The 53,304-nt window shown below is 38.6% G+C and overlaps 1 protein-coding gene across 13 annotated transcripts; it reads left to right on the top strand.

Annotated features, from left to right (window-relative positions):
* The first annotated feature begins 6,428 nt into the window (after positions 1–6,428).
* Positions 6,429–43,843, top strand: GK (glycerol kinase). 13 transcript variants are annotated; one of them, XR_012589519.1, is made up of 21 exons: positions 6,429–6,624; positions 14,531–14,604; positions 15,277–15,383; positions 15,947–16,024; positions 17,037–17,116; positions 18,126–18,263; positions 18,753–18,862; positions 19,485–19,569; positions 21,702–21,737; positions 22,342–22,409; positions 23,982–24,024; positions 24,704–24,784; positions 26,685–26,763; positions 28,599–28,695; positions 30,359–30,443; positions 33,801–33,921; positions 35,488–35,631; positions 36,603–36,683; positions 38,193–38,279; positions 41,405–41,717; positions 43,219–43,843. XR_012589519.1 is itself a non-coding variant. In XM_074604264.1 (21 exons), exons 1-21 carry the CDS (start codon positions 6,547–6,549, stop codon positions 41,416–41,418), a joined length of 1,686 nt encoding a protein of 561 aa, XP_074460365.1. In that variant the 5' UTR covers positions 6,451–6,546; the 3' UTR covers positions 41,419–43,843. The 13 variants fall into 13 exon arrangements, 6 of the variants coding, with proteins under 6 accessions (XP_074460371.1, XP_074460406.1, XP_074460365.1 ...); XR_012589517.1 differs by having other exon boundaries at positions 43,130–43,843; XM_074604264.1 differs by adding an exon at positions 20,661–20,678 and having other exon boundaries at positions 6,451–6,624; positions 19,485–19,551; positions 41,405–43,843.
* Positions 43,844–53,304: the final 9,461 nt, after the last annotated feature.

Genomic DNA, 53,304 nt, shown 5'->3' with positions numbered 1-53,304 from the left:
ATGCTCTCCTCTGTCTCTGTTTCATATTCCCACTTGTCTCTGTTTAGATTACAAACGGAGAGGAACTGAAAGCATGTCTACCTACAGGCTTGCCATGGAGTCAAAGGGAGTACAGCTGGAGCATGGCTACAGGTACTCGGTACTGAGTGCTTTTTGCACTTGCCCTCAAAAAAAGTCACAGAACCACAAAATCGTGCCTGCTGGAAGGAACCTCCGGAGGTCAACTGGTCCTATCTCCTGTTCAAAGCAGGCCCAGTTAGAGAGGTTGGTCAGGCCTTGCCCAGTTGCATTTTGAGTATCCTGAAGAATGGAGATTGAACAGCCTCTCTGGGCATCTGCTCCAGTGTTTGACAACTCTGACTGGGGGGAGGGGGAAGTTTAAAAAAAAAAAGTGCTTGTTTCTAGCCATTCCTTACATCTAAACAGAATTACACATGTTCCTACTGGTGTCTCTTCCCTCCTGCCCTGTCACCATGCACTTCCAAGAAGAGACTGGATCCATCTCCTCTGTATCCTCCCACTAGGTAGCTATAGGCAGCAGTAAGATGTCCCCTACGCCTTCTCTTCTTATGGCTGACCAAACAAGGCTCTCTCAGACACTCTTTGTACATTATCTACCAGTCCCCAAGAACTCCAGCTGCTGGTAACTAAGACAATTTTGCCTTAGGATATAACCAGAGCATAAAGGATCTCCAGAAGACCTCTGTATAGCTGAGCTCTCCCATCAGTTTCATGAGATACACTAGTTTTGTGACGTAAAATTGAAAACAGTAATGTATTAAAGTTATTCTCAAAACCAGACAGTATAGTTCAGTCTTCATGACAATAGTGTAGCCGTTAATATCTCCAGAATTTCCCAACAGATAGCTAACATTTGATTTGACGATATGGAGGTTGAAGGTCCGTGAGCAGCTGAGGCAATCTAAGAGGTTGCAGTTGCTGAATATTTCATGCTGTCCCAAGTCTCCTCCACATCATCTCCTACTTATTCTTAACCTTTCCCATGCTCCTAGCTGTGGAAAGCTCTGCTTTTGCACCAGCTCTGGCACTCATTACAGCAAGTGAGTCAATTCAGCTTCTTGGCAGAAAACAATCTGCTTTTATTTTGTCTGGGTATGTTTTCTGCCATATTAATGAGCTCAGACAACTCAAGAAAGGATCCAACAAAAACCAGACCCGTTGCACAATAAGCAGAAACTGTGCACAGCCAGGATCAGGATGGCAGGGGTAAAAAGATCATCTTTTAGGACCTGTGTGCAGCTAGCTCCGTTCACCCTACGGAATCCTGCCTCTGCTGGTGATTATTAGATTATTCAGTCCTGTTCTCTTTGAGGTCAGCAGGAATGCAGTTACTGGTTCCCAAGAAACGCAGTGGATCAGGAATGCAGCGCCTTTGGACCTGATGGAAAGCTCTCCTTTTACTCTGCTCTGCTGAGGACTTGCTACGTGATGACTGCCCAGTAATTTAGCTGCTCTGAGCCTTTCTCCAAGCGTTACACTTCTGCAAGAGGTTTTGTGGAGATAATACATCAAAAGCTTTTGAAGATCATAGACAAAGAAATGTTCAGATCCTGGGGCCATTTAATTACCTAGAGTAAATGACTAGACCACTACATAATAATCAGTACTAAATTCTCAATGCCTCTTCTGCGGATGTTGCACAGCAATTCAGCATACAATAACCAAACTGAAACAGAAAACATAAAGCACGGGATATATTGTCTTCAGTACACTAAATATGTATTTCCCTTGATATAGTTAAATATATTTCTAATTACTAATTTCTAATAATTAACATATATTTGATGGTATGTTTTAATAAACACTATTTTTCTGTACTCTCTGTGAACATATGGCACCTCTCTCTTGACACTTTATTTTTTTCTGCTTTGCTTTAGTTCTTCTGCATGATGTAAGAGCTCAGGTTAGTGCAGGATTAACAGAATTTGTTTAAATCCAGTGTGGTGTCAGTCTCAGGGTTCTCATATGATTCCACTGCTGCTTCTCGGTTTTAATATGTTCACCACATATGGAATCCAGAGCCTGGAGTGTGTATCACTAAATTTTCAATCCTGAGCTAGGATTTAGCAGCAAAAGGGTCAAGTAACATTATTTAGAGCAATTCACCTTTCTTCTAGTCCTACTATCATACATAGAAATTTCACTTTAATCTTATTTTTTGAAACATCCAGTGCAAAAAAAAAAAAGATACATGTGAAAATATGGCCTGTATGAGCAGCAGTTGCCTTGCCTCTGCTAACTTGAAAGTGAAAGTAGAGAACAGAACGACCCTGTGAGAATTGGTCCTATCATCTGTTTATAGAGCATGAACTAGATTAACTCATTTGATAAAAACAAGTGGGGGAAAAAAAAAAGCTAGCAAAATACAGCTGCTATGAAATCAGTAGAAAAGTAACTCATTTTTAATGCTTCCCTTCGATGTAGTGTACATTTTCCTTCAGGAGTAAATTTTACAGTAAGTTGTCATATTTTTATATGGAAGCTAGAAGAACAAGTGTCTGAGTTAAGGATTTTGAAGCACGGAGTATCTACTATGCGACTAATGAATATTTATATTTCTCTGAATTACTCATTTTAATTCCCAAGAATCCTTACTTTTATCTATATAAAATTCTTGGGATTTTTTTCTGATTTTCCCATTCTGATTTGAATAATACTATGCCTGTAAATACTTATTGGCTTAATAACTGCTTTTCAAAGTACTCAGTATTAGTTGTCTTTAAAATGTGAATTTATTTCGTCAAAGTTTTATTTTTGTCCACCAGAAAGGCAGTAACTGCAACGATGATTGCTCAGGGTTGAGTGTGCACAGTGTGAGAGTGATTCTAAATATAAAATGTCATTCAGGGAAAACTATTGTCTAATACCAGGTCAGAAGTAAAACACATCCTGCGAGACACTCATTGCATCACCACAGCCATGGCTTCACAATAAAACTGTTCTTGCCAAATGGTGACAGAGTACTACATGTGGACACCTTCCAAAATAAACTGAGGAGACAGAACGTAGAATTCTTCATTCTAATGGCCTTCCTCTGGATCTATGAAAAGGTTCCCTGCATGCGGCGGCTGCGGGCGATCTATATAAATGTAAGGGCACTGGCAGCCAAGGTCATGATCTGTTTGTGTTTGTTCTCTGAGCCAGTGAGAGAGACTGAATTTATCCACGGGTGAAGGCATATACACTTTCACACATATCACTCATCTTCCCAGTAGGCAAAAGGGTGTGACAGTGTGACTCGTTATCCTGGAACACTGTACACTTTATACCTACACCTGTTCCAGGCTAGTTTAAAATATTTGCCTTCAGCTCTTCCTGGGGGAACACCAAGATCGGACCTCAGTAAGGATTCAACTGCCAAGCCCTCTCCGCCACTAAGAGGGGACCTCTGGCATCCACTCATTCATTCACATTGTATCACATGCTTGGAGTGGCCTGACACAGTCACATTTTGTCCTTAACTTGAGGTCAGTGAAAAAGAATCAGCCAGAAAGAGCAGAATGTAATTACCAACATCCTTCCAGTCTGCTGAAATGGAAAAAAAAAAAAAAAAAAACCAAACACAAAACCAAAAGCAAACAACCTAAACCAAAAGGAAAATGGGTTTAATGGGTTTATTTGCTATTGAAAATAGTTCTTTAGGATCCAAATTATTTTGTCTCTGAAAAATATATGGTAAGTATTTATGTGCTTAATGAATGTGTTTCAAATGTGTTCACTACCTTAAAATACCCAAAAAAAGCCAGTGGGGCTATATTCAGACGTGGCAAAAAGTTGCATTCAAGTTCAGTCTGCAGAACAAGAGGCCAAAAAGCCGCATGTGGAACAGCAGCACCATTTGCAGGAACCCGCATTACACAGACAGTTGAAAACAAGCACCATCTTCATAAATGTAGTATTTTGGGGAACGAAATTCAACTCTGTTGTAATTAAGTTCTCCAAAATCAATGGGAGCCCCCGTTATTTTTGCCAGGCTCGAGATGGTTACAGTAAGTATATCTAACTTTCAAAATCTCTCCCTCCGTCATGAATAACATATACAAGGCTCCCAACTAGCACCTGCTAGATATGAGCTTGATTTTTTTTTCCCATTTTATATGTTCTTCAGTTGGGGAACAGAATAACTAACAACTTAAGCTGCATTGTGTAGACTTGCCTCAGCAAGATCTCAGTGAGAAGCAGAAGAAATTAGTCCACAGAGATATCCATGCTCCTTCCTTTAAAGGAAGCTAATTCCAAGCTAATTCCTTTAAAACTGTCTTGGCAGAGTATGGCCTCACACCATTTTACCATAAAGGTACGGCCACAGCTCCACCCTTCCTTCCCCTACAGGCAGCTTCCTTGGGACAGTGCCCAGTATCTGTACTAATAACTTTGCAAATAGTAATGCTCATGTATTGTACAATAAATATCACAGGGAAAAACATAATGTTCTCTTCGAATACTGAAGAGAAATGTAAAAGAAGGGAGAGTAGACTGTTGAATAAGCTATTCTCCCTGGCTCCGTATTTTCTAGTTTTGGACAAAAATCTTCCCACTTCTGTTTGTCTTGTTTGTGTGTCTGTTGCAGGTTAAAGAAATGGCATAGGTTATCGTTGCCACTCCTCCCATTCCCGGTTTATGCAAATACACAGGCACTGCTAAAGAGCACACAAGAAAATGGTAGATCTGCACCTCCTAGAAAATTTCTGTAACTCAGTGATCTTTATAAATTTTACATAGGTGCAGTAGTATTTAATGTTTTGTATAAATATCAGCCATGATATTGCTTCCTCCCTTTTCGGATCCTGAGAGACCCCAACCTCTGCTGAAAATAGTCATGTCTTATCTTGAGTTAAAATATGTTCAGAATACCATATGGCAGTTTTTAAAAGAAACAAAAGAAATAACACAAACCCCACACTTTTCCTAGCAATTATACTAATGAATTCAGACTTAACTAAGATCCCATGAGATTAACTCCTTGAATCTACACGGAGATGCTGTAGTCTTGCATAAGCTTTTCAAGTCAACTGCGGTTGTTGCCCGTGCTGCCTGCAACATACACCGTGACAAATGGACGAAGTAGCGGGGGAGGTCTCTTGCAAAGCCAGGAGGGATCGTTATGACCTTTTAGTATGACCTGCTGTGGATCCTTCCCTATGGGTTGCAACACGTCCCCGAGCAAATTGATCCCTGAACTACAGCTTAAGCTCTAAGAAAAAATACCAGTCGGTCACAAAATTTTAGAATAGCAGAGAATCCTTCTCGATATTTGGTAAGTGGTTGCAGTGTTTCATTACCCTCACTCTTGAAAATATGAATCTTAGTATTAATTTGCCTCATTTCAGATTTTGTAATTATGGGCCACAACTACATTCCTTGCTATTTCTTACACACTAGCAGATAGGGCTGTCCGCATCCCAAGCAAGGCTCCTAGATGCCATCTGAAGTACTAACAAACAAAAAAAGTGTATGTCAGAAGCACTGGGTAAGATGTCACACAAAACATTACCAAGCGGCAGCAATCAGATTTTGCTTATCAGGCAGCAATGCTGACAAAACGCCATGAGTCTGGACAACCACCACTAACGGGGAGTTACAACAAAGACAAATCTATTTACTGGCATCTGTGAGGGCCAACTTACTGGCAATGTGTATCACTAGGTAACTTCTCATGTGCTTTAGTCAGCATTATTAGCTTTTGCAATTCTACCACGGGTCTTGCAACACGAGCAGTTTTTCTTGAAGCACTAGTTACCAACACATAGTAAGGAAGAAGGATGAAGATCCCATTTTTTAAAGTTAATGAATATTTTTGCTTGATGTAGGGTAAAGCTTTGAAAGACGAAACAAGCCCCCTTGGGGTTGCTAACGTTTTCCAGCCATGGTTGTGGTGACTCAGTTTTGAACGCCTCCTCGGCAATATGCGTCCTGGACAGAAAATTTCCATCGGAGATCCCGGAATGCCACCTCCCGAGCGCCTATCCCACTTCAGAGCAGCAGCACCGGGGAAAACCGGCCGCTCTCCCCAACTACAAGCGAAACAGGTTTCGCCGCGGGTTAACAACGCCGCCGCAGGACAGGCACGACCCCGGGACCTCGTTCAGCAGGTGACCCCGGGACCTCGTTCAGCAGGTGACCCCGGGCGCCTCGCACAGCCGTCGCCAGCCGACATGGGACCCCCCTAGGGGAACACCTCAGCTTTCCCGCGCCTCTCCTCAGCCCAACGGCTGCCCCTCCCTCACGCCAACGGCTGCCGGGCGAATTCACGTGACCCCCCTCCCCGCCTCTGGCCCACTTCCTGCCGCTGCCCGGCCCCGCCCCCCGCCCCTCCGCCCCCGCCGCGCCCCGGGCGCTGATTGGCTGCCGGCTGACAATACGGGCGGCAGCGCCCCCCGCCCCGCCCCGCCTTCCCCCGCCCCCCTGGCTTCACCCGGCAGCCACGCGCCGCCGGCCGCGAGCTGCCTGCGGAGTGCCGGGGCAGCCGTTACCCGCTGGCTGAGGCGTCGCTGAGGGGAGCCGGCGGGTGGCGGAGCGGGGCTCATGGCCGCGTCGGACCGCATGGTGCTGGGGCCGCTGGTGGGCGCCATCGATCAGGGCACCAGCTCCACTCGCTTCCTGGTGAGAGCATCGTGGGGGGCTTGGGGCGGCCCCGGGCGCTGAGGCGTGCGGGGGGCAGGCGGTGGCCCCGCGGCCTGAGGGAGCCGCTGCTTCGGCGCCTTCCTTCTCCCGCATCCTCGCGGGGGTGCCTCCGGCTTCCGCTGTGCCCTTGGGGAAGGGCAGGGGGAGCGGGCCGTGCTGCCGCTGTCCCGACTCACGTCTCCTGCCCGGGGCCGGCATCTCTCTGCCCGCCGGCGGTCCGGGGCTGCCGCGCTGCAAGGAGAAGCGGGCGGCAGGGGAACGCGGGTGTGGCGGAGCGACGGTGTCCCCGGCGGTGTCACCCGGGGATCAGACCGCCGTCGCGTTCCCGCCGCGCTGTGAGGCGAGCAGGGCTGCCCGTCTCGCGGAGAACAGGGGGGAGTGAGCCGGGCCGCGGTGCTAACAGTGCCCGCCCGGCTCCAGAGCAAGCCCGAGGCCAGCGTTTCTGGCTGCTTCTTGTGGGGCTGCAAAATCCTGCTGCTTCGAGTTGGTTGTGCTTTACATCTGTCAGGTATCTCGCCCTGAATGAAGTCAAGTGTACACGGTGCTCAGGCACTGGAGAAATAGATCCGTGCGAGTTCAGTGACTGCAACTAACTGCTGTTCAAACTGCTTGTTCAATGACTGCTGTGTTCCCCTCTAAAACATACTCGGGCCTGTTGGAGTGACTGCTGCAGTCTCAGAGGCTACAACCCTAGTGTCAGTGCATCCCATGCACTGTAGTTATTGAGGTGACTGAACTTGTACACCTTATGAAAGATAGGCCTGTTTAAACACTGGAGGAAGATAGTTTGTTTAAGGTTGGGATGATTAATATATTAATCATTCATATAAATATATATATGCCCTTTAGTTTAAAGATCTAGTTATTTTCATATTATGCAATAGAGAGTAACTGATGTTGTTACTATATATGAAATTTACTATATAAACTTCCTGCATGCAACTCTTTACAAATGTCATGTTGCCTAGTCAGTAAGTCACGGTAATTTGACTTAGATCCCGGTGATAATTGGCACCACAGAAGTGGCTCTATATCTATCTATAGAGATAGATAATGGCTAGATACAAAATGTTGTCAAATATGCTTGCCCTTGCTTTTTTTTTTATTTTTAATGCTTCCCCCATGTGCAACTTTCTTTCATGAAGCAGGAGACTGGAGTATCTTCTTGACCTGTGTTAGTGTTATTACTTAATATCATGACCTTCATGGGATTGTCAAATGACAAAACACAGATCTAGGGGTGGAGAGAAACTTCAAACTGACAAATGACACCAGCGGGTTATCTTGAATGCCAGTCAGGAGTCCTTTTCAGAAAAGAATCTGGAAGAGTTCCTTGCAGCACCTGAAGATAAATTCTATCTCTTTTACCTGTACACCAAGTTAACTTTTTTCTTAGCCTAAAAGGATAACACTAGTAGAACTAAAAGAGACACTGAAAGCTTTTATTTATACTCAAGCTCTTTTTACAAGTATGTTTACAAGTTCTTCTAACAAGGAATTTCTTGCAGTAGATGAATGCATTTATGGTTTGTATATAGTTGGAGGTTTTTTCTGTCTACATGAGGTATGTTTTCCCTTGTTTGAGGATTCAAGTGCTCACACAAATAAATAAGAGGCCAAAACTTTTTCCTTAATTTTTTTAAAAAGTGTACTGTGTCTGTCACTCTTCAGTTCTTGTATCCATCTCAGTTTCTGTCAAGTCATTTCAAAATGCAGTGTTGTCTTAAACTTGGCAGTGTGATCAAACTATTTCGATAATAGTTATGTGAATTTGAGCAAAAAAGGTACATCATCACTGAATTAAATCAGAACATGGGGTAGGGGGTAAGAAGAGGGCAAAGCGTGCAGGGATCTGCTGCAAGCCGCATCGGTCATTCACATAGTAACACATGTATCTGGAGAATTCTGTGTTGGAAAGAGATTGCCACAGTTAGAAGAGAGACTCTACTTAGAAATATTTTATGCCAAAATGTAATGTGGTATTCTTTTGTTGGCTCTCTTGCCACCCCTCAGTCTTTTAGTGTGTTAGTTGTTTTGTGTACTTGTCTCACTCATCTATGTTATTTTTTTTCTTCTCTAGTTCTTCCAACAATTTTCATTTTCACCAAGTCACCAGTCCAAATCAAATTGTTGGTTACTTTGCACATGTCTGTTCAGTAGTACAGTGCAACTGTTACCTGGGTTTTTTTAGATGGAAGCCATATGATTTTGATCAGGCTAAACATGCCTGGGTGAAAAACTGGCTGGTCCTTTGGGGCCAAAGGGTAGTGTCAACAGTTCAGAGTCTAAATTTACAACTACAGGTGGCCAGTTTACAAGTGGTGTTCCATAGCAGTCAGTAGTGAGGGCTGAAACCCCGTAGTATTTTCATCAGCAGCCTGTGCAATAGGTTGGAATGCCCTCTCAAGTTTGCAGATGACCACAGACCAGGGGGAGGAGCTGACTGGAATTACAGTTGGAGAAAGGACCTGGCAGAAGCTTCATGAAGTTCAACAAAGTTTAGCACTTGGGACAGAAGGCTAAGAAGCAGCTTAGTGAAAAAGGACCCAGATTCGTGCTGGACAGCAAGTTGAATATAAGTAAGCAGCGTGTCCTTGTGGTGGTGAAGATTAACCACATTAAGAAAAGTGCAGACTGCAGATCAGAGGAAATAATTATTAGCCTCTGTGTGGCACTTAAGGGGCAGCATGGAGAACACTGTGTCTGGTTTTGGTCCCTGCAGAGGAAGAGAGAGTCTGAGGAACTGGATTTCATCCAACAGATGGTCACTAACATGATCAGTGTGCTGCAGCACAAGGCATGCAATGAGAAGCTGGGAGATCAGGGGTTGTTTCATCACAGTGAAGTCTCGAGGGGGTATCTTCAGCTGTCTAACCACAGTTTGTAGAAAAGACAGAACCAGCCTTTTCTCAGAAGTGCACAGAAAAACAGCAAACAATGAACACAAGTCGCAGCAAGTGAAGTTTCAAAAAGATGTCGGGAAGAAATGTTTCACTATGAGGGGCTCTGGATCAGCAGCCCAGAAAGCCTGTGGAATTTCCATCCTTGCGTATACTCAACACCTGACTAGAAAAGGCCCTGAACAGCCTGGTCTAACTTTAAATTTAAGTTCACCTGAGCAGTGGGTTGGGCTAGACGATCTCCAGAGATTCCTTCCAGAATTAATTATTCTGTGTATGGACACCAAGTTTTGAGAGATTCTCTTGCTTACGTGAATGAGGATTTATGAGCATAGACAATAAAGAAGCACCAGAACTTTGGTGCATTTCTGTTACTGTCACTCCTTATTTATCCTTGCCTCTCACAGCCAATACACGTAGAGTTTTAGCTTATGCTGTAGTTTTACCCACGGGGGACCCTAATTTGGATCTTTTTTATTGCTAAGCTACTTGCTTATGCAAAATAAACTGTAATTATTTTTGAGATCTCAAAAATAATTTCTGTTCAGTTGGATTGAATCTGGATAGCAGATTCAGAGGTACTATGGAGAGCCTAGTGCTTTGAGTACCACTACAATTGTTTAAGGCTCATTTTCTTAAAGATATCAAGGAGGAAAATAAATGGAGTGGGCTAAACAAGTGTACCCAGATGATTAAATTCTGTTCTAGATGTTTTGCCAAATATTTTCATCAAATACTTGTGTCTCTTGTGTTCCATTTTATTTTATTCAAGAATCATATCAAAAAAATCCACCGTAACTTCTTTTGCTGAAAGTCTTGGGAGCAGGAGCTAATGGCCAGCTGAACCACTGCCTGATCTTTTGAGAGGTATTTGCTGGGTAAAGTCTTTTTGGCATTTTATCCAGGAACAGCAAGAATAGAAATATTCAGTGAAGTACACATGCAGAGGAATACATATAGTACATATACATCAAGTTCTAGGTTTGTCAGTCAGCCACAGACTTTTTTTTTTCCACCTCAGTGGAATATTTCTTTCTTCCTTTATTTTCTTACTTTTTCTTTCTTACTTTATTTTCAGAAGAAACATTCAAATAAAGCTATATCCCACTGTAAGCATTCTTTTCAGTAAACAAAAACTGGTTTTAGATAAGGAAAAATTCAGTACCCATTGAGGGGTGCTCTCAATTTTTGGGTACATTTTGTTACTTCAGAGGGGAATTCATTTCACCCCTCTACTGAAGTAACATGATCTTTTGTGAAAAAGCAAAACCTGGTTGTATAGGTATCAAGAAGGGTTAAAAATGTTGCGAATACTTCCATTTTCCTTTCTTAGCTTTTATCACTTAAAATATGTGGTATTTTTGCTTTTTATTTCCATAATCATAAGCACCTCTTTGAGGGGGGAGGGAGGTCTGTTCATCAGGAGCCTTCCCAGCAAGATAATTTCTAGGGACTTGTTAAACTGTGCTTATTCATAAATTCTGACTGCCTGCTAATCCTAGTTAAATGCTAAAGGTGGAATTATTGTTCATATGTCATCCTGCCCCCCGTTGGGTTGATTTCAATGCAATTTCAGAACTCTGTCTCTGAGCTGGTTTGCCTGCAGATCCGTAACTGTTCCAGCTTAATAGAAACTCATGAAGATACAGCATAGACTAACAGAATTAGCTTTTCTGCAGGCAGAGTTACGTAGCAAAGCTTGAGAGTCACTGAAAAGTTACTTCTGAAGTCTGTTTTCACTATTGTGTTTTCAGTTGTGCAATTTCTTCAGTCATTTCCATGAGCCTCATGTTTATGTTTGTATCATATTTTCTTTTCATTCTTTGAAAATTGTTACAACTGATTGATCTTTTCCACTAAGATGATAAAGACTTAATGTAAAACCATGCAACTGTTTGCACCCCTTCATATGATGTCATGTATTATGTTAGAGACCCTATAAAGAGCTTGAATTAAGCGATCAGCCCTTGTCCTTGTCTGCTTGTTTACATACAGCATTGCTAAGTCTTTCTTCTCTGAGATTCAAGGCTCAAGCTGTAATTCTCTGTATGATAATTTATTGGGAGTAGAAGGAGAATGTTATTTATTCCTTTTCTTTAATCGCTTACCAGAGAATTCAGTACCTATCTGGTGGTTTTCACTGTCTTTCATCAAATCATCTCTGTTCAAGATAGCTCTACATGTCCAAATAGCCTAGACAATTCGTTTGTGACTACTGCTGACACAATTAGGACAAAACTGACTTTGACTTTTTTTCCCCCCTACAAGAAGTGAGAGATCAGTATCATAAACTGGAACCAGTTCTTAATGAATATGAAAGGAAGGAAAGCAGTGACAGTAATACACTTCAAACCTGTTTCAACAGGAATGTATTACCTTATCCGAATTACCCATACTTGTCACCTATTTCTTTCTCTCACCACTGTCAGAGAAAAACAAGGAATGTTTGGGGTTTTTTTGGCAACAGTTTGGTTTTTGTTGTTTTGGGGGGGGGTGTGGTGTTTTGTTTTGGTTGGGGTTTTTTTTGCAGAGGGGGGCATCCCATTTGTTCTATTTATTACTTACTTTGTTTATCATCTTCTGCGTTTAAATGTAATGACTCATTTATGTTTGGCATCCTTTCATGTATCAGAATTCTATTTATCGCTGTAGAACATGGTATTGTTCTCAGTGAAACTTTTTAATCCCTTGCCCGGACTTACAGGGAGTGTCTGCTGCTTTTGTTGAGGATGTCAGAAGCTTGTGGTTTTGTTGGTGATGGATTAGGAGAGCGTGTTTACCTAGTTCTTCTCTATGGGCATGAAAAAATCTATGCATTTGTAGTGTTATTGCTTGTGTTGAGAATTTATTACTGTTAGAACAGCTTGCTTAGAAGGTGGCAAAAAGTCTTGCTGTGCTAGGGCTTCACCGTTTATTATCTGCAGGTCACACACTCCAGGTTCAATGAATGACCTTGTCTAATTGAATCCATATTTATTCCTTGCTAACAGTAGGGATCCGTATGCACTGCCTTCTGTTTCAAGGAATACTGAATGATTAATGGGGAAAGATTACCAAGTGATATTTAACATTGTTATTAGGTAAGATACATAGAGGTTCAATAAAAAGTCTTCTATCTTTCTATCTTTATTATAAAAACTTAGTAAATGTTACTATGCTTTTGGCAGAAAGGCAATTTCAAGTAAAAAAATCTTGCTCCATACGGCAAAACTTAATCTCTCTTATTAACTATGTTTTAAGACCTGTATGCCATTTTACTAGTTCCTTCCAAACATGTAGTACTGACAGAGATTACCCTTTTATTAGGATAGCTTCATGTCAAGCCTGAGCTGGTAGATGAAACACAGATAAGTAAATATAGTAAAAAGAATAGAGTGGTGCTTTTTCTATGTAATCTTTCCAACTGATAACAGAAAACAATGAACATGTACCTTTTTAAGACTTCTTTTATGGGCAGTAAAGGTGAAAAATTAGCTTTTAGTATTTTCCAGAGAGGTTATGCTGTTTCCATTCTTGGAGGTTTTCAAGACCTGTCTAGAAGTCCTTGAGCAACCTGGTCTAATCTCATAGCTGACCCTGCTTTGAGCAGAAGGTTGTACTAAAGATCTCTCAGGGTCCTTTTCAGCTGAATTAATCTATGATTCTAATATCTAAGTAGAATGTTTCTAAACCTCAAAGTTTCACTCTAAAGATACACTTTAAGGTTTCAAAGAAACTGTAGAATCAGAACTTCATCTGCTCTTTGTCAGAACGGTTCTAATAGTTTCAGAGTAAACCGTACTATCTAAATGAAATCAAGAGTTTATGGATTAAAAGCTTTAAGAGAAATTCCTAAAATTTGTGGAATGAGAACAGAGCATTACCAAGGAAGCCTCAAAAAGATTCAGTTGTGTCCTAGAGAGTAAGTGGCTATAACTGAATTTTGTACTCTTAGCACGGGAGTGGTTTCTAAATCTGACCCTCCTCTGCTTGCCGTAAAAAGATAGGATGGTGGTGTTCTGGCATGTTCTGCAATTCACCTGTCTGCTGTAAGATTTTACTTTGTAGGTTCCTGAACGTTCTTCGAGCAAAAGATTCTGAATGGTGCTAGTGAGAAAGAGCCATTTTCACAGGAACATCATCATTGTGCAGTCAGTTATGCTGGCTTACTAATAGTGCAATTAAGTTAGATGTTTTACTAGATGTCATCTTAGCTTGGCCACAGTAGATTACTTTTGGAAGCAGGACACTGATGGTTAATGAGGATCGCTGTGTATTCTAGCTGAGCTCCTACTGCAAGGCAGAGCCTCTAACTTGTAATTCCTTAAGAACAGCCATGAGTATAGTACTCAGGATTTTCTACTCTGATGGTTTTTATTGTAGTATATCCAACCAAATCTAAGTAATTTTTCTGCATGTTCTCTTTTTTAATGTATTGTGTTGCTGCAGTGCTGTTCTTTTCTTGTCAGATTGTTTATGAGCTTTGTATTTGTAGTTTGTTTTGAAACAAACTGAGTGCTGCCTAGGAGCTCTTTCTTTCTTCATAGTTTAGTCCCTTCTGTGATTTCTAAACTACGTGTGATTGTCTCTCTCTCCTAAAAGTGAACTAACCCAAGAAAAGGCATAGCTCTGGCACTACAGTATCAGAGCAGAACTAAAGAAATGTTATGACTAGCAGTGGGTATTTTACTGAGAAGTATGTTCTAAAATGCATCGTTAGTTTAATTTCTACAACCTCCACAACAAAAAATGTGGTTCTTTCCCAATCCATCAAGAAAAAAAAAGCAGTTATAATTGACAGCAAAGCATACCAAAATATTCTTTGCTCACCTTAATTACAAAAATTAATATATATCTGAACCCAGCTTATATTGATATTTGGGTTGATTATAGAAAATGACTTTAAGTTATCAAGACACTGTATTTGTTCAAAAGAATAAATGTTAATTTATTGTCATTTAAACTTGTGTGTTCATAGAAAATTCAATTGTGTAATTTCTTTGCAGGTTTTTAATGCAAAAACAGCGGAGCTCTTGAGTCACCATCAAGTTGAGATACAACAGAAATTCCCTAAAGAAGGGTATGAATTTTCTGTGGTTTTTTATTTGTTTGTGTACATTTTGGTAGAGGTTATGTATTTGTATCTATGAATGATCAAAACTGAAGTTGATTAATAATTAGTAAGAACATAGTATTTGCTATAAAAGACTGTGTGGTAGAAAAAATGGCATACCACCTCCCCCCCCAATTCAGTGTCTGGTATGTGCTCTGAGTTATGTAAACTAAAATACTTAGTGTGTTACTCTGACCACTCATTAATATATTTAAAGTTTAAATATTAAATTTTAAAATTAAAGTTTAAATGAGACTTAAAGTCTCATTTGAAGTGGTAAAGCTGGTAATTTTTACAGTTTAATCATAGTCTTCAGCTTAGTCCATAGGAATTGTTTAATTTGTTGTCTGAGGTGGTTTTGTTTGTTTTTTCTTGAATGACCTACATTTGCTGCCAAAGCCCTCTGTATAGAATAAAACAAACCAGAGTTTTTCCTTTTCTGCAGATGGTTTTGTTGTGAAAATACATCTTCTGTTTAAAAAGCATTTGAAATTCATTACACTTTTTCTAGATACATAAAACACTTTGTAGTTAGGATTGTATGAAAACGCTCTGCTGGTTTTTCAGACTAGAATTTCTTTTTTTTCCTAAATGTAATATTTTGTCTTTTTATTAACTGGTGTTTACTGTTTGTTAAAGATGGGTGGAACAAGATCCAAAGGAAATATTAAAGTCTGTCCATGAATGTGTGGAAAGGACCTGTGAGAAATTGCAACAACTGAACATAGACATCACTAACATAAAAGGTATTCCTAGTACTTAAGGGTAACTGAGGGCTTTAACATACTCATGGTTGAGCAAGTCAGATTCATTAGTTTTTAAGTCAATAAATAGAAAGGTGGCAGCATGTACTGGCCTCAAAAAAAAAAGGATATGAAATTGGAATTGAGAGCAGGTTTTTTGGGAGGAACAATGAGAAAACATGTCCTTTGTGTATATTAGCAATGCAAAATCTACAAAGTCAACTTAATCTTACAAAAACACAGAGACAAGTGATGAATGAAGAAATTCCGAAATTTAAATTAGAGCTTATTGGGAAAAGCTAGTTTCCCCGTCAGTGTTGTTGCTGTCTCTGTGGCAAAAACAATAAAAGAGTACATAGGTTAATCAGCGAAAGTTGAATGAGTTTTTAGAAGTACTATTTCTAGACTATAACATGAAAAAGTTGGAAGCTTTTTATTTCCCATTTACTTTCCTCTTCTCCTTACCTGTTCCTCCCTCGTCTCCACCTCTCCCTTCCCTCCCTCACCCCTCAAAAGGGGAAAACAAACCTTCTGAAAAGGATACTTCTTTCTATTTTGTCCTGAAGCCATTGGAGTCAGCAATCAGAGAGAAACAACAGTGGTTTGGGACAAGACAACTGGAGAACCTCTTTATAATGCTATTGGTAACTACCATATTTTCTGAATATGTAATATCATAAAATGACAGTGTTGTAGAAAAATGCTTTCCTATTTTCCTGTGCAGCTCTCATTGTGGCCTAGCCTACTAACTTCTTTGATTTTTTGATACCTGTGTTACAAACTGTGTGTTTGTTATACACCAGTGCAATTAAAAACACCCTATTCTGCTAAAATTATTACTCAATATTTAATAAATCATTTTATGGGCATGGGCTCTTAACAAAAAGCAATGTTCCTGAGGGATTTTGTAGATCCCTGGCATGTAATGAGGCTCTGATTTATGCCCAGTCACTTCCTTTTAAATGAAGAAGCTTACTACGTTTTCAGGATGCTTTTGATTTAACTTTAAAGGAAAAATGTGTAAAGTAGGTTTAATGAATACTTATTGAATTGGAGTTTTATTTTTAACTTACCTTAGCTTTTCAGAATATGTCATCTGAGAAATGGTAACTGTATAGATTTGCTCTTTTAGGCCACGTCAAGTGCCAGATGTAGTTTAGCATAGTATCACTGAAAAAACAGGACTCTTCTGTTTTCAAATATATGTTGTTTAAGGCTTTATCTTAAGCCCAGCTGTACCTTGATAACTCTGACATAGTGCTTAGTTCAAAGTTTTCATAGGAATAGTAAATAATCAACCTGCTATTTGTTTTAACCTCTTAGTTTACTAACAATCATCTGCTGTAAACAAAGTAGTATTAGTCATTCATTTATGCTTTAATAGAGAAAAGTATATATCCTATTAAGTGGAAAATCCTGTTTGATTTCTCAAATCATTTGTTCTTCTAAATCAAATGAGTTTGTCTAACCATTTTTAATTTTTACAACAGTGTGTTTAAAATACAATGGCACTACAATATTTTTTCAACTACATGAAAAGCTAAAAATAGAGACAGGAATTTACTGGCAAGAGCTCTAGTTTTGTAGAAGCAGCTTGTACGTGTCACTTTTTGTGTATTAGATCAGTTAATCAGTTAATTTTATTCATATTTTTAGTGTGGCTTGACCTGAGAACCCAGTCAACAGTTGAACGGCTTCTTAAAAGAATTCCAGGAAAAAACAAAGCCTTTTTTAAGGTAAGAGATATTCCAGAACACGTAAGTAGTAGCTGAACTCTTATTGCTACAGATGTGTTCTTAAAATTCCACAGAACAAAGCAAGTCCATTGTAGCTTGTAGTTCTTTCTTAGCTTGTCAAATAATAAAAAATATGTGCATAATACTACACATCGATCTGAGACTGGAAAATGTTTATTTTCCTCAAAATGAGGGGTTAACACTCCTTACATGTCTCATTAAGGAAGATAAATGAGTAGTTGTTAGTGAGACTTAATCCTGTGCTGCCTATCCAATGATAAGTAAACACCACACACAAATATTAGGAGCAAGTAGAATAAAACAGTTTGGAAAATACTTTATCGATGTGAAATATACTAGCCTATCTCATCTTATGCCTTAATATTGAAATTAACTGCAAACAATCTGAGAACTGGGAAGATAGTTTGTAAAGAGCAAATCAATTATTTTTTCTAATATGGGTATATATATAACAATTTGGAAAATAAATGCTTGCAAAAAGGTGTCATAAATCTTTGATTTATATTTTCCTTGATTGATTGTATAAATATTATGTATGTTATACATTATATGTTTTCCTATAGGCAGGAAATGAATGTCGAAAAGCATTATAAACTTATTTGATTTTTTAAGTCTAGCAGAATACAAGTTCTGTCTTTACTGTGTCATGCTGCTCATTTTTGTTTGTCTTTACTTGCTGTCTAGTCATATGGAGATATCCTAGATAAGACAGGACTTCTGCAAACAACTATTTCCACGTAAATGGTCTTTGAACTGTATTTAGATCAGCTTTGATCTTTGTCCATTAACGCACTGGTCATTTGGTTTTGATATTTTCAGACCTGTGTATTGTATGCTTAGTACTTATTTAAATAACAAGTTTGTGTAATTTCTGAGTTTTGTGTCTTCAGTTTTTCACTTAGTATCACCATTTTTAAATATAACTACAGTATTAATGGAAAAAATACTTGCATGGTGTTTAAATTATTTTTTTTTAATTATTTTACAGTTTAGGACCGGTCTTCCACTTAGCACTTATTTTAGTGCAGTGAAACTTCGCTGGCTTTTGGATAACGTGGAAGAGATTAGGCAAGCAGTTGATGATGGAAGAGCTATGTTTGGGACTATTGATTCATGGCTTATATGGGTATGTATTTGTGAATTTATTATCACGAATATTCATATCATGCAAATTCCTGTGCAAAATACTGTGACACATGATGCCTACTGATCACACAATGATGTCAGTACAAGCCACTAAAGAAATTCCATTAAAGTTCTTACAAGATGAACTTTTACTGTCCCTGTACCACTACTTTTTTTTTTGTTGTTTGTAGGTGCTTATGTATATGTTGCTCTAAAATTTTGTTCATGCTTTTGGAAAAATCTTGGACTTTAGGAAGGTGTATTAGCCACCTTCACAATATAAAAATCCAGGAGGTGCTGCTGTACCCTTATTAACTCTCTCATGCCTTTGTTCCACTTTATCAGGTCTGCCGCTTTAGTTCTTGAAGAAATAACAGAGTTCCCAGTCCTAAGCTGAAAGCTTTCTGAATTTAGAACTTTTTTTTGTAATTTGTTGAAGTAAACCTACATCTTTTCTTGGTGAATACCGTTGATATTTTTTTTTGTTCAGAGTCTGACAGGTGGAAAGAACGGAGGCGTTCACTGTACAGATGTAACCAATGCCAGTAGAACAATGTTGTTTAACATTCATTCCTTGGAATGGGATCCTGAGCTCTGCCAGTAAGCTCAGTTTTTCAGTAATACGGTTATTTAAATAAATTCTATAAAGCGATGCGTGAAGAAATTGATTTCATAGTAAGAATCTCCTATCTAGACTAAGATCAGCAATTACTGTTGTATTTACTGTTAACATTAGTAATTAAGATTCATTGTTCTCCAGATGTCCAAATTACAACTGTCTGGATTAATTAAAAGTAGCAGATTTTTTCTGTAGGTGTGTAAGTGAAAGACTGGTTTACGGAAACAATGACATTTAATCGTTTCTGTATTCCTTAATAAAATTGGTAAGGCAGTTACAATGATAGCATTTCTATTTTAAATGTAAATTTATTAAAAACAGTATCATAAAGATATTGTTGGAAGAGGAACGACTTCCCACATGAAACAGTTGGATATGTCTTCAAAATATTCAAATATATGCTGTTTTACTCCATAATTCTGTGTCACGTACTGTAACAAGTGGAAAACCACAGTGATATGTTAAACCTTAGAAATCAAAGTTCCTTTTATAGTGGTTTTTTTTTTTTTTCTGTACAGCTTAAGCTTATTTAAGAAAATAAATGCAAAATACTTTCTGATTTAGCACTGACCATATATATAAATTATTTTGTATTGTGTTCAGGTTCTTTGATATTCCTATGGAAATACTCCCAAAAGTACGAAGCTCCTCTGAGATTTATGGCCTGATGGTATGTTTTCTTGTGTGTGTGTGAAGTTAATGTTGTAAAAATATAACTATATCAATATAGATTTGACAGAATTTCCATAGATTAAGACTAATGGCTTTTTCTAGACCAGTATTATTTGATTTATGATTAGTATGTCATTATCTGTTGTTGTATAATAATATATGAAGTTGAATATTTGTTGTTTTCTCCTTTAAGTGTTAAATAGACAAAGCAAGATGGGAGAGGTTTTTTGATTAGGATAAAAATTTGATTTTTTTATTACTGTAACTTAGTGATTTAGAAACTACCCATCAGAATGCAATGTATAATCAGTAAGTTAAAAGAATGAGATTGATGGTATTAGAGCACAATATTTTTACTTGTACAATTGAAAAGATGAAAGTCGCTATGGAAGTCTTTGTGATCTAAGAAGACTGGACAAGACACATAATGTCTTATTTCCACATAACTGAAGACAAGGTTAGTCAGTTTCTGTGAACTGGAAAATCACAGGTGACACCTTAGATTGCCTTCTTTTTGAAAAATAAACTTCTCTTGCCATGTGTATTTACATAGCACTTAGTAAAAAAAAAAAAATACTTTGGAATATTGTGATGTCTTTTTAATCACACTGCTTCCAGTGCAGCTCTGAATGTTACTTATGAGTAAATCATTAATTGTTATCATGGGGCTGAGTTTTCAAGTTTACTTTGATGCAGCACCAACTCTTCTGGTACAGTGGCATCTGATTTATTAGCTTTAGAAGCGGATAAACTGGATGCTGTGATTTTGTATTCTTTTTCCTGGTAGTTTGCCCTATTGCTTACTAAGAACATACAGGCATTTTGTAACTAAGACAAGTTATGAGATTTTTATTTAAAATATAATTCTAACTTGCCTGAAATGTAAGTATTTTTGCTAATCTGTTAATGGAGATGCCACCATAAGTCATTGTTGACTTTTATTAATGTGAAGGTCAGATAAGAGTGAGTTGTATTAAGCTGAATGACTGAGCTGATGATACTACCTGGCAACTGAAACAGAATAGCTGGTCACTTTAAATGTGAACTTTTGTTTCTCTTCCCCTTTCCTTCCATTTTTTTTCTTTTTCTTCCTTTTGCTGACTGTAGAAAATCTGTCCTAGCCTGGTGAGTAGAGGCTTCCATTAGCCTGACCACCTATATCTTACCCATTCTGTTCAGATACTGTGCATTTCCATTGGTTTAAGGATTAGTAAAATCACACTTTCTAGACAATAAATTTGGTGGTTATTTCCAAATGTGAGACATTACAATTAGAATTCATGCCAAAGTTGTTTCTAAAATACAGTCTTGATGTATGCGTTTGCCTTAATTTTCAGGCTGTTGGATATTTCTTTTTATAGTGAGGTAAAAAATGCAGCTACTGGCTAATAAGTGTTGGCTGTCTCATTTTATAAATGAGAAAAGCAGACCATTCTGTGTACAAATATTCATTCTATTATAGTGAACCATCCGATTCATGCAGCGTTTTTTAGTGCATTTATAAATTCGATTACCTTAAATCCAGTTAATTAAAATGAGAATTAAAGAAAAATAATATTCATATTGGAAATGCACTTGTATGGCTTCACTGAATTTTCACAATTGCACAAAGAAACAGTTCAAAGAAAGAAGTAAAAATTATCGGGATATAAATTTCTTATACGTATTGCAAGAATGCAACTGAAAAATTGCCTGGTAGTGTTTGGAATAAATTTTATATGAGACTTAAAACTTAAAATACTGCATCTTAAAATGAGGCATCTGTCTTTGCTTAGTGTGTCATCACAATCACGTTTTTTTTTCTAGTCACTTGACCATGTTGCACTTTTATGTGTTATACTTGACACTGACTGCACAGTTTACGCTGAACCTAGTTCTCTGCACGCTATGATTTCGACCAAATTTATGTTAAGAACAGTTGAGGTGTCATAAGGTATACATGTAAATTTGCCGCTCTCTATTTTTTAGTGGTTTAGGTATGAGCCACATTAAGCTGAAGTCCAATGTACACCTGAACTGAACCATGTTGCTTACATGACCCTTCTTTGTTTTCCTTTGAGCATTACAATTTTAGCTGCTTTTTCATTGCCTTAAATTGTAGCCGTGGAAAGCTAATTTGGAGCTTTTCTTTCTCTTCTTGTGAATCAGAAATCTGGAGCTTTGACAGGTGTACCAATTTCTGGGGTAAGTCCTACTTCAGCTCAGATTCTAGCATGAGAACGTGATACTGCGTGAATATGTCTTCACTGGACAAAGCTTTAAGATGGGTGAATCGTGCTGCAAATTAAGATAATGGTTTTTTACTTCATGCTAAACGTGAAGTAAACTTTTGAAGTTGAATTATTAATTGCCTGGATTCTTCGTTAAGTTAAGGTTTGGCTGTGGAAATACAGCTGACAGCTTTAGTGCATATGTGTAGTGCTGTTGGAAATTTAGGATCTCTTAAGTAAATGGGTAACATTACAAAATGGAAGCAAGCTCTGCTTTATATATAAAAGGAGTTCAGTATATACATAATCCAGAAATGTTGGGCAGATTCTCAGCTTCTTCCAATACAGCATGCATAAAGACAGTAAATTTTAATTTTGATTTCTAAAAATTGTTCGCCATAAGTAGCATGACACATTTCATTTGCAGTTCTTACAAAGGGAAGAGTAATAAAAAGCACAGGTTGTCTCTATAGATCTTCCTCTTCACTTTCAATTACCCACATGCTCCTAATAGGTTAGAGTTACAGTTAAATATATCTGTTCATGTACCTTTTTCATGCCTGTGATTCTCTTTTAAGTGCCTGGGTGACCAGTCTGCTGCTCTTGTTGGGCAAATGTGTTTTCAAGATGGGCAGGCAAAAAATACGTAAGTTATTATGAAAAGTTGTAAGATAAACAGTACATCACTGTTCTGTTTTGAATTAAGTATTATGTTCTCTTTCAAGCTATCAGCCAAATGCTTTTGTAATTACCGCATGACTACAGCTCTACCTTTTGACTGTAGTGACCTACAAAGTAAACAGTGTCCTGACTTTTATACAAAATAATGGAGATACTAAAGTTAAATGGTTTGTGAGGTATATTTTGGAACAAAGTCACTGTGAGGCAATATCTCTGTGTGACAGGAGGTTTTTCATTTTTAAATTCTCCAAAACACAGATTAAACAGTTGCAGTATCATTTACATTGTGACCTAAAGTTAAACAAATACAGGCCATGTAAGTTAGATTGCATAGACTGGAATGACAAAAAAACCACACAGCATCGCTAGATGGGAAAGGTTTATTTCAGTTGCAGTCCTTAGTTTTACTTCTGTACCTAGCTCAGTGTGGAGAATTTTACTTTTTTTTCTTTCTATTTCTCAACCTCTTAGTGTCCCTTGTTTAAAATAGCTGATCAGTTAAATCAGGCAACTGGTGTAATCAAACATTCATTTGAGGAAAAGCTCTCTGCTTAAATGACTTACTGTTCCATTTACAACCATGTGCTTAACTGAGCATGTAGGTACATACACAATATTGGACTTTCATGGATTTAATTACACATTAATCTATACTTGTTGCTAATTAACCTTCACTTTATCTTTTAAATTTATACACAAATTTAATGATTAATGGCCTTATATTTTAGTAAAACAAACATGGTTCTAAGTAATAATTTCACAGTATATTTTTATAAGAAATACTTTATAACACAAGAGAATTTTTGAAAAAAATCCAGCTAAACCAAAAGGTAAAAGTGAGATTTTTTTTTTTTTAACCTATTTGTGTTATTGTTTTACCCTTTTTCTCTCCAAATGTAACTGAAGACTTTCTCAGTACTATTTTAAGCTATTAGTTTTCAGGGTATTAAAAAGGTAGGAAAGTAATAATTTCTTAGAATAAGTTAGAGTGGATTATAAGTATTTTGTAGTCCTTTTATTAAACTGTGTCCTTATATGTGTGTGTGTGCACATATACATGTAGTCTTCAAATGAGAAACATGCCATTTTTAGAAATTTTTGAACTGAATATGTTTAAAGAAAACCCTCCTCTTTGTGGCTTACTGTTAAGGAGCAAAGTTTCTTAAATATTCCCCTTTAAAAGCAAGAATTTAACATTGTGAAGTATTTATTTTATAAAGGAGCTTTCATAATCAGCTTAAATTGAAGTAGGTAAATACTGCCACCAAAGAGGAATTCACACTTAGTTTTCAGCGGTATCTGCTCCTTGATCAATTATTGTACAAGAAATAGCCAGAGAGAGGGGTGTGGGAACTCTGCAGGCTGCAATTAATCAACTTTTTGGGGATGGTTTTATCATCAGTTAATGGTAACCTAACCTTCAAGGGGCAAAATGTGGTGTCCTGATTCTCCACAGGGGAGTCACGGATTCATGAATTGCAGTAACAGGTTATCTTTTAAGCAGCCTGGTTTTAACTTTCCCTTGCTTTCATGCTAGGTATGGAACAGGCTGTTTCCTGCTGTGCAATACAGGTCAGAAGGTCAGTTGCATTTTTTTAGATGTTCACTTTTTATTTACAGTCTTTATTTAAGTTCTTGAGTACAACTATATATTAGCTTTTCTTAAACTTATTAGCAACAATTATATTGCTAGAGATAAGGAAAAGTACATACCGAAATCTGAAAGAATAGAAAGTAATAATTTGTTAAAGGTGTTTCAGTAAGACCTCATTTCCTAGCTCATTAAATTCCAGAAAGAACTTTTCATATCAAGTTTCTTGCTCTTTCCTTTTATGTGTTTCTTAACCTCACCCAGAAGTACTGAGTATATAACCACGTGCTTTTCTCCTTGTCTTCGCTATTTTATTTCTTTCCTTCATTTTTTCTCCCATTGTGTCTTTGTAGTTGTAGTTAATAAATAACGCAAAGCTTTGAGTTCCTTCTCATTCACATCTTCAAAGACCCACAGTTCTTTGCTATAAGGAGGCTGGAAAGATCTGAAGCATCTTGTGGAAATGAGAATTAACACCAGCAATCTGAGGGTTCTATCTTAGGTTTTTATTTAGAGTGACTGATAATTTGCTTTGTTTAAACTTTCTGTAGTTCATTTTTTTTCCAGTGAAGGTTTTGACTCTTGTTTATTATCACTTCAATATTTTTATTTAAATATTTTCTTCCTCTGTTCATGCTTTACCTTTTCTTTCCCCTTTCCCCATTTAGTCTGTGTTTTCAGAGCATGGTCTTCTAACCACAATAGCTTACAAACTGGGTAGAGACAAACCTGTTTGTTACGCACTAGAGGTAGGTCCAGTAATTTCTTTCTTTGTGTAGTGATACGTGTTCTTGTTTACGTCTGTTTTCTAGTATCCTTATGTTATCTTCAGTTGCGTGGAAATCAAAATAGCTTTGTGTTATAGCTTGTGTGCCTCAAGGGTTATGTGTGGTTTTGGTTATCCCTATCTCCAATCCATATTATGTAATCTAAGAAAAATATTTCTACATTGCGTCATTTATATTTTCAGGGCATGATGGCTAAAACATTTTTTTTGTTACAAGTTTTTCAAATACTTAATAAATGTTATAAATAAATAAAAAAGAAAAAACTTTATACTAAAATTTGGTTTAAAAAAGAGAGAAAAAAGTACTAGTGTTTGAGTTATCCTCTCATAATAAAAGGCATGACTAAATGTCTTTGGGTTTTATTTATGATTAATTTTCCTTCTAATTTTTAAAAATCTGAATCAAATTCCTGGGACAGGAATCTTCTAATAATTGAACTTTTTTTACCTACTAAGGCTTAGGTGCCTACTTCCAGAATTTAGTTCCTCAGTTCTCCACACAACTCTGAGGGCATCCAAATTCTGTAGAAAATTGTATTTTTACTGTAACTTCAGGGTTCATTGTTCTAAAGCTCTGCTTCTGAAGCACATATCATCTGAACACCTGTTTGGCACCAAAGCTTCATCAGGATCAATAGAATTATTATTCTTCCATCTCTGTTGCTTAGTGGGCTTGATCTAATAATTATTCTCAAAACATACATAACGAATTCTCTGCTGCCACTAATGTTTTTCATGTGAAACAGACAAAGACAACACACAGGATTTTCTTCACTGGGAGAATAGTTTGTGGCTTGCAGTACTTTACTAGGATGTGGGAGGCTGTGTTCATTTCCTTTTCCCTCCCTAAGGAAAGTTGATCTTGCATTTGTCACGTTCTGGCAAATTTTGGGGTTTTCATTTTGTGCAGTTCTGTGAAAGTTTTGTTTTATTTTCAATCCTTGTTCTTAAAGCAAGAACTGGAACTGTCTTGAGAGTGATTTGTATTTATGCATGCTGAAACACATGTGTATGTACTTTGCTTCTTCCTCATCTCCAAGTCTTTAATGATATTCTCAGAATAAAGAGCTTCAACAAAAGATATTCAGTGTTCTTTCTCCTGTACCCATGCTAGAATCATCTACAATCTTCCAGAGAGGCAAAAAATGTGGATTCAGTCTTTTCTTTTAATCAAACCCATATCATGTAACCATAATAGCTAGCTCATTAGAAAACACCCCTGCTCCTTCTAGCAATGGCTTTGAATGAAAATATGATGCTGCTCCCATTTTGCTTGAAGCTTAGTCTGGTAGACTTGAGGCTGTTGTGTAGAGAAATCCATTTGGACTTTGGAGTGAGATGGGAGCCATGCCATTCATCTGCAATGTGATGGAGATATTCAGGGCTGTTTCCTGAGGCAGCAGAGGAATTTTGCCGGCAAATGCAAGTGCCTAAATTTTCCATCTGTCTGGACGTTTGTGTTTAGACTCTAGACATAATCAGTCTTGGGTTTTTAAATCAAAGCATAAAAATCTTAATTTGTTGGAAGAAAGAAGGCTGAGGCTACTGGACCTCATGACTAAATCAGAGAGACAAGAAGACTGCTTAAGAAATGTCATGGTAACTCCCCTCCATGGAAAAAATGGTGCAAGATGCACCTTTTCTACATGGAGCCTGCGTAACAGGCTGCCATTTTTACATGGCAGTCTCCAGCTGCCAAGAAGCTTGTGGTTTGTTTGTGAGCATTCTTGGAAGTGCTTTAAGCTGTGACTGTAAGCCTGCAGTTGGAGGCCACAGCTATCCCTCCTCTCCAGTCTTGTAAAAAGGAAAACAAAGCTAACGGTTGTTGTGTCCTAATGTTGTAGTGATTTTGTTTCCTTCAGGGATCTGTTGCAATAGCTGGTGCTGTTGTTCGTTGGCTGAGGGACAATCTAGGTATCGTTAAGACTTCACAGGAAGTTGGTGAGTATTCACAGTTTGCAGCTGTTCAGTTTTTTAAGTTTTCAAATGTCTTGATGTGTCTAATGTTGAATGAAAGCTCAAAATATTCAAGTAAAGAAAAGCTGGAAGATGTATATATTTTGCTGGTTTTGAACAATTTGTTTTGCATCCGTAAAATCAATGTTTATTTATATATGTATTGCATACAGCATATCAATACAGTCTTTGAAACCGTTTGTCAGCTTTGTTGTATTGCAATCTGTACTTTTTAGTAGTTTTCCTAGCAAGGAAATTCAGGAAGATATTATACTTACAGTGTGTTTTCTAGTTTTATACAATATTAAATTTTCCAGAGCCAAGAGTATTTAAGTGTTTATTACAGAAGCCAGAGCATATTTGATCCTAAACCTACATATTCATTCCTGTCATAAATATGAGAACCTGAGGCCCTACATGTGCAACGATTTATGTGGAAAGCTTCATATCCATTTTGTTAGGGACCTCAGTTTGCAAAGCTGCCTCTGGAGGGTCGTAATTTGTTTTGGGTAAGAATACAGTAATCCTCCAGCGTTTGGGTAGCTGATGTCTTCTGCTTGAACTGAACTGTAACAAGGTGCTGTGTGACATAGAAACTAGGAATATATCCAACTTTGAAAAAAGGATAAAATGTCAGAAGTATGCAAGTGTAACAGTTTGAAAGTGACTGATTTAATGAGATTTAGGATTAAAAAGCAATTCATTACATATTTTTAGTAATTTGATATCTCATTCAAAGGTGGAAAAATTTAGAATTCAAATTTTATGTAAAACTTCAAAGATTAAGCAAAAACATAAAACGTCAGTCTGTTTTTCTGTAAGAAAGCTTCGCAGATCATAGCAGATCATACAGAAGAATATAAACTACTGTCACGTGAATTAGCCAGCTGTTGAAACACTACAGTATCTCTTAGCTTCACAAGTTTGACTAGACCTTTGGAAGGTTTGAGTTTCAAGAACTTTAATCTTGTCAGTGTTGTTAAAGTCATGTCGGACTTCATTATCTCTTCCTGTTTCCCTGACCATGTACTTCCTTCTCCCTTCACTCCTTTTTTAAGCAGAGCCTTCATTTAAAAAAAAAAGACTTTTTGAATAAGTTTTGCTCTTTCTTTTCTCTGTTGCTGCTTTTCTGATCAATGTAAACAGAAGACATTTACAAAAGCAGAAAAAAATACTTTCTTGTTATAGGAAGGAGCTGCACGTTAGCATTACTCCCTTTGCAGTTCTAGGTGTTTTAATATAACTTAAAAAAATTACAGATGTTTTAATATTGAGGAGTTCAGATATCCAAAGTTATTGCTTAGATATTAAGAAACTTCAGATTTCTTGTAGCTGGCCTTGCGATTATATACGTAAACTGAGAATTTAGACCTCTAAATCCATTTGAAATTAATGGGAATTTAGTTCTGAACTCCCTTTGGTCTTGATCCAGTTTCACTTGCTTGCCTTGACTTAAATGCAAGTAAATTGTGACCTTTTGGACTGCTTTGAAGGTTGCATTCTTTATCCACAGATATCCTTTGAAAACCTCATGGAATTTAGGTCAGAATATTGAGTACATGATTTTGGTTTTCAGTTTTAATTTTTCATTTTACATTTCCCACAACATTCATATTGGTTCAAATGGAGAACTAGTTAATGAGGAACACAGTGCCAGTTAGTTGTATTTTCCAATTGTATGTGGACTGATTATTTTTGTAGCAATCTAACATATTCTGAATATTTTTCCTATTTAAATAATAACACCTTTAAGTGTCATATTTTAAGTGTTAGTACAGTTGTGGAAAGCTAAGTGAAGACTGTTTGTGTGTGTGCATTAGAAAAACTGGCTGCCGAAGCGGGGACTTCTTATGGCTGCTACTTTGTGCCAGCATTTTCAGGACTGTATGCACCATACTGGGAGCCCAGTGCAAGGGGGTAAGGATCTGGCTAAATACTGCATTTACAGGGAGATTTAAGGATTTTGCAAATACTATCACTAGTCCTTCCAGGTATGTGAAAGTGTTCTTTTTGTTCCTTTGATGTGTCTGGATACATCATTCACTGTGGTATCTTCAAGCAACTACCATGTTTCTCTATTGTATTTAATCTGTTCAAAACAGCAACTGCTACTGGGAGAAAAAGAACGATCTCAGCTACTCACCCTCCCCTCCCTCCAAAAAAAAAAGGAGGCGGGGGTCAGGGAAAACATTTGGGTTGGTTGTGCATTTCAGAGGACAGGTAAAAGACAGTTCCATCATTCTTGCCATTAGTGTGGCCAGCTTCTTTTCTTCATGCATTTCTGATTCTGAAAGGATTTTCATCTCACCAAGGAGAAAGAGAAGGTCTTCATACTTTTGAGCTGTCAAGCAACAAAAGTAGAAAGTAGAGAATTTAGTACTGATTAGGTTTTTTTGAGCTCAATTTCCCATGGCTGCTGCATTCGCTATCTTAAGTGATATAAGCTACTTAATTCCTCCCCGCTTCTCCTCCCTTTCCTTCCCCCTTATGTCCAGCTTTCTTTCTACTCTATTGAACACTTTTCTCCTCTCCTTCCAGTCCTTTTTGTGGTTGTTAAGGCTTAACTAGCTGGTATTAGTTAGAACTACTAGTTCAAACAATAATCTTATATTTGTCATTTCTGCTTGCCTACTGTTGGGGAATCATAACATGCAATGGGAGTCACAGAACCATAAAAAATTTAAATACAAAATACCTTTCCTAAAGTGAGAAAAGAAATCTTAAAAAAGATCTACTTCCCAAGGTTTCAAGTAGTTGCATCTTTAGAATTTAGATACTTTTTGTATGTAAGGAAGAAAATAAAATCTTTGAGTTCGATGTTTTCACAGTTTTTCAGATCACATTGCTTAACTTTTTAACTGTTAAAAGCTGATCTTTGGAATGGTAACAACTAAAAATGTCCTTTAATATCTTTGAACTTGCATGTATCCAGCACCAAATATAGCAGCATTTCTGTGTAGTACACTACTTACTATTCCTCAGCTGTTGGAATAGAATAAGAGGATAAGTATTTGCTCTGCAGTTCAGTGACAGAATTTAGCTTACTCATCATTAGGTGTAGCATAATTTCCATATCCAAAAATCTCTTTGAAGGTGCAGAAGCAACTAATGATCATAATAGATCTGAAAACAATTTTAAGCATTTAGAGCGCAGCACTGACCCAGCTGGGCTTTTCCTTAAGTACCGAAAGCACTGGAGAATTTTTTAAGACTTTATTGATAGGTGATATTATTTTTTAAAGAAAAATCATCCTCAATCATACATTTCCTTTTCTTAAAGGAAGACTAGAATTTGTGTGTTTGTGTGTGTAAGAGCGAATATGCGCTCATTTGCATGCAGATTTGCAATAAAATTGTAATTTATGGCAATCGTATTGATTGGACACATAAAGCATGTCAGGAAAACAGGGATGAAAGCTTAGATTAAAGAGAAACAAGCTTTTTAATATTAAAAAGCAGTCCTCATATAATGGAACTGAATGATCTTTGAATTAGAAGGCCTAGGTCTGAAGTAACGATGTATGTCTGGTAAAGAAGTATGTCTATGTCCTAACTGTTTTGGGTTTTTTTTCTTCAACAGTATTATCTGTGGCCTTACTCAGTTTACAAATAAAAACCACATCGCCTTTGCTGCACTAGAAGCCGTCTGCTTTCAAACACGAGAGGTAAAGGCAAATTGGCTCCTAAATTCATTGTAAATTAATATGATAACGGGGACTGTAGCTCTTCAGGAAGAGAGAGGATTGAAAAGATTTAACGAAGGTTAATCATATGCTTTAAATTGTACTTGGATGCTGTTCTTCTCTTTACCTGGTGCTAATGTTGAAAAATTGTTCCTGTGGGCTTAGGTACAATGATGTCATTGGGCAGTACATTATTTTGGGGTAGAAATGCTGCTTTTTATCAGCACTTAAAATAAGGCATACGTATTTTGTAACTATTTTGAGAGGCAGAACGTAGAAACATTAAAATGACAAGGTCAGTGCCATAGCTAAAAAGTTGCATTAGTGTAGGAGACTACATTTTATGTTGTCTGTTGTGATGGAGATGGCTTATGTTGTTTTCAGTACACAAAAGCAAAAATGAGATAAAGCAAGACAGCTGCAAACATACCAAGAGAAATCTGGATTCACTTCCTGCCGATTACACCTTGTATTGCCTTAACTGGCACTCTGCAACAGCAAAACTAAATTCTTACACAGGAAATGAATCTTCCAACCAAATCAAAGGGGCTGATATCAGCATGTTCTGAGCATTAGAGTCTTTACATCACCACCTACTATTAATCGATGCTCTCTCTGTTCCATACAAATACAGGAGAAAAAGAAATCCCAAGACCCCAAAGGGTAACAGTCAAACCTTAATTTGATTGCATGTTTTTAAACTGCTGTTATTTAAACATACTGAGTTTTAAAATAACAGCCAGCTAGAACTGTATGAGAGGAGGAAAGCAGCTTGCTGATTCTGTGGTGACACAGAATAGAGTATGAAGTACTCATTTGGAAAAAGACAGCCAGAAATTTCACCCAGATGTCTGCTTTTGAAATGGTGCTAACAGCCTCTGAGTCCTGAGAAAGCTGTGAAGGAGCTTGGAAGTAGCACATATCTCTAATTCTGGTACTAGAAGTCAGGGTAAAGTTACAGGGAACTGAACTGATGGTCTAGTTCGTTGTCTGCTCCTCTCTTTCCTTGTCCCTCCTCCCATCCATTCCCTCTCATGTGACAGGTCAATGAACTTTCCAGCAGAAAATTATCCCTCTTTTTGCTGGGCTATTTTTCTGCTGGATTAATGACCTCAGCTGCCTCGCAGAGGAGTGTAGCCAACATCAGAACAAGAGACAGGTTATGTGGCTGGGAGTAGAAGAGAAGGAAGTAAAGCTCTCAGACTGAGTGAGGGTGAAGTTGACTGTTTGAACAGATCTAATACTTCCTCATACTTTAGTCAACGTGCTTTTATCACAATGACAGGAGTGCCTGATTAGGTCTCTGGACACAATTAAATTAACAGATTAAGTCCTAGTGACACAGGTGAAATATATGTACATTTTTCAAAGATACATTGTTAGTTCTGGCTTGTCAGAAACAAAGTTCATATGTTTTAATTCCAGTTAAAATGGAACTCTTTTGTATCCTTCAGTAATTTCACATGCACTGGAGTTTTTGCTTGTTTTTATTGTGCCATCCAATCCTTCTAAGTCACTCTTTCTGATTATCCAAAAAGCTTCTTCCTTGTCCAGACAGATGACACTTTTTATGTTTTTTCCTTCCAGAAGGCATTATGGAAAAATAAGTAAGAGCTGCACAATGCTGTCATTTGACAAAACTTTCATACTTGACTACCTTGCTCTTCATCCAATGTCAGTCCAATAGAGAGAGCAGCAGAATGGTCATTATTTGTTTTGTTCCTTCATCCCTTCCTGATTTCTAGAATTCTTTTCAATTTTTTGATCTCTGCTGAGTACATAGTATGATCCAACATGCTCTTGCACAGTGGTAAACAAGGCCAGAGCCTCCAACAATATGTGTATGTAAAGCTGAGATCACGAGGCACTGCTGAAGTTCTGAATGGTAAAAAAGGCAGGTGAAATCTGAATAGACAAATGTAAAATGATACACGTGAAGGAAGTAAGTGGTGGGGAGCAGTACTAGCTTAGTACTGCCAGCAAACTTTGCTGCTGTGCTATGAACCCTCTTTTCCAGGTTATTTCTAATGAATGGAACAGTGCAGGCCCATGGACAGATGTTGCCACCTTGAAAATTGGCCTTTTACTCTTACCTTCCAGTTTTTAACCACTCTTTATCCCGTGGCAGTTCTTTTAGTTCCTTTAAAGATTTTCTGGTAAGGGACCTTGCTGACTTACTTTCTGGGCACAGGTAGAATTACTGGACAACTCATGTCTATATAGTTTTTACTACCTTACAAACCTACAATTTTTTCATTCTTTTTTAAACAAAAACATGTTGACTTTTCCCTGTAAGGATTGTATAACTGAGTACTTTATGAACTACAGAACAGCACAGAATGTGTTGTAGTTTTGGTCTTTTATGTGGTCTATGTTGCTTTGTCATTTAAAGCTGAGGATAGTACACCTCTTTTTTATTCAAATAAACTGAAAAAATATAAAGAGAATATCAGTCTGCACTAGCTAATTCCTAACTTCGTCAACAAAAATTATGCACTATCCTTAAAAAATGTAAATGAGGCATTTAATTGACTGCTTTTACAAAACTCTAGAAAACCCACTATTCTGCAATTAAAAGGTGCTTGTAGGATAATGCTGCGGTGTTATCAGTAGCTAAGGTTTGAGGTAAATCTTACATTTTTAGGAAATTCTCTAAAAAGCATATTGATAGGTATTGGTGAATTAAATGCTCCACTCTTAGTTAATTATCCCTTGCAAACACTTTAACACTTTTCATTTATTTTCAGCTATCCACTGTGCTCAAAAGAAGGAAACATAATTTTACAAGAAATTGCACTAATAGTTTATTTTTGCAATCTGTCTTGTGTAATGTAAAAATCTCAATTTTCAACAGCTAAGTGAAAATATTTTAAGAGGCTGCTTTTTCAAAGGAGTTCAATGTTCAGCAGTTGCTATTGAGGTGTCTTCCAGATTGCCAGTTAAAATGTTTTAATTTTTCAGTTCTTTAATGCATCAAATTAGAGAAAGTATCTAGACAAACTGTAATGAGCTAAGTATTACTAAGTATTACTTCTTCCTTTGTTAGCTTTGATAAATGTTGTAGCTGTCATCAGCTTTTCTCCAAAATTCTTCTTCTCAGGCCATATAAGCAACACACAGGCTAAATAGAGAGCATCAGAGGAGAAGCACTTCCTAGTAGGATTTCTGTAATAAATAGAATGCATTTGCTGTGTATTAAACAAAACTGTATTGTCACTACCTCTGTTTTGCCCTTTTGATATACAGGGGGGAGAGGTGCTGAATTACCAGTACTTTACACTCAGAGGGTATCATGGATTTCCCTACATTAAATCATAACATATATTACTCTTACTTAAGATTTTAGATGCCATAAACAAGGACTGTGGAATACCACTAAATCAGTTACAAGTAGACGGAGGAATGACCAACAACAAAGTCCTCATGCAACTCCAATCAGACATTCTCTGTATTCCAGTAGGTAAGATGAAATTACAACTCCTATTTTGTTTTTAAAGCTGAAAACAACGTTGGTTTGTAATGGCTAATGAGGGCAATTTGGATTGCTTGCTTTGTTGTTGTTGCTGGTCTTTTGCTACTACTTGAGAATGTTGGGATTTTTTTCACAAAAAGGTTTTCGATCTTGCATCCAGTTTTGAGGTTCACTTCCATAGAAATCAGTGACTTATTGCTTGTGTCGAAATATTACAGCACTGTGATGGTATTGAACTTTAAAGCTGTCATATCAATTTCTAAAGATCTAACAATTTTAAAATCAGTGAAATTAATTTTGTTCTGCAACATATTGGCCCTGAGAATCTTGCTGAGAGATAAATCAGAACTTTACACCTCCACTGCTCATGTTTTGCACTTGCATTTCAGCAAAAAGCAGATACCCTTTTTTCTGTTCCCTTTGCCTGCAGAGACCTTTGATTTAATTTACAATGTAAAAGAAGACCCACAAAACACATTGTCCCTTCAGTTTCCTCTCACAGCAGCAATGAAGAAGGGAATAGAAGTTACAACAAAAGTGGGAATTGTGCAACCAGTTTTCTTGGCATGCATGATATGAAAAACAAACCCAAATGAGGTTGTTCCTCTCTAAAGCAAGTGAAAGTTTACAACACCAGTATTCTGATCCAACAGCAATGCAGCCATTTTAGAAATGATCACGTAACACTTCTTTCACAGAAGCCCCCTAGAATGATAAAAAGGTTTTTTAGCTTTGAAGGATACACTAAAGCTCTTTAAGGACCTTACTTGAAACCTGGAACATTTCAGTGTCAGTGAAAAAGGTGCATCCTTCTGAAGACATGTTTTAACTCCTGTAGCAGATCCCAAGTTGCTGAGTATTGTTAGCTGTACATTAACATTCTTAAGGATGCAGCATGTCATGGAGTAACAAATAATCTTGCCTAATATGCAGCTTCTAGAAAATCATTTAGAAAAACATTGTGTTGTCTCATGCATAAACGTGAGACACTTCAGTGGAAAGTTTTTAACTCTAGAGATATTATAGCTTGCCTTTAATAATACATAATACACAAGGCTCATACTGTCAGTGCAGATGCATAATTAGCAGATGTGTAGCCTCTTTTAAGATGTCTTTTCTAAATATAAATGCGTTTAATAACACAGTATCTACAGCATGGGAACAAGACTGATAACTTAGCTAGTGATCACTGCTTTGAGGAGGGAGAGAGAAGACAAAGCAATAGTTTTAAAAAAATAGGACTACTCTAAGGAAATAGATGGTTGAGGACTGCAGCCCTGCACGGGGTATGAAAATGGGCAATTGCACGATTCAGTTTTGTAGGAAGTAGTGATCTGAGGTATTTCAAAGACTTGGAAGACTCATTGGTGAAGTTAGCCTCATAACCATATGAATGACAATAAAATGAGGTTTGCAGTTGGTAAACTTAAAGGAAGCATATAGCAGTTGTAGAAAATATATATCATTCTAGCTATATATGTAAATCTTTAGTTCTGATGTCAAGGTGACTTTCATTAAAAATCATAATGACTGCCTTCTCTGTGATTTACTTAGTAAAGCCATCAATGCCTGAAACAACAGCTCTAGGAGCTGCTATGGCAGCAGGAGCTGCAGAAGGAGTTGGAATTTGGAGTCTGAATCCTGGAGACTTGACAGCAGTGACATGTGAACGATTTGAACCACAGATCAACCCAGAGGGTAAAACCCTTTCATATTATCTAAGAAGTTGCAAACTTAATATTTTATGTCCAACAGATGGGTTTTTTTCTTCCTTTCAGACTTAACATACTGATATAAAAGCAGCTACATATAAATATCCTCACAAACATTGAAGATCAGCTTTGGAGTGTTTGGTTTCGATAAAAATGCATTTCACTTGCCGTTTTGTCCATATATTGACTAGTAAGATTGGAAAATGATTAAAACAACATAACTCCACAGGGGAATGTGTTGGGTTTCTTTTTCTTCTTTTTGAAAGAAGCTTGGCACTGGGCATTGCAGTTAGTAGCTTTTGATTTATAGCAAGTAAAATCAGAGAAAGGTTTTGTTGAGAAAGATGTTTCCTAAAGGTCCTGTGCATTTGTGAGTTTTCACAAATGTAGAAAGGACAGGCTGACTGTTTTTGGAAGACTTTTCTTTTGGCTTTAAAAAGCCTACATTAATTATTGTTTTTTAGCTAACTATCTTTTCATCAGTTCTTAAGTGCTTCTAGAGATGGAAAGCATGTACTTGACATAATTAGAAAAGCATTTTTTTCTTTTCAATTATTTCTTTTTTTTGGTACAGAATTTTGTGTTAGCATTTTGATTAAAATTACTGCTATAATCCCTACTTCAAGACTGTATTTTCAACACTGAAGGGCTTCTACGTGATAAAAATTGTTTCATTTTGCCCTACTTGTAAATTTCTTATTGGTGAACATGCAGAAAATTGTCTTTAAGGTTTATTTCTCCTTACTGTGCATAACTGTGGAGTTTTGGGTTGTTTTGTTTTGGGGTTGCTTGGACTTCTTTTTGTGTATGCAAAACAGCATTTTATAATGCTTGTTCTGTGCAGACAAACTATACTGTGCAAAAGAGTGGAAAGCTAATATTTTTGTCTTTGCTTCTTGAATACTTGTATTCATATGCATTGATAGGCCTTTCTGTTTGCTGATTTCTTGATTTCAGAAAGTGAATTTCGCTATGCTAGATGGAAGAAAGCTGTAATGAAATCTATGGGCTGGGAGACATCTGAAGCTCCTTCAAACGGTAAATCAGAAATTAATGCAGGTCAATATTATTAATTAGCCAGTTTCCCTAGGTAGTTAATCTTGAGTTTGGTGACCTTTTTCTGTTCATCTCTGGACTATTCCAGTGACTTAAAAACTACTACTTAAAACCACTGTGGAAACAAAGCAGGAAAACAGATAGATAGGTCTTCGTCTTGAAAGGAGAACACAAGCAATATCTTGTAGGGCTCTGAAAACAGAAGACACGAAATCAAGACTAACTGCAGGTTAGTCTTACCTAGAAGAGATACAGCACAATTCTAAGACAGTGCAGGGATTTCGTAAACTTTCTTATACAATAACCTCATGTTGCAAAGGAGAAAAGTTTCATCCTGTGATTTTTCGTGCTATATCTTGCCTTTATTATTTGCTGCATAGGAAGGAGAGATTGACAGCCACATCAAAATCTGTTTGACCCACAAGGGCTAAGAGCAAGAAGTTATCATAAAGTGAAGAATTGCATAGACATGTTGTTCACACACAGGGAATATATAAACACTTTTGGGGGACTGAACAAGGTCTCTCTTTTGAAGTAGAGGGCTTTTTCATCTGTCAGGTTTGAATTAAATAAAACCTGCAGTCTTCTATGATCTATAATTTGAATTTATATTTCAGCACAATTTCAGGGTAAGTTCTTAGTCCTGACATCCTACAATACATCATTTATGGGCTTTATCTTCATTTGATTTCTCATTTGTTGGAAAACCTATTAGAATGAAAAGTATTAAGTAAAGAATCCTCATAATGTTAATTCCTCCCACAGGCAACAGTTGCAGCCCTCAAGCTGCCTGAAGTCTCTTATTTTGTTCTTGAAAGCTAAAGCTAAAATTTTCCTTTTACCATCCTATATGTTAGCGTACATAATTTATTTAATACCAGCGTTATACAAACAATTCTGTCAAGACTATTCAGAAGGGAAATAGGTAACTTAGCATGAGTAACAAATTTCACTTCAGTGTTGTCCATTATGACTTGGTAGCCTTACATCTAAACTTTCTGTTATGTATCCTAAAATCCCAAGTGCTTGATGTGTTTCTTACTTAATTTATCTTTATTTCCTTTTGAAGGATAGAAAATTTTGCCTAACAGAAAATAAAACTAGATCTTGTTCTTCAGTTCATGTGAAAAGGGATATGTTTATCAAAACTTACCTTCTGGTTTAACACTGCAGGGGGAAATGTTATTTTCCTTAGCTCTTGCTTTGAAACTTTGTCTTCTGCCTGCTTGGAGTATTTAAGATTGAAGAATGCTAGAAATAGGCTCAACCTAGATAGTGCTAATAGTGGATTTTGGATTTGAACTCTTATATTGAGAACCTGTTTTGAATTATGTGGGGGTTATGCATAATCTTTTTTAGTTTTTCTGCAAATGTCACTACATTTGTTACTTTTTGCTGTTCATATGATTTTTAACAAATATATTGCAATTTATATATATATTTCTCTTTTGATTTGCTTGACTGGAAACACCCTCCCCTGGATGACATCAGGTGACACTAGTATCTTCTGTAGTCTGCCTTTGGGTTTTTTTATTATGAGTAGCATGATAATGTTAATCGGAGCAAAGTACGTCTCAGGTTAGTTATTATTTGAACTAGATCACTTTAAAATCTCTCTACACTAGTCTAAGTGTTGGGTTTTTTTTTATTCCATCTGTTTATTTTTAGCAAAAATGACTGATGCTTTTTGTTGTTCATGCACACGAGTGTTTGAGGGTGTGAATTAGACATATGGTACCTAAGGGAACCAAGTGAATGCCATCTCAAATTCATCCTCATGTGCCATGAAATTCATAGTTGTTAGATGCACATGAAACCTTGAACTCTCCCCTTCCCTTGTCTAGCTATGCAGACTTTACACAGTTTATAAGATGGATCTGAGTTGGGGCAGCCTAGCAGAGTTTTGCATTGCCTACATTACAGTGTGCCTTGCAGTTAGAATAAGGTTCCATCCTTCGTCCTGTATTTCTTCTCACAACGTTTATAATTATTTTGAGGATCTTGTTTAAATAAAGTGAAGACTTTTCGTCTGTCCCTGAAAGGCTTCATGCACCCCTTTCATTTTTCTGGTCCCCTTGGAACTATTACATGGTTAGAAAACTTCATCTACTAAATCTGTAGAATATTCTTTTTGTACTTTGCTCTTGATGGATAAGTGAATTAATTTTGTATAAAGAGAAGAGACCCTAAAAGGCCTGTCTGCAAGACTGGGGAAAGGGACTGTGTGCATATGCAATGAAGATGCATCTTCAACCTATTAATGTATATTCTATTTTAAAAGAAAGTTCTTAGTATGCATGACGGTGTTAGTTACTTATGCCAGAAGTAAGACATTTCATTAAGATATTCTTATGGTAAGAAAAAGAAGTATATGGTGACGTCATTTGTTCTTTGTTGCTGTGTTTCATAATTTCATTTCAAAGAAGATATTTTACAGTATAGCTGTTATTGCTGCTTAGTAAGCTTTTTGGGGGTGGTTGTTGCCGTTTTCTTTCTTTGTTTTGGTTCTGGCGGGATGGGCGGGGGTATTAATTAAACAGACAATTGAGGACTCTAGCATACTCCTGTGATGATGTGTTTGTATTTTGTTTATACTCATTCAGCCTGCATTAACTATTCAATTGTAATTTTCCTTGCATGGAAGAGACTGTCTGAGCTTGTAGGAGAATGAAAATCCAACTAAACAAATGCTAGGCAAAAATCAAACTGAACGAATGGATTGACATTGATTTACTAACTCTGGAATGTATCTGTGAATGAGAACAATCTTGATGATGAAGAATAAAATAAAACCAGCTGCAAATAAGTGGGTAAATTTTTAACAAGCTGAACTAAGCAATTTGAATATTAATTCCAGGTCAGGTTCTTCACCACATGGATGATACCTGAAATAATATGAAGATCGATGTTAAGTGGGTAGATAAGCAACTTAAATTCTGGCTTTATTGCTTTTTAAAAACAACTAATCAGTAACCTGCATATAAATATCTAAACTTGCACTGCTGGAACTCATTAAAAAAATTATGGTTTTTTTCTCCTTTCCCTAAGCTTGCCGGTACCTTTCTGACACACAAGTGAAAAACATACTCATCTCAACTCACTTTGGCCTTCAGAACCCATTTTTACCGTTGTTTTCGGATAACAGTAACTATTGATATAGTTACTGTTACTATAATGTATATATATACTATATATACCAGTATAGTTACTTTAGATACCAGTATGTTGGTATGTCATTTACATGATATGCTTGGGGACAGGAGAAGTTACAAGAAATTTCCAGCTTTTATTTGTTTTAAAAATGATGATGTCTAAAAACAAATAGCATCAGTGATTATATGTACGGATTGTAGTTTTACTCAGCGGTGTGTTAGGGTAGAACATGTTATACAGAATTTGAGTTGCTGATTAGAGTAGGGCTGCTTCCCCCTTATCCTTTTGCTTTTAAAAGCCGGAACTAGCTGACCAGACTTTCCTTGTAATTCAGTACAAGAACTCCATTAATTAATTTGTTACATTTTATCTTTTAATGAAATACTGGAACCCCAACGCAGTCATCAGTATAGTAGGTTTGAGGACTGAATCTACTGAGGATTGAATTCATTCTTCATGTGCTGAAGCAGCAGTAAGTCTTGGACGGCATCAGTGCTGTTGTTGAACATGTCTCTGTAAGGCAGGGCCATGATTTTACAACTACTGAAATGCGAAGGAAAAATCTGCTGTGGCAGAATAGAGAACACTAACGTGGCAAAAACCCATTTATGGAACTGCTAAACTAATTGCCTTTTCATGCAGCACCTGATGACTGAATGTGAACAACAATACTGTATTTCATTATATCATTTCATAATTTTCTCAAAATCAGGTCAATTACTTGTACCTTATTCTATGATCTTCATTCTTCTTGTGTCCCAGGGGAGAAAGGGACAATGTTTTGGTTTATTTCACTATCAAAGCAGCTGGAGTCCTTACGCTAAGATTCTGTTAGGTTTTTCACAGTACTTCTGGAAGTAGACATCTGAGAGACTTCAATATATTCTGTAGCTGTACTTTTTTGGGGGGTGGAAGTTAACTGAAAGTGATACTATATTTTACTAGACTCAAATTTAAAGAAATGACTTTGCATTCTTCTATTGGCACCTCTCAAGTGAGGTATAAGTGGGGATTGGCTATATATGGGATCTTATGTGACATCTGGGGTATAAAATTCTCTGACTTTATTTTCACAGAGTAAGGTGTCAGTGCTGATAGTATTACTGTATTCTTCCTGCTTAAATATCCTTTGGGGTTTTTTTTAAGATTCTCTTTTTCTATTTTAGTTTCTTGTGTTGTGATAGTTGCTGCCAAATTGCATACCAATACAGGGATCACTATGCAGTTCTGCAAGTTAGTTGCAATAATATTTCCCAGATTTCTGAAAGCTGAGCTCATATTCAGAAAAAGATAAGCTTAGAGTACCTTCCTTCAATTCTTCTACTTGTTAAAAATTTACCCATCTTAATAGTGTGGTCTATTCTCTCCTACCCACACACTTAAGTGCTGGCTTATCTGGTGTCACAAGATACATCTAATTTATAACTGTATTAATTGAAAACAAAAGATGGTTATACTGAATTCTTCTCATAGCTCAGTTGTGGAGTAGAGTGTTATTAATGGTTTAGAGTAAAGTCTATGTTACTAATGCACGTTTTTTCTCATTTAAGGTGCTGGTAAATGAGACTACTTAGTGGACTCTCTGGATGCAGCTGATTTTTTTTTTTTTGTTTCGTTTTGTTTTGTTGTCTGAAGAGATTCCACCACCAATGTGATCATACTACTTGTGTGACTAAATCCTTTCTTGAACCCGTCTGTTGCCAGTCCCTGACTCTTCAGCCCTTCATTACTCTGCTCCCTTCCCCATCAACTCCAACTGCACTGGAGGCCCTTGCATGGACCATCTCACATCATCCTCTTAAATTTCACAAGCCCTAGCTTTGTTTGAGAAAGTTGGTATGACAAAACGCTGCAATTTCTGAGGTAATTATGTCAGATGTTTAGCTACCCTTTCAAGGTTTTGGTACTTTATACAACACACTGTAGGAAGTTAATAATGCACTATAGAACTTTGTAAACATCTTACAATTCTTCCAGCTGCTGTGAATTACCTTTGATATGTCTATGGTTGCCAAAGATCTTTTACTGTAGTGGCCACTGGTCTGAAACACATTCATTGGTACAAACCTTTTAAACACTAGCTCAAAATCTATTATCAGTAGCACACATTGCCACCAGTTTGGCAATGAAGAGGTTGCTGATGTGGTCCACAGAGTACAATTACAAAGTTAAAACGTTTGGTTTTGTTTCTAGCGTATGTAGTCAGTTTGCCCATTATAAGTATTCAAGACACTAAGTCCTGTGAGAGAGGAGTAGATGACAGGTGTTTTGGCTAAGGCCGTGTTTCATGTTCTTGTGCTTTTGTGTTAGTTTGGAAGGACAAACTTGATACAGCATGCTATTGACAGGACAGCTTCTTGGTCCTCAGCAACTGATAACTCTTAAAACTACTGTGTACAATGCACTTTTCTTGACCAATACTGCATGTATTCTGTCATCCTGCATAAGGATATTTGTTAACATTTTGAAAGTTGAAGCTACCTTAGTTTTCCTTAAAGAGGGTCCACTCCAAATTAAATACTAATGCTTTAGTTCTTGATCTCATTTAGTATATCTCAGGGACCAAAATCTCCCTTTCAGTTTCCATGTCCATAGTTTTAACAGCAAGTTGTCACAAAATATGCTGGGACAACCCAAAACCCTGACTTGGAAGAGTAAGAACTTGGCATCTGAAATGGGCCACTGTAATTCACAGCCAACTTATGTGACAACTGAGTTGCGTCCACTTTGAAACTTTTTGTCCTCCACAGGTAAAGGAGTGAGGCAATAATCTTATCTTCAGCTTTCCTGTTTGTACCAACAGCATGACAAATGACAGCCTTGTTGGTTGGGTCGGAGAAAATGTGTGCTTGTATAGTGTCACTAGATCAGTATAGAATAATAGCGAGGTTAAATGTGGGAACAACACGGAGAATTTCAAAGATGCGTTTAAATGCACTAGGAGTTAAAGGGAGCAGTTTTTTGGGTGCATTTGTTTTTAAAGATTTTTGTCTTTAAAAAAGTAGTCTTTAGCAAAGTTTGGTTTTCTTCATTAAACTATGATTAGAGGCTTAGTTTTTAAAAAGGTGTTAAATATGTGTGTGTCTGAAGCAATGGATTGCACAGAAGTTCAGGTCTGTACAATGTATTTAATATTGAATGCATATTAATTGCCTTTTTATTGTCAAGTGCAATGACCTTTGAAAATGTGACTTTTAATTAAGAAGTTAGAGGAGGAACATTTTTCGTCCTGTGGTTGCATGTATAAATTCAACAGAGGAGATTTCTGTGCGCAGGTGAAAATACAACATCATCATTCAAATCCCGTATCTCCTATAAATACTCAAATGTGAGGTGTGACAACTAAAATTTCTGGGTTTTCCAGTTTGTATTGGAGAGGTGAAGAAAGGGTGAAAAAAGAACACAAACCCATAGAAAAATCTTCATACTCCTTACCTTTACTTGGAGCTGTTGCTGATCCCACTTTACCCCAAGGAAGAGGAGTACCAGCAGCCTTTGGAGCACACAGGGTGAGGGCAGCACACACCTCCAACACGGGACTTCTGAGTACGACTTCTTGCCAAAAACACTGAAGCACTGAACCTGGGAACGATTAATGTTGAAGTGTTGCCTTTGCCAGTGATGTATGTGGCGGGGGAAAGGTAGCACGTAATAAGAAGGAGGTGGAATTTTTTGCTGCTTTTCTGACTTATCTTTTACTGGGAAACACAGTTCCTATTACTTTTTCACTGAGTAAAAATCGTTATTTTATTTTCAATTGCTGTTGCAAATATTTTTTAAGAATTTCACATCACTGTTAACTTTCTACCAACATAGTTGAAATATATTGTAAACTGCATGTTGGGGGGGAGGGGACAAAATGTTGAAAGTTAGCTTTTTGTGAAGCTGTGATTTATTTTTTCTATAAATTACCAGATTTATAAATTCTTACTTGAGAAATGCATTAACTTGGTATTAAAATACCATAAATAAATTAACGTAAGCTGTCAGTTTATTCTTGCACATTATCTTTCAGACACATTTTCATTCATGTTTTTTACATGAGGCATTACTATACACTGATGCATATTAAACAACAGAACGCCCTCATTAAGTGTCACAGACGTGCTTTAACTTGCTCAGACATACGGCTGGAGTACATAGAATTGTAGAATTGTCTGGGTTGGAAGGGACCTTTCAGATCATTGTGTTCTGCTTTTCAGTGATATATTCGGTTTCAAGGACTGGATTAGAAATTACGTTTCCACAGGTCCCTCCCTATTCAGAAGAACGCAGGAAAACAGAAGTAAAATGGTGAAAAGGAACACGGTTGTAATACAGGTTTGATCCAAAGGTCTTGATCAATGTTGCTTGGTGGGGCCAACAGGCCAAACGGTTTCTGCTCTTATACCATGGTCTGGTAATTGCTACGGGTTAAAAAGCTGCCATGAGTTGGGGGAAGAAATGTTCATGGGATAAAAAATGTGGCTGGGGGCTCTAGGCAGGAGCGTAAGGTATTTCTGTTGTTTTAAGAAAGAAGCGTGGGGACACGTGCCTATGCGGAGGGTACCTGTGTGCAGTGTGCCTGCCGGGCGCTTGTTTCTTCCGTTTCCACATCGCTCCCCATTGTGTTGTACACATCTGGTGCTGCCTGATTATACCTAGGGTACAGCCTTCATCCGTAGTCATACAAAGCCTTTAGTCCTCTATCGAAATCAGTTGTGTGAGTCAGAAACCCTCATTTAAATATCATATCAGCACAGAAACCTTAGGTAACATGTTATTACTCAGTATCAGACTTCTCCTTCTGCTCCTGAGACTCTTGAGTCTCCCTTTCACACGGCAAAATTATAGCCTTGCGCGTAGCTGCGCGGCACAAGAGCGTACTCAAATTTCGTGATTCATCAAGCTGGAATATTATAAGATGAGAACCTTATTAATGTAATTAGTACCGGAAATTTACATGTATAAAGAATTTTTGTTCAATGTAAGCTAATACAATGTCTAGTCTATTACTGGAACTTTATACAAACAAGCTTCTTAATATCCGTATCAGCTCCAAGCCGTAATCTGTCCATCTGAAGAATCCTAGATCTGTAGCTGTTGGAATGCCATCCCATTAAGAGCTGTAACACAAACCCAGTATGTTGGGGTTTTTTTTAATTATTGTAATTGACTGGCATTTATGTAAGTAGTAGTCATCAGTCCTGGAGATAAGGCAGGCAAATGAGTAGCATCCCTTTAAAGCCCGGAAATGACACAGGAACATTGCTGGACTGATTTTCCTGTGCTGTCCAGAGGGGATCTCGACAGGCTGGAGAAATGCGCTGGCAGGAACCTCTTGAGGTTCAATGAGGAAGTGCCAAGTCCTGCATCTGGGGAGGATCAACCCCACGCACCGGGACATGCTGGGGGGCAACCTGCTGGGAAGCGGCATTGCAGGAAAGGTCCTGGGTATCCTGTGGGCACCAAGTTGACCATGAGGCAGCAATTGCGCAAAAGAAGGCCAAGAGCACCCTGGCCTGCGTCAAGCAGAGCATCACCAGCAGGTCAAGGGAGGAGATCCTTCCCCTCTAATCAGCCCTGGTGAGACACATCTGGAGCGCTGGGTCCAGTGCGAGAGGGACACAGACATACCAGAGTGAGTCCTGTGACAGGCTACAAAGATGGTTAAAGGACTGGAGCATCCGTCATATGGGAGAAGCTGTGAGATCTGGGACTGCTCAGCTTGGAGGGAGCTCGGGTATAAACACCTGGTGCAGGGCATGAAGGCGATGGAGCCAGACCCTTCTCAGTGGTGCCCAGTGACAGGACGAGAGGCAACGGGCACAAACTGAAACACAGGAAATTCCATTCCAACAAAAGAAAACAATTTTTTACCCTGAAGGTAGTCACACATTGGAGCAGGTTGCTCGCTGTGGAGTTTCCATCCCTCAAGATACTCAAAACCTGATGGGGCTCAAGATACTTGGAACCCTGCTTTTGCTGACCCTGCTCTGAGCAGGGGCTTGGACCAGACACCATCAGAGGTGCCCTCCTGCCTCCGCCGGTCTGTGATTAGGTCAGTCACAGCTTGTCTCCGGCACAGGCTGAAGGCTCAAGCCACCTAATAATAAAGGCCAGGGAAAAAGAAATGCTGGTTTATTTGGACAAAACCAGTTCACTTTATATGAGTCAGTTTTCACCCATGATGTATTTCAACATTATTCACTGGAATTATTACTGTGTCACCCTATGTACGCATTTGTTTTGGAAGAGTCAGCCCTATTGAATCATAGAATCATTTAGGTTGGAAAAGACCCTTGGGATCATCGAGTCCAACCATCAACTCCACTCTACAAAGTTCTCCCTTACACCATATCCTCTAACACCACATCTAAAGGACTCCTAAACACATTCAGGGATGGTGACTCCACCACCTCCCTGGGCAGCCTATTCCAGTGTCTGACCACTCTTTCTGTGAAGAATTTTTTCCTAATGTCCAGCCTAAACCTACCCTGCTGCAGCTTGAAGCCATTCCCTCTTGTTCTATCGCTAATTACCTGTGAGAAGAGACCAGCACCAACCTCTCTACAATGGCCTTTCAAGTAGTTGTAGAGAGTGATGAGGTCTCCCCTCAGCCTCCTCTTCCTCAAACTAAACAGTCCCAGCTCCTTCAATCGCTCCTCATAAGATTTATTCTCCAGGCCCTTCACCAGCTTCGTTGCCCTCCTCTGCACTCGCTCCAGCACCTCGATATCTCTCTCGTATTGAGGTGCCCAGAACTGGACACAATACTCAAGGTGTGGCCTCACCAGTGCTGAGTACAGGGGGACAATCACCTCCCTCCTTCTGCTGGTCACACTATTTCTAACACAAGCCAGGATGGCATTGGCTTTCTTGGCCACCTGGGCACACTGCTGGCTCATGTTCAGCCGCTTGTCGATTAGAACCCCCAGGTCCTTTTCTGCCAGGCAGCTCTCCAGCCACACTTCCCCAGGCCTGTAGCAATGCGTGGGGTTGTTGTGGCCCAAGTGCAGGACCTGGTGCTTGGCCTTGTTGAAGCTCATTCCATTAGCGTTGGCCCATCAGTCCAATCTATCCAAGTCTCTCTGTAGAGCCTCCCTATCCTCATGCAGATCAACACTCCCGCTTAGCTTTGTGTTATCTGCAAACTTGCTGATGATACACTCTATATCCTTATCAAGGTCATCAATAAAGACGTTAAACAGAAATGGTCCCAACACTGAGCCCTGAGGAACACCACTTGTGACTGGCCCCCAGCTGGATTTAACTCCATTGACCACCACTCCCTGGGACCGCCCACCCAGCCAGTGCTTGATCCAGCAGATCGTACGCTCATCCAGCCCATTGTGTGGGCTTATTATCTCCTTTGTTTTAGTTTTGGAGAGAGAATCTTTTAAGTAGTTGCTAGTGGGATTTTAAGCAAAATAACTGTTTTCTGGATATGTGATTGCTTTCGTCTAACACCCCATTTTTCACAAGGAATTATGCCACCGGATGCTTCAAAGCAGCCCAAAAGACAAGCATGGGATAACGCGCTTCCTAAGAGACCACAGTTATATTGTAGTTAGCAAAACCTAAAAATATGGGTTAGTAAAATTTTTGTAATGGGAAGATACTGGTTTGGGAATTGCTTCTTTTTGTCTGTAGCATTTTTTCCTTTGAATCCATGGGCTGCTGATGTGAGGGTTCCTTCTCTGATTATCCTTGAAAGTACACTCGCTCCAGTTGGAAGGATCTCCTGTGTTGTTACTTTTCAGTTCTGCAGGGATGGAGCGCTCTGAGAACTGAAGAGCCAGCAGCTCTCGCTCCCCACCGCCCAACACCCTTGTGGGCTTTTGTGCAACTGGACAAGAGCTTGCAGACAGGACAGCTTTGGGGATCAGTTGTCATCGTCTAGAACAAGCGTTTTGCCTCCCATCTCTAAAGCTGCTGGAGTTGTCTTCTGTTTGTTTTGGCAAGAGGATGGGTTAGTCAGCATGCCCAACAGCACCCGCATTTCCTATGCTACTTCAGAAGCAGCTTCAGGAGTTCGGAGTGTATCACTTCAACTACTGATTTTTCGCTAAGTTTTCCCACTACATCAGTCCTCTCTGTCTCTCTTGCCTATCTTGTCTTGCAGATGAACAGATTACTGACAACCTGCCCTAGAGCTTACTGCCTGGTACAGAGGGACTCGGGATGCATCAACGTTCATGAGCACAGAAATCCCTTCTGTATTACTACTCCATGTCCAACAACAGGATTCAGCTTACACCTGAGAGGATGCATAACACAAGTAGTGATGCCCTCCCCTGTGTGATGTTTCAGTACCAACATCACCTTCTTCCACAAATACTGAAGCCGAGTGCTGCCACATTATGAAGGAAAACCTCCAATTTTTACTTGAAAAACTATGTAAATGGCTTCTAATCTCTCTCTGCTTATAACTAGACTCTAACTCCAAGTCTTTGGTGGAGAGCGTTTTCTGGAAATCAATGTGCCAGTGCTGCTTGTCAGCCTTGATTTTTCAGGGAGAATTGATTCTTCAATTGTACGATTCTGAAGAATTGACTCCTCAGCAGAAGAAACTGCTTTAACAAGAAGAAAAGCTTCAAGAGCTCTCACACTACAAATACTGGAGGCGTCAGATATTCTCCAAGTTTTTTGCTTTTGTTTTAAGGAGGAAGGGGAAAAGGGGCAGGGGGGTGACTTACCTGGAACATGCAAGAACCCTGTCTTCATCATGAAGCAAAATACGAGATGGTAATTTCAATATTGTTTTCTACATAATGATAGTTGTGTCTCAGTTAAACTTTAAGACACATATTATTAGGTCTCTTTAAGACACTTCCCCCCAGGGAATAGGTTTGTGTTACCGACACAAGCTATTCTTATTTGGGCTCTAGTTAGTCTTCCACAAGGTACAAACCTCTTCATGTGCAGCACAATGGCTCTCATCTGTGACCTTCTGATACATAAATCTTAAAGAAAACAAACTGCACCTTACCCTGGTTTGGGCATCAGCTCAGTGATGAACTTCCGACTCAAGAGTCATCAAGGGCTGTCGTAGCCACCAACAGATTTCAGATCGCGCCACCATTTCTTTGCTTGGTACCGGTCCTCCTGTTTGACTGCTGATATTACACCAACCAACAAGCTCATATGATGCAAGGTTTGTCAAACTTCTAAACGTTAAGTAATGTTAAGTAATAAGTCAAATTCATATTAATTGAACTAATTAATTAAATTAAACATGTTATAATAGCGCTGAAAGATTTTATTTGCTAATCTTGAAGTAGGTTATTTGTTTATTCATGACTATGTGAAATCTCCGGTCCCAATTGATGTGCAAATGAGGCACGTTGTATATTGGAACGTGCAGGTACAGTCTTATTATTTGGTGTCTGAGGTCAGCACTTAGGAAAGGTAGAAAAAAAACCCCAGAATTTAAGCAGTTCAGAACCCAGTGTAATACAATAGTAAATCAATATAACAAGCAACAAAGTGGTTGAAGGTCATAACAGCAGGATGATACTGGTTTCCAGAATATCCTTGAAGATCTGAAATTGTTGGAAGGCTTTGTTATAGCTTCATTTAAAAAGAAAAAAAAATCAGTTATTCCCACTTGCTTGTCAAAGTAGCATCTGTTGAAGCTGTCACAGCAGCACTTGGCACAGTACGCTCAAAATGAAAATGTTGAAATCACAATTTAAATATTTTTGCAAAATCATGAGTCACAGCTGTACTACCTTACAATAGAAACAAAGATAACATCAGCGTATGAGCAGTTCATTGACAGGCTGTAACGCAGTACTGACAAACGAGTTTGCAGTGAATGTGTAGTGCTAAACACATATGAGGAAAGACGGTGAGCTCTTTCATAATAAAATAAAAACCAAGAGGTGTGGTAATTCTTGTTTACAGAAGTTCCTCTGAGATGGCTAACATTATGAATTTTCACCCAAAAAGTCATGAAGTTCCCGTACTGACATTACACACAGACCTAATAGTCCATATCCACAAAGTAGTCATAAAGTATAATTAGGTAATTTGTTTCTTTCTATGGATATTTAATCTTGGACACTGCCCAGAGTTTGAAATGAACTGATGTTCCGTAGTGACGAAACCAGATGTAAGTATAATCCATGTCTCTTTTTTTTTTCCTTTTATTTTAAATTTAGAGGTTTTGTACTGCATAGGGCATGGGTTCTCATTATTGTGAGGCTTGAAATTACGGAACTATGACCTTTTCACAGGCACCTCCAAGATAAAGAATCACAGAATGACAGGGGTTGGAAAAGACCTTTGGAGACCATCTAGTCCAACCCCCTTGCCAGAGCAGGGTCACCTAGAGCAGGTTGGTGCATCCAGGCGGGTTTTGAATGTCTCCAGAGATGGAGACTCCACCACCTCTCTGGGCAGCCTGTTCCAGTGCTCTGCCACCCTCAAAGTAAAGAAATTTTCCTCATGTTCAGATGGCATTTCCTGTGTTCCAGTTTGTGCCCACTGCCCCTTGTCCCGTCGCTGGGCACCACTGAAAAGAGTCTGGCCCCATCCTCCCATTACTGCCTCATGCTCAACTTGTTGACCACCAGGATCCCCAGGTCCCTCTCTGCAGAGCTGCTCTCCAGCAGGTCAACCCCTAACCTGTACTGGTGCATGGGGTTATTTCTCCCCAGGTGCAGGACCCTACACTTGCCCTTGTTGAACTTCATTATGTTCCTCTCCCCCCAACTCTCCAGCCTGTCCAGGTCTCTCTGTATGGTGGCACAGCCTCCTGGTGTGTCAGCCACTCCTCACAGTTTTGTGTCATCAGCAAACTTGCTGATGGTACACTCTGTCCCCTCATCCAGGCTGTTGACGGATGTGTTGAACAAGGCTGGACCCAGTACTGACCCCTGGGGAGCACCACTAGTTGCAGGACTCCTACTGGACTCTGCACCACTGATCACAACCCTCTGAGCTCTGCCATTCATCCCATTCTCAATCCACCTCCCTGTCCACTCATCTAACCCGCACTTCCCAAGCTTACCTATGAGGATGTTATGGGAGACAGTGTCAAAAATCTTGATGAATTCAATGTGGACAATGTTCACTGCTCTCCTGTCATCTACCCAGCCAGTCATGTCATCACAGAAGGCTATCAGATTGGTCAAGCATGATTTCCCCTTGGTGAATCCATGTTGACCACTCCTGATAACCTTTTCCTCTACATGCTTAGAGATGACATCCAGAATGAGCTGTTCCATCACCTTTCCAGGGATGTCTTTCCTTAAAAGTACATAGCCATTCACTACAGCATTCCAGTCATGCAAGCTACCCCACCACGTCTCTGCAATTGCAATGAGGTAATGGCCCTGTGACCACACACAGATCTCTAGTTCTTCCTGCTTATTCCCCATGCTGTGTGTAGTGGTGTAACATACCTCTCTCTCTCCTCTGGCCATGAAAAAAAGCCTCGAACATTTTATATCTATTCAGAAGGCTGCTAAGAGCTGTTGGTTTATTATTTTGGGTTTGCTTATCTGCTCCATCACTTTGAGTCTGGACTCCAAGCATTCCCATTTCAGAACAGGAACAAGAAGCTGGGTTTCTCCATCTGTCCCCTCGCCCTCTTCTGTAGTGAGATAATTTCTGACAGTCTTAGGGCACATGTAATCACACGTCTAGATGCCAGACAAAATCATACTTTACAGATACATTCTTCAGAGCATACACTCCTTATCCACCTTTCTAGAGCTCATCCTTCTTCTCGCATCTTGACAGGCAGCCATGTGACTACAGTCCAAGAGAAAACACTATAGAGAGGGACGGGCTAAATGAGAGTCACCCTGAAGTCCACGCATTGGGTGTTTGTTGGGATTCAGGGTAGTATCTTATAGGGGGTTTTATGGATGCTTGTGGCACGACAAGAACAGAGTGCTGCTTCTGGAAAACAGCATTCAGGAGAGGGCAAAAGAAAAGTATTGGATGCACTGTATGTTTGCATCTGTATAAATTCAAATACTCCCTCCCCACCCCAACTTCAGTGCTGAAGTCAGGCCACTGGTGTAATCCTTTGCCAGCCCAGCTGTGCTACCCCTGGGTATAAGGAGATATATATATATATAGGGGTATAAGGACACTTTGCTTGGTTGAGATCTTAGCGCCCATATACATTAGACGTAGTGGCAATGCTGTGCTTTTACTGGCTTCATTGGCATTTTAGGCGGGGACTGATCTAAAACCTCTCTATTACCACAGCAAAATTGCTTTGCTGCTGTCTTCCTTCTCTGCATTAAGAAATGCTTTTGCAGACATAACCTTGGCATCTTGGGCTTGAGCTAAACCAGACTGTTATCAGAACAATTTTAATACCTTGTTTTTCAGGCCAAGTCACATAATGCTTCTAATTTAAACCGAGCAGAATAAATATAGTCTATTTGAAAGTAATCGTTCTTCAATGAAGACAAAATTTTAAAGAATATGAGAAAAGAATTAAGGGCAAGAATTTTTAAAAAAAGCCCTCAAGTGATGATATCACTTCACTTGGATATATGCACAGGTAAGATTGATTGATTCACCAGTGCCCTTTGTTCCTTAGATTGACCTTTGCTAGCATCCCATATGGTGGAAATTTTCCAAAGAACAAAATGTCAGAATTGTCACAACTGTCATTTTCCTACCAGAGCAGACGTTAAGGAAATGTGGTCCTAACTGTAAAAATAAGACTCCTGTTTGATCAGCCGAGTAACTAGACATTGGTGGCCCTATGCATGGGACTCTTATTATTTAAGTGAGGCATCTTTTCTACTCAAAGACCATTTGCACAGATATTTATTATGTTATTTATTATGTTCATTTTAAACAAACATACATTTGTTCTGCCTCTTTGACATTTTCATCCTTTCCTAGTACCACTTAGGTTGGCATTAAATTAATGCCACAAGTTACTTGAGAGAAAATTGTAAACGATTATGTAGTTTATAAACAACTGCAACACAAAAAAAAATAAAAAGAATCTCACCTCGGTTATTCGTTACATCTAACGGTGTGCCGTTCTCCTTGCTTCCCCTAAAAACTAAGCAGACGAGCTGAAGCCGCACGGTTTCAGTGCCCCAGCAGAGATGACAGCGGGGCTATGGGTGCCCCTCTCCCTCTGCGTCGGCTGCCATCTGACCTTCCGGAGAGCAGCAGGAGGAGGTGGACGCGGTGGGAAGCAGCCGGCAGGCAGGGTATGACCCGTCCCCCATCGACTCCTTGCCCGCTGGGGCTGCCTCCCCCACCCCTTCGTGTCTGGGCACCACAGCAGGGGGACCGGCAGCTTGCCCTAAGCTCGTGCCCCATGATGGGGCCAGGCTCTTTTCAGTGGTGCCCGGGGACAGGACAAGAGGTAATGGGCACAAACTTGAGCATAGGAAGTTCCCCCTAAACATGAGAAGGAACTTCTTTACACTGAGGGTGGCAGAGCACTGGAACAGGCTGCCCAGAGAGGTGGTGGAGTCTC

This window comes from Larus michahellis, chromosome 1 (genome assembly GCF_964199755.1).
Source record: "Larus michahellis chromosome 1, bLarMic1.1, whole genome shotgun sequence".
In the NCBI taxonomy this organism is placed as follows: domain Eukaryota; kingdom Metazoa; phylum Chordata; class Aves; order Charadriiformes; family Laridae; genus Larus; species Larus michahellis.
Note: the sequence above shows the minus strand (reverse complement) of the source record. Positions and strands in the feature narration are given on the sequence as shown.

Excerpts from the sequence above, each read along its gene's own strand:
- GK (XM_074604270.1), top strand. The coding sequence starts at position 6,547 with ATGGCCGCGTCGGACCGCATGGTGCTGGGGCCGCTGGTGGGCGCCATC. Across the intron at positions 18,863-19,484 it reads TGGGATCCTGAGCTCTGCCA|GTTCTTTGATATTCCTATGG; the intron begins GTAAGCTCAGTT and ends TATTGTGTTCAG. Across the intron at positions 33,922-35,487 it reads CATTCTCTGTATTCCAGTAG|TAAAGCCATCAATGCCTGAA; the intron begins GTAAGATGAAAT and ends TGATTTACTTAG.